The sequence below is a fragment of the Seriola aureovittata genome, chromosome 12, assembly GCF_021018895.1.
Source record: "Seriola aureovittata isolate HTS-2021-v1 ecotype China chromosome 12, ASM2101889v1, whole genome shotgun sequence".
NCBI lineage: Eukaryota > Metazoa > Chordata > Actinopteri > Carangiformes > Carangidae > Seriola > Seriola aureovittata.
Window position 1 is genome coordinate 22771592 of NC_079375.1, and position 62197 is coordinate 22833788.

The window sequence follows — 62197 nt, forward strand, 5'->3', positions numbered from 1 at the left end:
AACAGCTTTAGTTAGCCAAACTAGATTTCTCCCTATGGTAACTTTGCTGTAGGTCAACTTCTTCCAGTGTGAAGTAACTGGTTGCAAAGCTATGATTCACTGACTTTTCATCAAGCGTCATGTTTTAGGTTGACATTTAGGGTTTTCTGTGAAATGTTTCAACAACTATTGGATGGATTGTCAGGAAATATGGTACAGATATTAATTTCCCCTCAAGACGAATTGTTATCACTGTAGCGAGTCCTCAATTTTTTTTTCTAGCGCCATCATTAAGTTAAATCTCCATTTGTCTGTACTTGTTTTATGATTAAAGTACAGCCTCAGTATGCTAGCAATTAGCTCGAAGCAACATTGTTCACAGAGCTGTACAGCCTGTAGCGCTGCAGTAGACTCTTAGTCTTGTTCAACACTTAAAATGAGTGCTCGAATGAAGCTGCAACAATACATGTTAGGAAACCACAATCCCTTGTACAGACAATATAGATGGAAAGAGCAAAAAGATTGGGTTTGAATTTACAGTGGGACACAAAAATATGCAAAGTCCTATAATAAATTAATTGTGGTCTGCTGTTTGGTAAATTATTCATGAGAGAAAATTATTTTCCTGTCTAAAATGTGTTCATAAAACACCTTCAGTGGACCTACACAAAGAAGGAATAAACCTTACATGTGAGAGAAGGGGGCTGAGAGCAGAGAGGCAAAGCAACAGATAAATCATTTCAGAGCTTCTGTTGGCTTTGTCTGTTTGTGTTCATCTCCACAGCAACTGCAGTGGATGAATCAGCCCCCGCGCTGCAAACAGGGAATGAACACTGCAACTGATTAAGACGCTTCAGTGTCACACAGACGTACGCAGACACACATTTCATCACACCATTGTTAAACATGCAAAGTCCTTGATGAATCATTTAAATCAGAGCATAACCGGTAAATAAATCATTCCCACTACTGAGGGGAGCACACAGTTCTCTAGAAACAATAAAGTTGGTATTGTTTCGTCATCACATATGGAAGTTGTGCGTATGAGGATATAATCCATGTATGTGAAATAGGGTTAGAGGTTTCATTCCTCATAAGAGGAAGAAAAACAATGATGCAAATACTTTCCGATATCTTTATAACAAACAAATCTACATTAATACTTAAATTGCAGACTGTAAACCTGGTGTTCGAGGAGTAGCTGAAGTTGGGAAATGTGCTTATTTGCTTTTTTTTTTTTTTTTGCCAACAGTTAGATAAGAAGATTGATAGCACTTCCATGCCTTTCTTCCAAATACCAATACAACCAGGAGACGGTAGCTTACTCTAAGACTGGAGACTGTTGGTCAGGAAACAGCTACAATGGCTCTGTCCAAAGTTCGCTAAGCAACACATTGTATCTTGTTTCTTGCATTTGTACAAAAACTAAAGTCTGGTTTTATAGGTTTCAGACTTTTTTCTTTTTTTGCTGTTTGCCCTCGCTTCTTGTCTTTATGCTAAGCTCTGCGATTTCCATTTTTAGCTGGGAAATAGACACAGCAGGCAGGAGACCATTAGCTTACCTTGGCACAAAGACAGGAGACTTGGAGAAACAGCTAGACAAACATAGTCTGGTAAAACTACAAGTTATATTTGTTACACTATGACATTTGTATAGATAAAACAAACAAGATGCAAATCACAAATGTTAATTTGTGAATTTTGCTGGTATCTTTGCCTTTCAACAACGCCAGGCTAACTGTTTCCCTCTGCCTTTATCAGTCTTTATGCTAACCTAAGCTAACTGGAGGCTGCTGGTAGCTTGATATGAAGTGTCCAAATATGAGACCAGTATGGATCCTCTCTGCAAGAGAGTGAATAAGCACAATTCCCATGTCTGAAATGTCAAACTAAATTCCTTTAACACAATATGAGCTGGCTAATATTTGACAAATTATCATGTAAAACACAGCTGTGTTTACTGTGCGCCTGTTTGATTCTTGGGTAACAGAGGAACGATATTATTGTTTAACGGAGGAATGTCATTACAGCACATGCCAAAACTATTCTCACAGACAATGAGCACTGTATGTCTGCAGAGAAAAATCAATGCTCATACCAATTATTTCTACTCTCGATGAATGACAGCATTTTGTTCCGTTATTGTATTTTTCACTCGTTGTGAGTGAATTTTTAGATAAGATGGGGGGTAGCGTTCTCCCCAATTCTATTACATCTCCCACAGTCAGGAAGTTTCCTTTGGCCTGCTGCTGGCTGTTCCTTTTCCCACGAACAGTGAGAGCCGGGATCCAGTCCCATCTGTTATACTTAGATACTCAACGAACCCGAGTCACCTTTATGTTTCCTCTCACGTCCACCGCTCTGCAGAAGCTGCAAATGTTGTCCATGTCATTTATCACGCTGGTGTCAAGCGAGCAGGATCAGCAATAAGACGGGAAAACAGTCTGCGTTTTTCAAAATGCAAATCAAATGTATGTCTCTAAGCTTCAATTCTCATAAAAACTCATTTTTACTATGATTTTGTAGCAAAATAATGAATCATTTCCTCTATTGGTTTTCTGCATTTTTTCTAGGTTTTTTTCCAAGCAGGGCCTTTTCATTGTGATGTAGTAGGAGAAAAAGCAGAGGTGTAGACCATGTCAGTGAGCCAGCAGATACAACAGAAGAGCCCTGGATTTGGCACACCTGAACGGGATTTATTCATTCTTGTTAGTTGTTAGTAGTTACTCCTGTGCTTTTTCTGTCATGACATGTAGAGAAACGACTGACAGGAAAAAGGGCCATCAGGTCATTACATTACCAAAGCTGACAATCACTCTTAGTCAGTTTCAAATTAAATACAGTCCAATTAACCAGTGACAAAACAATGTCTTAATTATACTTTTAGTGGGGTCCTTGTTGCTATGGTGTTTACTGTCTGTTTTCTGTTTCATTTTGTTTAATACCACAGTAATTATCTTGTTTAACGCGTTCTCTGTGACGCTGATCCAGTCTGTTTGACCTCCGACGCCCTGCTTTGTGGCAGGAGATAAGCTACTATTAAATCCAATACCACCACAGCAAACAACAGCCTCTTCTGTCAGATTGACAGACTGCTGAATATCTTATAGCCACCCAGCACGACTCAACACATGCAGCACAAATATAGTCAGCTCTAATCTTTGTATTGCTTGACTGCACCCATGTGTGTGTGTGTGTTATGGCTGTGTGGCTCTGGATAGAAATGTGTTGGTCGGTCCACCACTTTGGTCCAGACTAAAATATGTCAACGGCTATACTGTACTGAACAATGCAGACATTCGTGGTCCCCAGAGGATAAGGCCTACAGACTTCAGTGGTCCCCTGTCTTTTCATCTAGCATCACCATGAAGTCAAGGTTTCAATGTATTCAATGAAATGTCTTGACAACTTGTCTTGAAAACTGACGACATTTGTGTTCCACACAGGATGTATCCAGGTGACTTCCTCTACCACAAGGATGACATTTTTGGTTTCAGAGTGAAACATTTTTATAATTTTTCGATGAATTGTCATGACATTTGGTGCAAACATTCACGATCCTGTCGGGATGAATTGATCCTCTGACTTTTCATCTAGTGCCATCGTCGGGTCAAAATTTCAATTTGTAATGAACAAATACCTACTGTGGCCCTCAGAGCTAAATGCAATGTAACATCTTCATCAGTTTGACAACACATGTGCTGCAAATACACACAACACAATCAAATTGTTGTTTCCAAGGGACATAAAACAGTAATGAACCCGGCTGGGACGCATTTGTTGCTCAGTGCTTTTAACTTCAAAAGTCACAAAGCAATGAACAATGTGCAAGATCTTTCTGTATTTGCAGCACGTTTTGTCAAATTGATGAAGATGTTTTCTGAATTTGTTTGTGTTTTGTCTGTTTGTGTGTGTTTCAGGGCCGACGTAAACACCTGCACAAACAAATTACATTCCCATCAGCCTCAGCTGTCCCTTTGTGTTTAGTGCCAATTAGCAATGTTAGCGTGCTAAGATGATGAACATGGGAAACATATTACGAACGAAAGCTGGAATTTCTTTTATTACATTGTTGCTGTAATGTCTGCTGACATAACCGTTCAACAGTGATTGACAGAGGAAGGCAGGTTTAGATACGAATCGAAGTTTCATCATCGGCACTGATCAGATATGACTTCATGTTGATCGCCTGCCAGACCACAAGGTTGGTGCTCCACTTTAGTCATGAACAGTCGCTGAGAGAAGACCGACATAGAGTCCGTGAGGCAAATTACCAAGAATAAATATTTGATAATCAATTGTTTTTTGCTGACTAGGTGGTTTGGGCTGAAATCAACTATGTGCAAATGCCATCTTTTAAATATGAGACACAGTCTGTGGGATTTGGAGTCTGCCACTTGTGACCTGAAGGGTTAAACTTGGGATGGGGTTTTAACTGGATAAGAGGTCAGAATGGGTTCGGCCCCTGAGGGTTTTTTTCTGTCAGCTGACCAACAAAAGAGAAGTGAAAGTGAGAGGGCAGGAGAAGCCTTGTGTTACACTGACAGTTGGGGGTTTCCTTTAGAGGAAGTTTGACCTAGAATTTGTTGTCAAATTATGGTTTGGGGTTATTTTAGTGGTCACAACTACACCTCACGTGTGGAGCATAAATACACAAGCTGTTAGGAAATGATAGTAAGTATTTCTATTTTTGCTTGTACAGTTTATAGGTTGTTTATAGGCTGAATTTACAGCTATGTGATCTTTTCCATCCAGTTTAGTTTATGACGTGATAGTTTGAGTTGATGGTGTAAAGTGTTGGCTGTTTATCAAGTTATTGACTTATTGTCTTTATTGAGTCATCACATTGGGACTCACCATATGCAAGCATTCTTCACTTATGGTCCTGCCCTCCTCTATCTGTCTGCTTCCACTCCCTCTCTCTGCGTTGGAAAAGTTGAAGCTGAACATTGCGTAACAAACTTTCTCCCCCCCCAGCTCGTGGTCTATGTGTATGTGCTCCTCGTCGTGTTGCCCTTACATGCGCTCTTTTTACGCAGCGCGCTCATTGGAACGGGACATCCTGGTGGGAGTGAGGAACTTGAGCCGTGCAGCGCGGGGAGGGGCAGGGTGGGAGGGGTGGGAGGGGTGTGTGTCATCTCAAAGTACCGTGAAATACAATCCGGGACGTGCGTATTAAGTATTCTGATCCAAGAGCGGAGCGAGTGAAGTAAAAAAAAAAAAGTTTCCAAAAGTTTTCAGACGCTGATTGAGAGTTACTCAGGACGAAGCAGAGGTTTACCGCCGATCCAAAGAAGAACCCACACAGATACAGAGCAAGTAAGTCACTTCTACTCCACGTTGATCATTTCTTTTCTCACGTCTCGTAAAGCCAAGTGTAAACATGAAGCGGTGCGCGCAGGATCTAACGGTCTCTTCTTTTACACAAGAGAAAGTCTCTGGTACAGCTGAGGTGTTGCAGTGGCCTCCACACAGAGAGGGAGGCTCACAGACAGACACACATCAGAACACGTTGGCGAAAAAGGACAGAACATATCAAAACATCACAATGACCTCTCACCAGCTATTGTCCTTATTGAACTTGAGCATCCTTCCTTCATGTCAGAGTCCGTCAGCTCTGACTGAAGTTTAGCCTTGAACCTGCTGAACTTAGTTTTGTTATCAAATGCAACAAAAATCCAATTAATCACTGATAACCTGATTTGTCTCCAGCTGTTAAAAAAGAGGAGGCCTCTTCATTCTCAAACTTCAAAATGTTGCTTTTCTGTTACACTTGCATTTTAAAAAATTTTTTCCATGTTCAGTCAAAAAAAAAAACCCCACACAGTCAATTAGCGAAGGTATTTTCAAGCCTTCAGCCTTGTTGGTCGGTGGCCAACCAGCTGCAGCTGATCCTTTTTCTTTCCTCAGAGACCTTGAAAGATGTGCAGTGCAGAGGATTTAAACCTTTTCAAGTTTCTCTTCTGCATATAAGGACATTCTGGGTATTCAATATGATATTTAATATATATTTATTTTTTTATTTAATCAATTAATTAATTTAAACATGGGTCCAAAATCACCAAACAAAACGAGCCCTGCCACTTTAAAGCCGATATTGTTTGGAAACTGACAAGAATTTAAAGCGCTTATCTCAGGGGCCAGTGGGCATACCAACCATCCCGGCATGCCAACACAAACTGACTGAAGAGAAGTGCAGAGCTGCAGAGGGAGAGGGCACCATGCAGCATTTTGAAAGAAGTGACACATGGGGTAGTGATAGGCAAAGCGAGAAAAAGATGAAGAAGTAACACTTCATTTCAAGCTTGGCTGATGGCTGTATTATAAATCCATTTAGGTCTGTGCAGTAAAGTGTGAGGGAAGAGCAATGCTGCCAAAAAATTAGGCTTGTGGAATGGCTTTTCATGGTTTTAGGGGGTTGAGTGGATGACTAATTGGCCAATTTTAGGCCACCTAAGGTGCAGTAGTGAGATAACTTGGCTTTTTCAAAGCCTGTGAAGACACACACTACCAACAAAACAGCCAGAAAAGCGTTTTGTTCAGTTGTTGTATTTGAAAAGAAGTCATATTTCCTGTATTTTTTGGCCCATTATACTTGTATTTGTGATCTTATCACCTCTAACATTAGTCCAATTATGGTCTGGGAGTGAGTAGAAACAGGCAGAGAAACTTTTTTTTTTTTCTAAAAATGAAGTTAAATTAATTTCTCTGTGACCAAAATGTAGGTTCCTTTTTCTAAATCTAGAGGAGCAGTGCGCCGGACAGCGTGACTTTTGGGTGGTGTGTCAGAGAGTGTTATTCTTGGGTGGAGATCAATAGCCAGTACATACGACTGACATTGCTCCATTGTGTTTGTCACCATGGTGATTAAAACATTTCAAGGATCTGAGAACGCTCATCTGACTGCTAGATGAACTCAGGAAGTCACAGAGCTGAAAAATCAAAAGTGAATATGATGTCACACACACACACACATGACGCATGCATACTAACCTAACCTAACCTAAAAGGTGTGAGGTCCGGCCATAATGTCCTCAGTCTTTATGTCTATAACTCAAACTGGTCCTCACAAAGATAGAAGTACCAAGTACACACACACCCACACTATACTACACAGGCTCTGATAATGAAAGGCGCCCCACCCTACCACCTCTTTCCTCAGCTATTGCCTTCCTGCTGATTTTTTTTTTACTAAAAACCAGTGTCCTGTTTGAGACGTTTGCTCCATGCAGATATTTAACCTTTAAATCAACAGTAAAGCTGCAGCTCAATCACAGACTCTCACTGCTGCTTGTCCTTATGAAATATGCATTAACACTCCTTAGAAAGAACCTCACGTCACCCGTGCAGCCTTAACTTTTAGCTTTACTTTGGTACAGCAGAAACATAGTGAGACGCACTGAGATATGCAGAGGGCGAAGCAGATGTGCACAGACACTACTGAACATTTGCTGGACTCATCTGAGTAGCTCAGAATAGCTCTGCCACAAGATGATTCAGGAAAAAAATAATCAAAAATGCAAACTCTATGCTGGCAGTAATCTGAAGAAGATGTATTTCTACCTTTATATAAATCCTTGGTGAGATCTCATCTTAAACCAGGTCTGACAGAGAGGTCAGATGAGGAGAGGGTTAAGAAAATTACAGTTAGCTTCTTTAGTACAGGAGACACAGACATGAATGACGTGACTGAGCTCCATTAGCTTGTTCAAAGAATACGTGAGATCAGAGCTGAGCCTGTCTTCATGTTTGGAGTGACAGGTATGATTTAAGAGGGAACTCCTTAAAATTATTCCTACTAAAGAGGGAAAAAAAAGTCTTCACACTCATGCTATAAAAACAGGGAGGGAACCTCCAGAGGATGCAAAGGATGTTTTGTATTATCATAACACTGACTTAAATATTTGTGAAATTATTATTTAAACAAGTTTATTGCGGTATTATTTTGTTGTAGTTGGACAGCTTGGTGTAGAGGTTGTATTCCCTGTACCAGATAATTTTCAATAAATTTCAATAAGAACTGGGAATGGCTGTTTGTGTTAATCTCCTCCAAGGTGAGCTGCAAACATTAGCTTGCCTGGTGCATATGAACAACAAAAATAACTTTAGCACCACTGTCACAGCTAAGGAGCAATTTCATTAGCTAATTATTTGGGGAGTTAGCATTAATTAGCTGGCTCACTACAGCTGATAAATCTATTAGCGACAACAACAGTTGTTATTTAAAGCCAAAAAACTAAACTCAATGTTCGTTGGTTAGGAAGGTGAAATTGAAAACCGATTTTTTACAAATTTTGAGACTCAAATCTTCCACCCTTATCAAACCAGAATGGAAAGTCTGACAAGAGTATAAACAGTAACTGAGGGGGGCGGGGCTTAGCGAAGGATGTTTATAAAAGGGAGAATAACAGCCCCATAAACCAAACATCTCCTATATGCATTTACTTTACAATGCCGCCTTTTCTCCTGACTGCGTGCATTGCTGCAGCTCATTACAGCTCACGGGTGTTTTACAAGTGCCAACAAAACTCCAATGGCTCTCTAATGTTCGGGGAAAATAGATTTATTTTGCAGTGTTTTATGCAGAGAAGGAGACGTAGCAGATGGTGAGAAAAGGCAGGGATGGGACTGCGAGAGGGAAAGGCCTCCTCCCTCTGACACTTGGCGCAGGACGTGTGACCCCCAGTTTAGAAGCTGATGGACAGGAAACACGGGCTTAGGATTAGTGTTGCACAGGATCTAATTCTGCTGTGATTATTGTTGTACTGTATGACAGTGTGATAAATGTTCATATGATTTACAGCTCTGTGCTGCACTTACAACCACGCGCACAAAGACATGCACAGAAACTATACTATACCGCTGCAGCTGGGGTGAGGCAGATGGGATCCAGCTGTTTGTATGGAGGCATGTTAGATTGTTGAGGGAGACTAGCTGACAAGAAAAAAAGGCTAAATACCCCAGAATGCTTTGGGAAAGCGTAACGACCGAGGAGAGTGCTCGTCTGGAATGCAGTAATTGTGGGGAAAAAAATAAAAGAGAAAGTGTAATGGTGTTTCATGACAGAGAGATGAAAGAACTGGAGAGATGTTTTCTTTGTTGTTACGGATACAAAGTCTCTAAAATGACCTCTTCGATGTTTTGACACCATTTGCATCTCTGTCTGACTGCTTACATATAATGAGCTGCTGGGCTTCTCTCACCTAACGTCCAGTTGTTGCAGATGGGTTTGTTTTTATTTGTCCATCTGAGATTTCTGCTCTCACACCAATACAGTGGAGATTAATGGAATTTAGTTTGTAGTTTTCCCCCTATAAAAAGAAAATCGTTCAACTGCAACATCCAGCAAGAATCATTGGATATTTCACAGAGCAAGTACTCAGGAATTCTCCAAAGGCCTATGTCTTTGGAATAATGTATGAAAACTGTTCACACCGAGGTCTGGGGATTTATTCAGAGATGAATGTCTTAAATCCTGATCAGATGAAACCCAAACTACCTCAATGGGTAGATACTGCTAAGGCTAGTATTCATTACACTGCTTTGCTTATTAATGTTTTGGTTAGCCCTTTGAATTGATAATTTGCAACATATTCTTTTTTGGAATAGCAGGATGATTCAAGTCTTATCTGGGTAATTAAACTAATTTTGATTGGTATCTACAGTTTTATTCCTGAAATTGAAATAACATTTTTTTTTCAATACCCCCCTCAGAATGCCAAGTGAGCGGATGACAGTAAGAGGCACGTCGGAGATTGGGCGTTTCCCCGGAGCAGCCCCGCCCACCAGGGTAGAGCTGACCATTCACAAAGAGGGGGAGAAAAAGCATGAAGAGGGAGGCTGTCGCCGATGGCTCAGGAGGATGTGCCCGTGCTGCTGTAAGCGCCAGAACGGCTCCTCCTATGATGTTACAGACAAGGTCGAGATGGTCAAACCCCCCACCCCTAACCCGACCCCGGAGCCTGCCAAGCCAAAGCCCGAGAATGGAGAAGCAAAGGAAATGGAAGGTAAACTGTCCTATGAAGGTTTAATTCAACTCTCAGGACACATCGTGATAATCCTCACAGACAGATGCTTACATTTGTTTGTGAAACTTCCTCTCTCAGAAATGAAGCTGTCTGTGCGTTCGGTCGACCTGCTGAGCTCCAAGACGAGTCAGAACAGACGGGAGCATCACACCGACCTGTACCATGGCGACGAGCTGATCATCCGCAGAGGACAGACCTTCCAGATGGAGCTGGAGCTCAACAGGCCCTTCAGTGCTGAAACCGACAAGCTGCATCTGGACCTGAAAACAGGTACGAGAGAAACAGATTGATGGTGTGAGTCATCACCTTTTCCTGCTCGTACTAAGGGTTTAGTGCACTATTTAGGAGAGTAGCTGTTGAGGTAGAGGGCAAAGGATTAATAAAACATACCATAGAATATCATAGTGAATTACATCTAACTGCCTTATGCACAAAAATGCACTTGGGTTGCCCATAAATTCAGAGACAAAGCCAGCATGAAGTGATAAACCGGTGGAGTGTTAGAGTGTAAGAGAAGCACAACAATAAGGCAAAAGTAATATCAAAAAGAAAATATATTGATAAAGTTCAAGTGGGCAAACATCACACTTTCATAAATATGGAGGATTCATAACAGAATAAAGAGACAGAATAAAATAGAATAAATAAAACTGAAGCAGCAGAAGCCAAGATATTCCAACTCTTAGTTCCTAGTATGGGTAAAGCTTTATAAACACTGGATCCAGCATCCCTCATGCAACTCTAGACATCCCTTCTTAGAGAAACTAATTTCAGCTACCATTGCAAACAGTGCAGCAAGTGAAAATGTCATTATCGTTACTGCATTAGGCAGGGCTTGACTTTGCTGTGCTCCGGTGTGACTCTGCCACAAGAAAGTGATGGTCCACTTAGCACAAGGAGAGTGTAATCATGATGCTGTCTCCCTCTCTCTCTCTCTTCAAAAAGAGATATTGAGATATTGTATATCCTTTTTTGGGGCGACAGGGAACTACTATCAATATGACTCATAGAAATTCTGGGGGAGGTGGGATATCTGTAACTTATTAGTGTTTAGCCAGAACCACCCTGACCTGGAACTGCCCATTTCTTATCTAACTTAATCCCCATGTTTGCAACACAAATCTTCTGTCAGAAATTTAAAGGCCCAATTTAAGATATTATCATTACTCAGACTTGAGAAATCTCCTCTGGACCAGTGGTTCCTAACCAGGAGTACTTGTACACCACTGAAGGTTTTTCAGCAGTTAACAGGGAGTATGTGGAAAGATTGTAACTCAACTAATCTCTAAAACTAGAAATTAGGTTTAAACAGTTACCATAAAGAAGTAAATAGATTGTAGGAAGAAATAAAATGAATGGACAAATTATCAATATAGATAGATAAAAGTATTACATAGTTAATGGATAAACAGTTGAAAAACTAAGTAACACAAATAATAGAAACAGCTAAATGTATTTTACAATAAATGAAAAAGTAAAGTAATGAAACAGTTAACCGGATAGAAAGATTGTTAAGTCAACATAGGATTGTTTTCAGAAAGATTGTTATATGGTTGAAATCAAAAATTCAACTTTTAAATCAACATTATTTTGTCATAGTCACAGTTTACAACACTAAAATAACATCTAGTCAATATTGTTTAAATAACAATCTATTCAAATGGACACATTGGGAACATGGTGGGTGGTGTCACTGAAGTTCATCTGACAGTGTTTTTTTTTTTCACTGATTAAATAGTCCATGATGCATAAACAGATCTCAATGCGTAAAATTAATGGAGGTGCCCTTTAAACACCAGAGGGGTAAACCACTGACTCAAAACAGAGCCTGGGAAATGTGGTCAGAATACTATGCGTAGCTCGCACATTGAAATCTCCCAGCAGTACAGTCATAGCTACACCACAAGTTTCGGATTCCACCTACCAGCCCAGTGTTAACGGTTTCCAGACCTACGGACACCAGACACCTCCCCTTTGGTATTTACAGGCCTCACACTGCAACGATCCACTGCACACTCGGGAATAAATGGCTATTACATCACCACAGAGAAGTGATTTTCTGTCACCTGCTGCTTAGATAGTGACATGCTAAGGGGGGGGGGGGAATCAACACACACAGAGCTACCCGTGGTCGACATGCTCTCATTACTGTTGCTTTCACTGTCGCATTTGCAGTGAAAAGGGTTTTTTAAAAGGGTTGCACTAAAAGCAGGGCTTTGCATCGTTTTCTAAGCGTCTCTTTTGTCCCGCTAAAGGCCAAACAAAGATTCCAGGTCTATTTTCAATAAAGGTGACGCCGGTCAGGCAGAAAAGAGGCAGCGTTTTCCATTGATTTCCGTTGGAACAGGCACCCAGAGGTGAGAGAGGAAGGATGGGGAGCCCAGGCTGCGGTCAGATGGAGAACAATGATTTCTTGGTGAACTTCGTACTCGCTTCAGCAAATGGCAACTAAAGACCAGCAGGGTATCACAAAGCAAATAGCTCATAGGAAAGCATCAAATAAGTCTTAATCCAGTTAGTGGAAAAGAAAGAATGAACTTCAACACAACCCTTTTTTCTTGAGGAGAAAGTTTATACAAAGTTGTTTTTGCTTCTTTGGAAGTTTGTGGGCCCTTAGTAAACAAAAGGAACATCTAAGCTAAGATAAATCAGTCACAAATGTGCTCGACTCTCTGCAGGGACGTGTGTATTGTGGAGGTTTTGCACGTCCGGAATTTTGTTTACTCAGAGAAACCATGCACAGCAGGGTGAGAGACTGCAGTGCCCATTTTGGTTTGCACATTGAGAGGATTGTGTCTTCCACTGTGAGAACAGACAAACAAATACTGTGACGTGAATAACAAAGTATACAGTTTGCTCTGTGCCCAAATACGTGTTGATCCCTCTTCTTCCATTGCTGCTGTCTAACTTTATTTAATCCATATTTTCAACATCAGCAGGGAATAAGAAATAAGAGAGGACTGAATTTTCACTCACACATGTAAAGTGTAATTCAAAGCTTTATTTATGAATGAATCATTTTTCATATAAAATGTTTTAATTGCTATTTTGTTAACTTTACTAGTCCATAGCACATCAGTTGCATGTGAGCTTTAATCTCTTGGGAAATTAGCTTAGTTTAGCATAAAGACTGGAAGCTGGGGCGGCGAAACAGCTAGCCTTACTGTGTCCTTGGATTAAGTGAGCGTTGACGTTTTAGACACAGATCAGGCTGTTTCCCCCTGTTTATAGTCATAATGCGAAGCTAACCAAGAGTCTCCTGGCTGTTATTTCATATTCAACTCACAGATATCAGAGTGGTATCAACCTTCCCATCTAACTCTCTGTATGAAACTGAATAAGTGCATTTCCCAAAATGTTGAAATTCATTTAATTAGATAGAAATCTGAATCTGAGACAACATTACCACCTACACACACACACACACACACACACACACACACACACAATGCCGTGCAATACATAAGGCTTTCGTTCATGAAAAACATTGCTATAGTGATATCTTTTAATTTCTTCTGTATCAATGCACGCTGGTAAAACATGACTCATATGTAACCTGTCTGCTGCAGGTCCCCTGCCCATGGTGTCCAAAGGAACGCACGTCATCATTCCCCTGGTGAAACACCTGGAGGACGAACGCTGGGAGGCAAAGATCGTAGAGCAGAGCGCCAACAAGATCAAGCTGTCTGTCAACTCGCCAGCCACCGCTGTGATCGGCCTGTACGGGCTCAGCGTGACAACGAACTCTCTAAAGGGCGAGGCCGCAACCACTCACGACTCCAGCAAGAACATCGTCATGCTTTTCAACCCCTGGTGTGAAGGTAAGAGGGTTCACATGAACTGAGGGCAGGAATGTGGAAAGGAGGAAGAAAAAAAATAGTACGCAATACTATGAGTAATAGGTGATAAGAGGAGAAAAATTAAGGAAGAAAAGACAACATCACATAACATATCTGGGATGAATTACATGCTACCTGGGTTAATATTCGGTTTGAAGCAAAATATCTTCAAGTCAATATTTCTCTAGCAGAAAAGCTGCCTGGTACAGCCCGACTGCCGGGAAAACTGCTGGTGCTTTATAACAGCAGCATCATTCTGATAACAAATACTGGCACAAAATACTTCTGTCTGTTCAGCCTCCTAATCTAGGAGAGGAGCCCTGATATAATGTTACACATGGGTGAGAAAACCAGCTCAATCCGTGTTGCTGTCCATCAAACAGCTACAGCGCGTCTATGGGAGTTGTGTAAGTCCACTGGCTATGATTTACGAGCAGCTGGCACACTTGGTTATGCTACTTAGGCACGTTGTTGAACTGTGTTTGAGACCGAAAAACACTTTGTGTGGAAGATGAAACAGATCTCCAGTGGCCTCATTTAGAAAATATTTGTATATACAGTTATGATTTTTTAACCTTTACTTATGTGTAAATAAAACACTTTTTGGGGTTTATTAATATTTTATTATTTTCAAAAGGTTCATAGATAAAAGAGCATACTTAGATTGCTCTAGTTAAAACTGCATTGTCTGATTTTTTGGCCACTTTAGGGCAGCAAAAACAAGCTGTAAACACAACACTGACATATTATCACCCTTTAAGTTGTTATGGGTAATGAATGCGAGTCCAATATTCACTCTCCTTTTAGCTCCTGGACTTCACAAAGATGGACTTACTATGGCTTAGGTCTGATTAATAACAATAGAACAAACTTCCAGTAGCATAAAATCTCAATGTAATACAGACCTTCAGAGCCGAAGAGGTGTGGCCTCTTACCGTGGCTCAGGACGTACCTGAACTCAGAAGTCAGACTGAGGCTAATTTCCTTGGGCCAACAAAAACAATTGACAATGCCCTCTCTGCTGCGCTGCCTACAAACTCATACCCTCCTCTCTGTTTGTTCTGTTTGTGAGCAAACCGCACAAATTATGAGTCATGTTTTTCTCTTTTTTGTCATTTGGTGGCACTAGTCAGTCTGTTACTATGGAAAACGTGGCTTTTATGCAGCATTCACATCACATCGGCATTACCTTAATTACCTGTTTCCCTCTTGTAAATACTGTTCACCTCAACATCATAATTATCTGGGAAAGTCTGGGAGCTGAGACCTGAATTTTTGGCACTAAAAACTACACGTTGAAATTTAATATAGTGCTAGATTGAACAAGCATGGTATTTTCTAAGAGTCACGTGTCAAACTCTGCAGTTCATAATGCACAGTGGGTTTTTCGAGCTTTTTCAAAGAAAAATAGCTACTTACTAAGTCTAAAAATAATGCTAATAACAGTTGGAAGACCAAAAACACTAAAGTTGTGGGTCATAAAGCCAAAACAATGAGCTGAAAGACATTAAAATGCTCTGTAGAGCTGAGTGGAACTGCAGAGACGGGTGATAATTATCTGTGGGCAAAACAAACCTTTCATATATATATATATATATATAGTAATTTGATCCTATTGTTAATAGAAAAATATGGACTAAAACTAAACAGACTCTCATTGGGCCTCATTCAAAGTGTTTTTACACATGGATATAATTTCTTAACTTATGTTAACTTAAAAACTTTGGAGAAATGTACTATTTTCTTATTTCCAAAATTATTAGTTTGCATGTAAGAAGTAAATGGAGGCCAGACATTGTTTTTTTTTTTTTGTTTAAATATGTGTAGTTATTATTCTACTATTTACTTAGAAAAGCATTAGGAAATGAGACCCATTGTGTATTCTCCTGAGTTTCTTTAAGTTTGCTGAGCACTGCAAACTATCCACACAGGATATTTGACAAAAGAAGTGTTTTTGCAACGCAGCAAAATAATAATAAAAAAAAATCTGGACCTGGATTTGATTAAAAGACGGTCTTTCATTATGGGGTTGCTGCTTTTGGCAGCACGCCCAATCTCCTTTTCCCTCGTTCAATCTCTTATTCCCGAGACCAATCTTTCCCTCACGCTCATAAAAGTCAAAATCCTACAATTACTGTATAAAACGCCACGGGGCGAGCTCACAGTAATCCTGCAGCTGGTGACAACCTGTCCTCTCCCTTGCGTTTACTGCTTCCATGTGTATTTCCTGCCTTTATATGCCTCTCCCACCCAGTCTTGCTCCCTCCTTGCTATCTGCTGACCCGACACTCCCTCCATCGCTCCACTGCTCTGTTCCCTTGCCTCCTCCTTCATCCTGTGTTTTGCCATACATTCCAGAAATATTCAGTAAGAAGTGAAAAACACAATTATCACAGCTGCCAGACACTGTTAGCCTCACCTCTTTCTACTTTCTCCTGTAATATCTGATGGCACTCCTGTTACACTCCACATTCTCCCACCCACCTCCTTTCCCTCCCAAGCATAACTTCCCCTCTTTCTCTCAATCATCCCTCAGGACTAAACCGACCGTCTTCCTGTAACTTGCTTTTTCTCATGTCCATCATGAGTTCTCTGCTACTTTCACTGCTCTCCCTTTCTTATTCTTGGTCACGTTCCTTTTCCACACCTACCGGTAACCACAGAGGAAACAGCAAGAGATAAAGAGTTGAAGAAAGAAAGTCTCATATTTATGAAGCTCATGTCAGGGGTGAACGCCCAAATCTGTGGCTCTGATGTCACTCAAAACAGACTATTTCCTATAAATGAGTGTGGGCCCCACTGCAAGGTCCATGGAGTCATTGTGTTTCTTAACCATTTCCTGGCCTTGGGACTCTTTTACATCATTTGTGAAAAGAAATCACATTCCTTTAGGGTTCAGTCATTTAAGAGGCAAACAAAGCATGGAATTTGGGGTCACTTTCACAGACAGGAAGTAAGCTAAAAATGTGAGTTGATTCCTACAGTTCCAGAGAAAAAGTGTGCCCATGTATTTATTTCTTGTGGTTGGTTTAATAGGATCTTATGGATATCTGTATCCGTATCTAAAAGTAAAGAAAACGTCAGTGCATGTATGACGCAGCATGAAAAACTTAGATGTAATTGTGTCACGTCTTTGCAGAGGACACAGTGTTCCTGGATGACGACGAGGAGAGGAACGAGTACGTGCTGAATGACATCGGGAGGATTTACTACGGCACAGAGAAACAAATCGGTGCACGCACATGGAACTTCGGGCAGGTACGGACAATCAAGACACTGCACACCCATTTGTTCCTGCTGAGGATGTAAAAGGTTCCCAAATATATATAGTGTTTTAAATGCTTGGTAGTTTTCTAAAACAGCTGGGCAGAATTGAGCTCTACTGTATGGCTCACAGGATAAAATATATTTAGCAACACAGGGAATGTTTGTTGGTAGGAACGAGTCATTGCTGGTTTTGGCCGATCACAGCGGACAATAAACCTCTATTTCACTTCAGTGGTACTGTACGGCCTAGCTGTTTTCACAATGAAGATCTTTGCAAACATAATGCTACGGCTGTAAACAAGATTTTGTTCCAGAAAAAGCTTCTTGAATTAATCATCAGTGGCACATGCTCTAAGTTATGTTTCAGCAGCCTTGTCATTCTTCCAACATCTACCAATGTCAACTTTACCTCCAGAAGAACAGCACCACCTTCCTGTTTTGTGCCATAAAGCAATCCACAAATACTACTACTACTACTACTACTAGGACTACTGTAAAGCAAGAAGGCTGGTTCAAGCTGTAGATCTTATTAGTGATACTTTTGTTTGAGAAATATATATTTTCCCAAGTGATGTAGTTATTGCCTTTAAATGTTTAATTGTATGTAATGTATTCAATTTCCCCAAAATATGACCAATCCCCATTTTAAATGAATTATTTTCTTTATTAATATTTTGTGTTTTTTTTTTCACTATAGTTTCATGAAGGAATCCTGGATGCATGTCTGTTCGTCCTGGAGAAGAGTGACATGCCTCCATCTGGTCGAGGGGATGCTGTCAACGTGGTCAGAGTCCTATCTGCCATGGTGAGACAATTATGTGAATATACAAATGTTTTAAGCCAAACTATATAAATTAATAAAATTTTGAAATGCTACTATTATTACCTGGGCTATAGTCAGAATTTTAGAAATACTGAGGTCAATAGTCCCTGTAGCACTCATATTATTTAATATATACAGTATGAAAGTATTGTAAAGCATTGTCAACATTTCACATCAAAGCCTGTTTATAGGTCACAGGAAGTACAAGTGCATGTATGAAAGTCGAACAGGAACGAAAACTGTAAATCTGAAAATAAAGAAAATCTGCGAGTGTGGAGTTAGAAAAACAAGTGAGCTCTCCAGAGCTCTGTAGACTGCTCCTGTTCTCTGCTGGAGGCTAGCGGCCCGAGGCTACATTAGCTGTTTCTAGCATAACACAGCCAAATCTCAGAGCAAATAGTCAGTGACTGTGTTGCATTGTTGGTAACGTGGCTTGTAGTCTTGACAATGAAAAAGAATAAAAAAGACGATATCTCTAGTTCTGCTGCACCGAGTTTGATATATTTTTTTTTATTGTTCGTTGTGAGTCCCACGATGAATTAATTTGGAACATATTAAATCTAGAAATACTGGAAACAGCCTTAAAAATATCCATCATGTGTTAGTCTTATGAATTGCAGAATGTACCGTACCTCCAGCCAGGTTACTAAGACCTCCACATTTCCATCAAAAATACCAAGAATATCTCCTCACGTCTTTAAAAGTAGCTAAAGCCCTGATCATATGTCAGCTGTGATTGACTGTATCACCATCCTCTTTTCAGATAAACGCTCAGGATGACTTTGGGGTTCTGGTTGGGAACTGGACTGGAGTTTACGCCGATGGAGTCTCTCCTTCTGCGTGGAGCAGCAGTGTGGAGATCCTGAGGAAATACCACTCCTCCGATGGCACACCCGTGTCATACGGACAGTGCTGGGTCTTTTCTGGGGTCACTACAACAGGTGAGAGAGCATGTGATGGTGTGTTTATGGAGCTTAGTGGGCGGTGGAAAGCTATAAGCATGTGAAGAGACTCTGTGTGTGTGTGTGTGTGTGTGTGTGTGTGTGTGTGTGTCTAGCGCCACAAAAGAGTTTCCCAGTGTTCACATGAATTTGATTAACAGTCTGCTAGTGATCATGATCCAGACTTCCCGTCTATCAGGCCCTTTGCATTAGCTCTCACTGCTCTGAGACAGAACATTTCATTCATTATGTGCATGTAGGGTCCCTCACATGTTAGCTAACTAACCTTAGCACATAGCTTTGCTCCTGATAGCAAGACATAGCTCACTCTCACCCTAAATACCTTACACTGACATTCCTGCCATACCTCCTACTTTTGCCACAGATAGAGCCACATGTGTTGCTTTCATTCATCCAGGTTAATGAAGTTCCACATATAGCAATGTGAAATCTGCGTGCTCATGTCTTAGCATCTAGCAACATCTATTAAATGACCTTGTAAATTCAGTTTTAATTAATCTATCTGTCTCTCTTTGTTTCCAGTGCTGCGGTGTCTTGGGATACCCGCCCGCAGTGTCACCAACTTCCAGTCTGCTCATGATACTGATGTGTCCCTCACCACAGACGTGTATTTTGATGCCAACATGGAGCCGATTGACTACCTCAATAGTGACTCTGTCTGGTAAGATGCGACAGGACACCCTGCTAGGAAAATTGCTCGGTGCTAAATCTATACCATAGGAATGCACCATATATTTAGATCTGCTCCGAAAGCAGTCCCCTCCGACTTGAAACCCTGCAGACATCATGCTCTTTCAATTATCTGCAACTCCTCTCAGACTGCAGAGGCTAATTTGGTATCTCTCTGCTCACTGGTATGTCCTTAGAATGTCCTTGGAATGATGGGTGCCATTTCTTGTTCCTTCTTGCTGGGTCTTACGCCTCTCTTCGATAACTACGTAGCAAAAGTATACGGCACACTTGTTGCTATGTAGCTAAATAAAGCTGATTTAATCTTATCGTCATATGATATAATTGAAGATTATGTCATCTTTAGGGAACAGTTCTAAATTTTGGGAAATATTCTACTTTAATAGACATTTCTTGCCGAGAGTTAAATGAGAAAATTACAACCACTCTTATATTTGTTTGTTAAATATGAAACTAATTAGTAGACTGTTAGTTTAGGAAACAGTCTCTTACACTAAGCTAATGTCAAAAAAATGTCAAGCTGTTCCTCTGTAGGTAAACTCAAATTAAAACGTCTCAATTCCATTTGCCTCAAGGAATTTCCATGTATGGAACGACTGCTGGATGGCCAGACCAGACTTGCCTCCTGGTCATGGAGGCTGGCAGGCTGTTGACTCCACTCCCCAGGAAACAAGCCAGGGCACCTTCCGCTGCGGCCCTGCGTCTGTCAACGCCATCCGCTCCGGCCAAGTCTACCTCAAACATGACACGCCTTTTGTCTTCGCAGAGGTGAGTGCTGAAATTGGTAAAGTGAACGGGGGTCTTTGTTATTTAGTTCCCCTCTAGGTTCATTTTGAAGCATTACCAAAATGAGAGGAAGATGGTCAAACTAAATTGATGGAATTAAGGAACTGAAAATGTCTTTGGAGCTGGAATAACTATAACAGGAGTAAATTGTGAATCTTTTAGATTTAATAGATAGGATTTATTGCTTCTCAGCAGACACCTTCACTGTTTTCAAATAGGGACTTCTCTCTCAGGTCCCCGATTCTTACCAGACCAAAAAAAAGAATTTCATACCTTTCCAACTATATGAAGAAAAGACAAATAATAAATGACAGTGAGGGATACTTTGGTTCAACTTCATCACTATGACTATGAGTTTATAATGTTTGTTTTTCCTGTCAGGTCAACAGTGATAAGATCTACTGGCAGAGGAACCTGGATGGTACTTTCAGCCAGATCTACAGTGAGAAAAAAGCTGTCGGCCACAACATTAGCACCAAAGCAGTGGGCTCTGACGAGCGGGCAGACATCACAAACCTGTACAAACACCAGGAAGGTACCAGCAGCCATATTTTACTTTTCTAACTGCAGCTCTACCTTAGATATATTTTTCAGAACCAGACAGAATTATTTCAACACTTCTTGGAACTGTTACAATATAAGGATTAACCTGCTATTCACAATATCAAAATAAATGTTTCTGTTTGTTTAGTTTGGAAGAACCGCGTGCCATATCTCTCATATCTGTCAATAAATCCTGAAACCTCAGACAGAATGAGGTGCACTCACTTTCTCCTCCCACCTCTCTACCAGGTTCAGAAGAGGAACGCATCGCTGTGGAGACTGCTAGTCGCTATGGCAGCAAGCCAGACGTCTACTCCGAACCCATGGCAGAGGACGTTAGCGTGGAGGTGAAGATGGATGGCGAGGGGCCTAGGATGGGTGCCGACGCCAAGCTGAGCATCTTGGTGAAGAACCTGAGTTCACAGCCTCGTCGGACAACGCTGCACAGCCAGGTGGCTGTCATGTACTACACCGGTGTGCTGAAGGGAACCATCAAGAAGGAGGAGATGCCTGTGGAGCTTTTGCCCAATGAAGGTTGGCTTCCCACTAAGTTTTAATGCTGCTATAGTCAATATTTTTATGATAACAATGGATGAAGTGATTAGTTGCTTAATGCTAATATTGCTTGGCATATGTTTGATGTGTTACCATAGCAACTGTACGAACAATGTGCCCACAAGTGACAATAATGACCTGATGGTAAATGCTAAAGCTTAGCGTAACAGTAGCGTCATGAGTGTTGAAGAGTCAGAGTCAGTGAACTGAGTTTGTCACACAGCAATATCTAGATATAGTCAGCTTACACAAGACACCATAAGCTACTGGTCATACCAGACCAAGTAAGGCTGCAGCAGCAAACCCTGAATTTACTGAATTGAGCAAGGGTGTAAGTGTTTTCATGGACCTAACTGTTTATTTGTAAGAGGAAGATTACGTTATTTTTTCTGGCATACAGTAATCTGGCTTTAATGCAATTTATTGCACTGGAACAGCTGGGGAAACTTTGCTAAGCCAATGAAGGCTAAGCTATAATTTTAGTGTTATGCTCAAATTAAATTTTTCTGTCATGGTCGCATTACTAAGAGTCCAGGATTTGAAAAATCTGTTAACAGCGTCATAGACAAGAAGATTGATACCACTCTTTTTCCAGTAAGGTTAAATATGAAACTACACCCAGCAGCGGGTTAGCATAGCCAGGCTAGCTAACAAAAACTGAAACAAGTCCAAGTTTCTGCTCAGATTTAACAAACAAGATGTAACATGTTAGTTACTGAACTGTGGAGGTGCTGAAAGGTGCATTTTGTTAACTTTGGACTGATAGAGGCAGGGGCACGGGAAGATGTTGTAAGCTGGAGGTGCTGTAGTGGGAGGAGCATTTTGCCCCAACAGCATACAATACAACCCATACAAATCCAACATAGGCCTACAACAACACTACTACAACACAGGCCAAAAAAGCAGCAACAGCACCAACAACAGCAGCCAGGTCTATAAAAAAAAGGCTCAGTGAAATGCTATTGCACAATATAATGCCATAACGTTGCATTACACATGTCCAAAAGCCCATTGCAAACAAGAACATTTCCAAATATGCAGATTTTTTCTAAAGGTAAATCAGGGTGATGTTAAAAGTAATTGACAACTGAATATTAAACTGCTCGGAGGCAGCTTAAACCAAATAACTTACCTTGAGCTGCAGGCCAGGTGCTCCAGTAGTCATAATAATCCAAATGTGGCCTTGCGCTCAGGTGTTGTGGAAATGAAGTCTTTCATAAGGGCACAAATGTCCATTGAGTTCAAAATGTCAGTGTGGACATGCACCAGGGAGAGGGGAGTCAGTCTCTTCTGGGTCATGGTGTTGTGTAGCCATGTTTTCACGTGATACAAGGTGGAGACCGTCCGCTCGGATGAGGCCACAGAGATGAGCAGGCACAGACTATGAGTTTTACAGCTTCTGCACCAAATCAACCGGTTTCTCTCTGCTGCCTCTTCACACAAGCAAAACACACAAGCTGACCACACTCCGCCACGTAATGGAGCCACTTACATTTAGCAAACCAAGCAGGTGCAGCTAAATACACAGCTGAAAGTTTCTTTACCAAAACGTCTGGTCGGAAAATTTAAGTTGGGTGGCTGGAGAGGCTCGTCAAATGCCGCCAACTCAGTCCTAGCCTGACACCTGTTAGCAACAGGCTCCTCTGCGGTAGCGGTGCTGACGCTGATATGGGTGCAGTCGGCGGAAGTCTCAGTCTCCGAGGAAAAATTACAACCAAACGAAAACGATGTAGAGCTGATGGAGCTTCTCTCCTGGGAAAGCTTGACTTCATTAGTGCTCTGTTTGCCAAAAAAGAAAATCCGCAATGATTTTATCCTTCGACTAGCTATCAATGCTAAACCAGCCGGATGCAAACTTACGAACCCTACCTTAGAGTTGACAGGCCCCGCCCTACACTGCCTCTGATTGGCTAATGGTCGTTGCCTTTGCTGGTTTGATTGGTTAGGTTCAGGCACGAGGGGGTGACAATGGTTAGGGTCAAGGTAAAGATCCTCTACAGTGTAGAAGATCTTTACACAGTATATACTATATTTCTACTGTCTCTGGTCAAGGTTAGAAGTCTGAGGGAGAGTAGAACCGGACATGTCAACATTATAAAAAAAATTATGCTCTCGCCACCACCGCTACTTCCCGAGGCCATGGACGCAGGCGAGCTGTTTCCGTTTTTAATGCTAAGCTAATAAGCTAATGATTTAAAATAAACTACTTGCATAGTAAAAATGCTAACTATTTCTATATCTGCCCACACAGAAAAGACCATTGAGTGGGTGCTGCCCTACCAGCAGTACCAAAACCAGCTGGTGGACCAGGCGGCCCTGATGCTGACCCTGTCTGGAAGAGTCAGTGAGACCCAGCAAGTGTTAGCCAACCAGACCACTTTCAGGCTCCGCACACCTGACCTCAGCATCACGGTAGGTTTTCGATCGGCATTTAATAGGTCATTTTGCACAGTATTTTTATGATAACTTTATTTCTGCTTTTTGGGGGTTAAAATATAAGATTTATATTTTTGTTCAACCCTTGTGACATTTTTCTGGAATCTGTGTTTTGCAGCCTTTGGGAGAAGCTGTGGTCGGTAAGGAGATGGCAGCAAAGATCACCTTCACCAACCCCCTGCCACGTATGCTTAAGAATGTGGTGTTCAGAGTGGAGGGCCTGGGTCTACAAAAGGGCCACGAAGTGGTTGTAGGGTAAGTACTTTAGATGTCACATCACTCTCTCTTTCTGCCTCCTTATCTCTCAGCTCACACACACACATTTCCCACCTACTTTTCCTTCTCCTGGCTAACATTTCTCTCCTCCTTGTTCCTCTCAGTGACGTCGGTGGTCACTCCACAGTGACGTTGACGGAGCACTTCATCCCCACCCAGCCTGGACCCCGGAAGCTGGTGGCGTCTCTTGACTGTAAACAGCTCACACAAGTGCACGGAGTGGCGGATATCGTCGTTTTTGAACAGTGAGAGGGTCGCTATGGCAACATTGCTCTTTTCTTATGAAATATAGACTGAAAGCCTCTAATTATATAAAGTCTGCTAAGTTCCTTTATCTTAAACTATCCTGTTTATTTTATAAAGCAAAGTTTGAATTTTGATATTTTTAAAACTATGAATATACATTTAACAAATGTAGCATTATCAGTATTACTATTTTTTTAACTTGAAATAATATAATTTCACACGTCTGCCTGCTCTAAAATTTTAAACCTGTGGTGATGAAGTATGAAGCAGCGTTTAAAAGCATGCAAATGGAGTGCCTTAAATAACAAGCATTCAAATGTTGAAGTAATTAAACTGTCATATTACAAAGACACTGAACAAATCTTGTGAAGGTGCAGTCAGGTTATCAGTATTTTGTTATAATGATCATACTAATAATGTTCTGTATGTGTGTAATATATATAGCTTGGTGAAAAGAATATATGTTAAAAGTACTTTCAGACAAAATGAACCTCACATGGCTTCAATGATGGAGGGGCAATGTGAAATGTTCTGAAAGGTAATGATGCTGAAATTGGTGTTGACATTGTGCAAAGGGCACATTGGAATTTCCCTTTTTCTTCTGTTACATTTGATGTGAAATTTTGTAATCAAAGTTGAAAGATGAAGCCATTTTCCATAATAATTGACAATGTAAATTTGGATAAAAAAAAATTGAAGTCTGCAAGGACATGGCTACAAGGTTATTTCATTCATCAGATGAGATGCAAATTCATATTGCCACCTTTGTTTGAAAAACCCCACAAGTTAGTGCTCATGAACGTCTCCATTTGCAGAACGCAGACACTAAATGTTCTTTGTGGTTGAACTTTGCCAGGTGTTGCTCTGAATGTCCTGTGTGTATTTCCTCCATCCTGTGTGTATAATTACACTGACATGAGTTTTTCAATATTTTGTCATTTACCTTTAAAATTGGACTTGCCTCCGCTGTGAATCGTAGACAACTACATCACAACAGAGGCCAGAGTAGCCTTCATTCACCTAAGTTTTACTAGTTGTAGTCTGTGTAACCTCAGCACTCAAAAGTACAATGTGAAGGAACTATTTTGATAACATTATACTATTTATCTACCGTATCTACCTGGACTGTTTTTTTGTATTGTCTGAGTTGCGTTGGAAATAAAACTGACACTGAAATGACGTCTGAAGAGTTATTTTCTACCTCCATACACCTTTAGACAAGCCTGTAATGGTTAGTGGGGAGAGAAGGCAAAACTATGTAAGCGAGAGATCAGAGGGGAGGCAAGTGTCGGCATGTAAGATTCCATTTCTGCATATATAACTCTATTCAATTGAAAAAAAAGAAGAACGTGTTGCACAAGCGATTACTCAACAGTGAATCATGTGGCACACCTTTGCTACAGTTCATCATTTCAGATACTGATGTCAGACGTGTTTATTGGCGCCTCTTGTGCTCAAAACTGTGATTACATTTTATCTTTGACCTACATACTGCATTTTTGCTCTTTTTCTCTGACATGCTTTGGTCAACAAAGCTTGATAGTCAGGACCAAGCTATATAGATTAGCGTAGTTTTGAAGTTGTTGTGCTTGAGCCTTTCCGTTGTATTGTACTTAATACACCACTCCACTAAAAAATTAATAGGGAAATAATGTACTTGTCACTCCACTGCATTATATAGCACAGCAATACATAGTGGTTGCTTTTCATTTTAAGTTTTTACATATAAAACCTTACATGAGTTCATTTAAAATCATCCAAAATGTCAACTTTTCATGAGCTATGATGAACAGCTCTGCCTCCTACACCGTGTCAGTGCATGAATCAGATAATACAAATGGATTGAATGATTTAATGGAAGGATTTTCTCAACTGAGGAAAATGTATTCCAGTTACTCAAGTTTATTCAGTCTTAATCCCCATATTTGGAGATACATTGGCTTCACTGGCAATGGGACTTGGTGCTTTAGGTTATTTTTGTTGCTCATGCTCATATGTACAGTATAAACTTCTTGCTTTGTATGTGTTTTTTTTTTTTTTTTACATGTAACTTGTAATGGAGTATTTTCACACAGTGGCCTCGCTGTTTTTACATCTTCCACCACTAACCAGGAGACATGAAGAAGGCTGTAACAATTGAACATATGATGTAGAGCACAGGCAGCAGTGGTGGATATGACTAACTACTTCTGCTCAGGTACTGTGCAGAAGTGCAATTCTGATAGAACTGTGCTTTACTTGAATATTTTCACTATTAATTTTATTTAATTATACATTGTTGTAAATTAAACTGACCAACAGTATATATAATGGTTAAATTACACAAAAATGCTGTTTAAACTCTTATGACAGGGGCTACTGTGCAAACATTATGGGTATTTTTACTCCTGAAATATATTCTGCTGATAATATCTATTTACTTTTAAATAGGCAGCGTTTCTTCCACAGCAGACAGGTAGAAACCTTCAGCACTGTAAACCTCATAGAAATGACACTTGTTACTGACCTCTGCTGGTTGGGTCACAAAGTGCATCACATGTAAATTTCTACAGTAGCAGACCTACAGCCGACAGTTTGACAAATGAGCATTTATTATCTTAAAAGGTATAAAATACAAATAGCTGTTTGACACAGTAGGAGAGGTATAAGTGGAAAAACAGCAGTCAAAGAAAATATGACATACAGTACTTAAATGGTTGATGTCAGGCACATGTAAAAAGTGTGAAGTGGTTGCTCTGTAACACATAAACCCAGTGCAGGATACAGCACTGGATTAAGCATTTCAATCAAGGCTCTGTATGAACACACTTTAAATTCACAAATAAATTCAATCATATGTTATAAATAAATGTAGCATACTACTATTAAATACACTGGCTTACATATATCGACAAAGGATTTTATCACAATGATATTAATAAGTCGGTACAATGAGAATAGAATTCAAGCTCACGTATGTAGAGCTACATCATTTATCAATTTGCCCCAAAGCAAAACCATCCATCATGCCTCACGTGCACTGCTAAAACCACCATGATGAACTGTCTCTATACTTTCAGCCCTTGCACGGGCACGCACACATACACACACACTCACACGCACACACACAGTCAGTTAACAGAGTTACATATGTTTTCGACCACTTTGTTGAATTCCTCGGGTTGATCAGCATACACGTGGTGAGACGCTTCATTTATCAGCTGCAGGGTGGAACAGATAAACAGAGATAATGAACACAGTCAGTGATTATGTGGACACAAATTTCTCTACTGAAGACAAAAATAATTATGAACCGAATTAAAAGTACACTAATTTAAAGCTGAACTACACCATTTATAGATGTTAACTGGATAATATCTCCCTCATGTCTGTACTCTGCATCTCCACTCACCAGCACTCTGGTGTGGGCTTGGTCCCTGATCTGGACCACTTTGTACCCAGATGAGTTGTCCACCCAGGACCACTTTCCATACAGCATGGTGAGGGGCATGGAGGGCGGCAGAAGGTGAACCCGCTGCAGCATGGGCCTCTTCGCCCAGCCAAGAGACTCTGACATGGCACGGAAACCCACCTCACCACTGGCAGGAGGAGGGAAAGAGAGAAAATGGGTCAGCTTTTTGCAGGCATTACATTCTGTTGTTAAAAAAAGGGATTATGTGATGTGTGTGACGGCGGACCTCGGGGTTTGGGCGTTACAGTGGTAGATGTACTGCGTCATGGTGTCGTCATCAAACAGATCTTCAAATTTCCTTTTGAAATCGGGGCGGAATCTGTTCACCAAGCCCGGGCCTGAATCAGTGTCAGACTGTGAGGTGAGTGGACAGAGTGTTATCTGGCACAGCACACTATTAGATAAACAGTAACATGTCTTACCCCATGGGCCTGCTGCTCTAATGACAGCCAGTGGGTTGAAGAAGGAAACCACTGTTGCAATAACTTTCACCCAGCGTGGGGGGGACGGCCTCTTCACCACCTCTGTCCCCTGATCACGATTCTCCTCGGTCTGTGTCTGTGGTCGCTCAGGGAAACCCCAGGGGTCTACCAGGATAAGATGAGACACTCTGGAAGAAGAGAGAAGAAGGCAATTATGAAATTATATTAACTGGCATTTATTTGTAATCATCCTACACATAACATAAAGGTGGCGTACATTGCTGTCTTTTTATATATTTTTTTTTTGTCTAATTTTTGCTTTGTCTCTTTACTAGACAATACAGATGCACTTTTGAAAGGGGTCGTGAAAATTCAAGATCAATATCTGATATTTTTTCAACCATATCAACAGATTCCTACTGGCATTTTTATACGTTTTAGAACAAAAGCAGCATTAACTGATTTCTTCTGGCCACTGGGGAGCAGTGGAAAAAGCTGTGAACAAACACTAGACAAATTATCAACTTATAAAAGGATTCAAACGTTAGTTCCTCATTTACTTTATATTCACATATTGTTTGTACTGCATGAGCAGCTCTGCAAACATAAATTCTGACAAGCATAAATAAGTCCTCTGACCCCGGATAAGTGGAAGAAAATGGATGGATGGTTGGATGGATGGATATAAAGTGGTTTTGACAAATGTGTCAGCAAACAGTTGCCTATTTACTCATCCACACTGAGCAACATTAGTATTCATTAGGGGTCATTGTAAGTCACCTGGTGCCCACAAGTGAACACTTCTTTAAACTCCTTTTTACTTTAGTTTCAAGCCATAAAAGCAAAGCAATAGTCTGTAGAGCTGAGGGGAGATGCTGTTATATCAGTTAGTGCAGCCTTAAGGTTTGTGTAGAGAAGTAGGCTAACATTTTTATGAGTTTGATGAGAAGATTGATACCTGTGAAGCTACAGCTAGCTGTCTGTTAGCTTGGCTTAGCATAAAGACACAGGGTAACAGGGTAACCAGTTAGTTTGGCTCTGATCATAGGAAACAAAATTTTCCTACCAGCACTTCTAAAGCTCAGAATTTGATGTTTAATATTTTGTTTATTTAATCCGTACAAAAACTCAAGGTTAAAAATGACAGGCTGTGGTTTAACAGGTGTGTTTGTGCTCAGCTAATCTGATGGCTGTTGGCAGTAGCTCCACATTTACTATACAACCATGAGAGCGGCATCTAACTCTTAGCAAGAAAGTGAACAAGGGCATTTCCCAAAATGCTAGCACTTTAAGCAACCAGCTCCAATAAAACAAGATCATAAAAATATCTTTAAAATTGTACAGTTGACCAACTAAAAAGTAGTTATCTTAAATTCAGATATACATTCCGGATAAAGCTGTTCTCATTTACATATTTTTCTGCATGAAAGTGACTTAAGCACGACCCATTAAGACTTTGTTAACCAGCAGTCACTTCCAAGCTGATCAACTGAATGAGGGACATAGGCCACGTCCACACTATCTCATTTCATTTACAACGCATCTCTTTATCAGTCACTATTACAAGTGGTGAAGGCAACACAGATATTGAATTACAAGTGTTACTGACCTTGTTGTCTTTGCTATCAGCTGTTGTGCAGCTAAATTCTGCATTTTAATGCTACAACTGCCTTTGCTGTTCCTTGTTTGTAGTATTTTCTGCAAATAACCAATTGTAGTAGTGCTTCCCGTTTACACTGGCACACACATGCCCAGTGTACATGAATGGCGAGGTGTGAAAGTATGGATGATGTTTGGTTCCAATACAGAGCTAAAATGGTCGTCTGGACGAAGATCGTTTTTATTTTAAATCCCCCCAGTTTTGAAAGAGTAACAGCCAATGGTGTAACTTCAGCACTCAGTCAGTCAGTCATGGACATTCATGTTTCTAGGGCTGGCCTCGCTGTTGCAGTGCAGCCAAAAACACTAAATTGGTGTTGTAGCCATTCCTGATGTGTTGATGTTTCGCATATGGTTTTAGTTAGTATCTTATCAGCATTACTACCTGGAAGGGTGCTGGATGGCATATGAGGTCGCCAGATACCCCCCGAGACTGTGCCCCAGCAGGATCATGTTCTCCAGGCCTACAGACTGTCTCCACTCTTCAATGGAGTTGACAAACTGCTCCTCTGCCTTGGCAGAATCTGAAGGGAAGGGAGGCCTGGAGCTCCTGCCAAATCCCAGGAGGTCGAAGGCGTAGACAGGCCGTGATCGGCTAAGCGCGTCCAGGTTCCTGATCCACAGCCCTACCCCTCCTCCAAACCCATGGACCATCACCAGGGGAGTCTTAGCGGCTAGCGGAAAAGTAGGGCAACAGAGGAATTTTGTTACGGGTTTTATAGTGCATAGAGCACTGAGTTACAGCTGCTGCCTCCTGATAAACAAAGACTGAGAGAAGGGTAGTCGCCTACCTGCAGGTTTGTGAAACACCTTGTTGGTGAGGGTCAAAGTCCATATTCGATCCTGGTTTGGTAAGGTCACAAACCTGGCCCATAGATCATTCTGAATACCTGTCGTGATGAGGCAAAGAAAAGTAATGATTAGTATATCCTCAATGAGATTCTGTGTTTGTGCTGCAGCCAGTGACACATAAGTCAGTAAATAACTGTCATATTTTACTTACAGCCACTCAAAGTGGAAAATACAGACATTTTATAAAAGGTTAGCAGCTTTAATATATAATTTAAGTGCCTACTTACAATCATATTAATTCCAAGTGGTTATATAATTAGCCAGTACAAGTGAAAACAATCTTACAGGCGAGAATCTTGGACTCTGTCGTCTTCAAAAGGGACATGGAGGTTGGACGCCAGGAAGGCCACCAGCTCCAGACTGAATGTGGCCTAACAGGAGAGGAACCAACACAAAGTCATGTAAAGACTGACCAGATAGAGGAAATGTTCAGTGCTTGCTGAATGCACAGTACTAATGCTCCTGGAGAGAGTCCAAGGTTAAAGCCAGTGCAGTCAGTATTATCGTTTAGTGCTTGTGCTCTGTGCAAATAACACACACCCAGTAGTGTCACGTTTCACGACCATCATGCTGTCAATCAAAGTCAGTGCCAGAGGTGGACAAAATATACGACTTCATTACTTGAGTCAAAGTATAGATACTCCTGGTCAAATATTACTCCAGTACAAGTGAAAGTTGTTCAGTCAGATTTTTAATTTCCAAAACTCCAAACATGGACTTCAGATCAGATCATGGTGCTCTGGTGAACAATCATCTGGTTCATCTTTATCTAACGTAGCCATCGTTAGGCCACTGCCAAGTTCAAACTGAGCTGTTCAAACATGCTGCAAGCACAACATTTTCAAAATAAAAGGAAATTAATTGCATTGACTAAAAGCTCTACTTCAAAGCAACAAGAACTTCATAGAAATGTAGTGGAGTCAAAGGGACAATATTGATCTTTTAAGTGTATACACCCAAGTACAGTACTCATGTAAATGTACTTTGTTACTGTCCACCCTTGGTTAGTGCCATGACCCACCGCAGTGATGTAGTGATTAATATGCGTCCTGGTTACCTTTGACCTCTTATTAATAATCTTTATTTTTTTCTTTCAGGCAGTTTAATTCAACACATTTACAACAAAGGATCTTACTCACGTTTTAGTTGCTATTCTGAAATACACTGGCACACACATGCCCAGTGTACATGAATGGCGAGGTGTGAAAGTATGGATGATGTTTGGTTCCAATACAGAGCTAAAATGGTCGTCTGGACGAAGATCGTTTTTATTTTAAATCCCCCCAGTTTTGAAAGAGTAACAGCCAATGGTGTAACTTCAGCACTCAGTCAGTCAGTCATGGACATTCATGTTTCTAGGGCTGGCCTCGCTGTTGCAGTGCAGCCAAAAACACTAAATTGGTGTTGTAGCCATTCCTGATGTGTTGATGTTTCGCATATGGTTTTAGTTAGTATCTTATCAGCATTACTACCTGGAAGGGTGCTGGATGGCATATGAGGTCGCCAGATACCCCCCGAGACTGTGCCCCAGCAGGATCATGTTCTCCAGGCCTACAGACTGTCTCCACTCTTCAATGGAGTTGACAAACTGCTCCTCTGCCTTGGCAGAATCTGAAGGGAAGGGAGGCCTGGAGCTCCTGCCAAATCCCAGGAGGTCGAAGGCGTAGACAGGCCGTGATCGGCTAAGCGCGTCCAGGTTCCTGATCCACAGCCCTACCCCTCCTCCAAACCCATGGACCATCACCAGGGGAGTCTTAGCGGCTAGCGGAAAAGTAGGGCAACAGAGGAATTTTGTTACGGGTTTTATAGTGCATAGAGCACTGAGTTACAGCTGCTGCCTCCTGATAAACAAAGACTGAGAGAAGGGTAGTCGCCTACCTGCAGGTTTGTGAAACACCTTGTTGGTGAGGGTCAAAGTCCATATTCGATCCTGGTTTGGTAAGGTCACAAACCTGGCCCATAGATCATTCTGAATACCTGTCGTGATGAGGCAAAGAAAAGTAATGATTAGTATATCCTCAATGAGATTCTGTGTTTGTGCTGCAGCCAGTGACACATAAGTCAGTAAATAACTGTCATATTTTACTTACAGCCACTCAAAGTGGAAAATACAGACATTTTATAAAAGGTTAGCAGCTTTAATATATAATTTAAGTGCCTACTTACAATCATATCAATTCCAAGTGGTTATATAATTAGCCAGTACAAGTGAAAACAATCTTACAGGCGAGAATCTTGGACTCTGTCGTCTTCAAAAGGGACATGGAGGTTGGACGCCAGGAAGGCCACCAGCTCCAGACTGAATGTGGCCTAACAGGAGAGGAACCAACACAAAGTCATGTAAAGACTGACCAGATAGAGGAAATGTTCAGTGCTTGCTGAATGCACAGTACTAATGCTCCTGGAGAGAGTCCAAGGTTAAAGCCAGTGCAGTCAGTATTATCGTTTAGTGCTTGTGCTCTGTGCAAATAACACACACCCAGTAGTGTCACGTTTCACGACCATCATGCTGTCAATCAAAGTCAGTGCCAGAGGTGGACAAAATATACGACTTCATTACTTGAGTCAAAGTATAGATACTCCTGGTCAAATATTACTCCAGTACAAGTGAAAGTTGTTCAGTCAGATTTTTAATTTCCAAAACTCCAAACATGGACTTCAGATCAGATCATGGTGCTCTGGTGAACAATCATCTGGTTCATCTTTATCTAACGTAGCCATCGTTAGGCCACTGCCAAGTTCAAACTGAGCTGTTCAAACATGCTGCAAGCACAACATTTTCAAAATAAAAGGAAATTAATTGCATTGACTAAAAGCTCTACTTCAAAGCAACAAGAACTTCATAGAAATGTAGTGGAGTCAAAGGGACAATATTGATCTTTTAAGTGTATACACCCAAGTACAGTACTCATGTAAATGTACTTTGTTACTGTCCACCCTTGGTTAGTGCCATGACCCACCGCAGTGATGTAGTGATTAATATGCGTCCTGGTTACCTTTGACCTCTTATTAATAATCTTTATTTTTTTCTTTCAGGCAGTTTAATTCAACACATTTACAACAAAGGATCTTACTCACGTTTTAGTTGCTATTCTGAAATACAAAAAGGTGGGTAAACTGAGTTGAAATGGGTTTATAATTCCCCCCCACCCACCACCGTCCCACCCCTTCCGCTCCGATTGGAGGTGTCACATTTCTGCCTCCACCATCCATGCAGCAGGTACACCTCCACACCTTACACCTGTTCTCCAATCAACCGGCAGTTCAGATTTGCTGAGTCATTTGGATAAGTGGCTCCCCCACTGCTGTTCTCCCTTTTCAATCAGTGACAATTAAAAAGGAAAGATTCACACAATCTAATTTAACTACTATAAGACACGGTACCCCACTCCTCTTGGATGTGGTTTCTATATCCCTATTAATGGTACACTACTGATTCAGGTAGTTCCAGCAGTAGACTAGTTTACGTTCAAGTCACAGTTTACTGAGATATCGGCATTTGTGATATAAAGGTAGGAGGCTACATTTCTAATTTGTCATAAAATTGGTTTTATTCTTATAAGTGTAAAGTCACATGGTCACACTAAATAAGTCTGAGAACATCTAACATTATATTTATACATAGCTTCAGGGTGTACTGACACATCACTACAGTAAAATACCGTCTTACACACAGTGTCTTAAAAAGAGAAAGCGACACAATAAACATTTTTGTAAGTTTAGCTAGCAGGTCATGTAAAACAGTGCGCAGAAGGAGGTTTGTACTCGGCTTTTCGGCTGTGAGTTACTCACTCCGTCTCACAGTCGCTCTGTATCGGGGCTGCGGTTGTAGCAGGATCCATTGGTTGACATATTCCGGTGGCTATATTCAGTTAAATCAAGGTTTGCGACGCATTCCTGTGTACCTTCTTTGAAATTACGCGAAGTTACTGCACGTTGTTGTTATTCTACTGTTTTGTAACTCGCAAAGTCCTAAATCAGCTGACCACACACAAAGATCGTCTATTGTGAAGACGCATTCACGGCACTCAAACGCCTCACTCGTCACTCATCATCCATCTAATACAAAGTTTGAGTAGGCGATCACAGTCAATGAGAAACCTTGCTTTTTTGCGTGTATTTAACAGCGCTAGCACTTTCCAGTCCCTGTTTGTTGTTCAATATGTGTATTATTTTGGTGTATTGCTGTTGTGTGTGTTTTGTGGATTAATAATTGGTGAAATTCAACACTGGAGGAAAAAATTCACCTTCGTGAGATTCTGTGATTAATAAATTAGGCATTTTCGGGTCCCTCTAAAAATTGTGATAATCAATAAGGCGGTTAACACAGCTGCATCTCGAAATACTGACAGAGTGAGACATCATTTTACTTTTAGCACATCTCTGTTTAAAGGACTCTGTGTGGGCGGCACCAATTATCCTTTATTCAACAACCGTCTTTTTGCTCCTCGTTCCGAGAGAGTCGGAATATATTTGTTGTAACACCAAGGCCGCTTCCGGTTGATGAGGACACGTCACTCATTCGACTGAGGAAGAGGACCGGTGCAAACCTCGCTCATTGACACATTTTGTGTAAATCACAAGGCAGAAATCATGTCGAATTCAGTCATATCGGTTATCTCTCGGTTTCTAGAGGAGTACACGTCCTCGACGCCCAACAAGCTGAAAGTGGTGGACGCTTATTTGCTGTACATCTTGTTGACGGGAGCTCTACAGTTCCTCTACTGCCTGCTGGTTGGCACCTTCCCCTTCAACAGCTTTTTGTCGGGCTTCATCTCATGTGTGGGCTCGTTCATCCTCGCAGGTAAATATAACTCCAGTTAAATGTTGTTATGTTTTTTCGGTGCAAAATACAAGGCGGAAGTTCGAGGGTTTCAGCCGCTGGTCGAGCGGCCTTTTAGTAATCGTGTGTGCAGACACAGGTTAGCTAGCCAGGCTAATAGCATACTGTGCAGCCAGCCTTTTTATTTATTTATTATTTTATTTTTTATCAGACTAAATATTAGAAACAACCTGATAATTTTATAATATGTATACACAGTTTATAATATGTAACGCAATGCACTTCAATAGCACCACAAACTACAGCCCCCGAAAATGACCGTAAAGCACATTCAACTTTTCTCCACAAACGTGTCATTGAACTCTGTGCATTAAACTTCATGGCGGCTATAATGCCATCAGTTTTAACTGGGTATAAACATCAAAATGCATCAGTTTTAACTGGATGTATCTAATAATCTGACTGTGTTTTAATAATTTGTTGTATTCTCATAGTGGAGCTGGAGCATGGGGAAAACCCTGTTACTCGGGTTATGTTGACATGACTAAATGACTTGTGAATAAGTCTATAAAACAGTAACCTGGGTGAGATGTTGCAGTTGGGTTGATATGATGATAATGATTTTTATCGCATTTAATCTGTTTCTAAATGTTTTTTGTTGTTGTTTTTTTTCAATTAATCTGCCAGTTATCTCATCTTTACTGCATGGTAATATAAGTTTTGTCAAACTTAAAATTCAAGTTATACTTGTTAACTGTTTCATCATTGGCAGCTTTTAAAATTTGGTTTTCCCTTATGAAACTGATGTGAACACAACTAAGCTGTTACTTCACTGAGGGAGAGGATTTTTTAACTACAGCATAGCTCAAGGGAGAATGATCATCATGTCTTATTCTGATGAATTTATGAATAGAAAATATTTTTGGTTATATTTGCTATAAACTGACAATTGAAAACATTAACAATTTAAATGATTATGAAAGTGATCTTTAGTTGTATTCCTAATACATCTGTGTTATTTAGGGGTGTACAGGTGTACAAAACTAACGCTAAATCCTCATGTATTTTTCCTCCCAGTGTGTCTTCGTATCCAGATCAACCCACAGAACAAAGGAGAGTTCCTGTCTATCTCTCCAGAGAGAGCCTTCGCTGACTTCCTATTCGCTCACACTGTCCTCCATCTGGTTGTGATGAACTTCATTGGTTGAATCGGATGTGGACCCAACTTACAGTGCCCCCCTCTCAGAAGGTGTATATTTTACATACACGTTTGTCATTAAAGTTGGATTCTTAAAATGTCAATGTTGTTCAGCTCCATTGTTGAAGTGTAGATATATTTATGCGCAACTACCATCAGTGTCTTTTTTGAATATGAGAGAGTCTACAAGAATGTAACCCAAACCTGCGATATCCATCTGTCGCTATAGCACACAGTCACTCAGTGGACAATGAATGGGATATTAAAACAGATATACACTTTACTATATTGCTTTGTGTTCATAAAACACGACACATACCCTTGTCCTTTGGGCGCTCTCAGTCACATTAACCATCCATGCCAGGTCCTTACTTATTTCTCAGTGGAGCAGCTCCGTATAGTACATGTGCTAAGGCAGACTTCAGTCTACTTCTCAGGGGAGATCCACATGATACCACATATTGCTTTCCCTTTGCTAGAAAACTGTTATTAAATTTTTAGACCAGCAGACAGGGGGAAAGGCCATACTGTTTTCTTGTTTTCTCAGTTGCTTCTTAATAACAACTTCCACAACCTCAATGTCACTAATCCTACCACTTCTTTTTTTTTTTCTTCTTTTTTTTCCCCCAAAGCTCACGAGAAGAGAAATTATCAAACCTCCCCTTCAAGACATGATGCTGCATCTGCTTTTGTGCGATCCCACCTTCAACACTGAATTGGTTGCAACTTGTCACATGTGATGCAGTACAATTTTCTTACTGATAAAATGGTTGATTTCTGTCATTTTTTTTAAATGTAAAGATTTGTTAAGCATTCCCTTTTTGCACTGACACAAGGAAATAAAAAAACAACTGAAATGGTCATCTTGTGAATAATGTGGCAGTTCTTATAATGAAGTGTTGTCCATCCAATTTGTTTTTAACCATAAAAGTAAAAATAAATTGCGTTCAGTAATAATAAACTTTCAGGTAGAGAAAAATAAACATGGTTGTGATTAGACTATTGCATATACTGTGCCTGTCCAAAAACAGTCAAAGGATCTGAATCTCTTAAGCATTAAACTTAACAGATGCTGTTCTAAACAAGCATCATTTGAAATAAAAAGATAAATCATATCTAATATTCTCACATTGGAACATCACAATCTCCCTCTGTTTTCTTTAAATGAAATTTTAAAGGGAAGGGAATATTGCTGTACGGGTGCGTTATCTCTCTCTAGCCTTCCTTTATTATACTGACCTGTGTTTTCATATTGCAGCTTCATACATACGGCAGGACTTTTTATATCAGTGTTGGTGGAGTTGTGTGTTCGCATTTAGATCTGGTTATTGCAAAGAGAACTCACTGTTTGAAGAGCGACAAAGGAAAAAAAAACAAAATCCATTTGGTTATGAGAAATGGTAGGAGAAGGGCTCCTTACACAGTAATGGAAACTTAAGTTCATTTTCAGTAGAAGTGCATTTAAATTTTATGCTAATCTATGTTTCAGCTCTATTATATTTTGCAGGTGAGGAGTACATTTTACCATATTATATTTTTCTGACAGATTTAGTGTCTAATCACTTTGCAGGTTAAAATTTTACACACAAAAATATATTAGAAACAAATAAAACATGATGCATTAAAACCAACAGAATATTAAGTGATTAAAGCTCCACCTCCACTAGCTGCAACAGTTATGTGCTGATTACATGTTAATGTATCAATAATAATGATCCAATAATATCTCTGAAAGGGTTGATTCTGAATGAATTTGCTTATTTTTGATACATTAGTAGAAGCACAGTGTAAAAATACCTTGTTAGTATTAGTATTATCAGAAAACTACACCTACTTTTGCTTAAATAAAGGATCTGACTATTTCCTCCACCACCGTCAAAACGTTGTAGAACTAGTTCTGAACCCACTGACTGCATCATTTCTTAAGCTGAAGGCTACAGTGCTGTGTTTCCTTGAACCAATGAGAGCAAGTGTGCGGGGTGAACTCCTTCCACTTGGGCAGCAGACCCGGAGAACATTACCCCCCAGAGCATGCAGGGTCCGCTTTTCTGATGGAGTCAAACACTTTCCAGCTCAATGGCTTTAAACTGGGGCATTACCAATGCTCACTTACATTTGTCACAGAATGTACTGATTTTAGCTATTTGGTCTGACAGATCTTACCGGATTGAGCTTGATATGAAACTGCCTTGCATACAGCCATGAAAAATACACTGAAGTTTACAGGTTCCTCCTGTAAAGGTTAGATCTAAATCTCTTCCTGTGCTGATTTAATAGCAGACAGGGAGGTTGTCAGTCTGCCTAGCTCTATAGATGATATTAGCACCATTACTTTTGAAAAGGGGTTAGCAGGAAGCAGTAGGAGAGGTGATTTTGGGGAATGGAGAGTCGAGAATTTGGACACATGAACTAAAATAATCTAAACGAAGAGTTGTTGATGCCAAGCTTTTCAAGGAGGGTGTTGGGCCCTCTATGAAAAGCTCTATAACATTTTGATTCTTTATTAAGTCACTTATTCAATGTCTTGTCCTGGATATATGTAGATAAAGGTAACTGGAAGCTACTTTCTGTCATTGAGGGAAGCAGGATTCAACTGTAAACTCAATTACTAGTAAAATTCTTTCATTCAAAACAACATTAAGTAAAGATGCAAATATTATCAGCAACAGTTATATTGTTACATGTTAAAATATTGTATAATTATTACAGATGCATTCAGATGTAAACCACATTTTAATGCTGTGCTTGGTCAAGGTACATTCAAGCTATTTTATATACTGTTGCATGGTCAATAGTACAATATTACAATAGTACAAGTACAATATTTCCTTCTGACATGCAGCAATAAAAAAAGTTGTATTTCTATAGCACCTTTAATAGCACAAAATACTTCACAACAAAGAAATGACATGCACCAAGTGCTTCACATAAACAGACATAAAATGAACATAAAAACATATTAAAAACATGCATGTCAAATGAGATATAATAATGATAAAATAATGACATAGAAATAAAAAAAGATGAATATATAAATAATTCAAAAAAAGTTGAAAGTGGATTGCATAGAATGCATAAAATCAAGTAAACTTTTTCTTCAAAAGTACCATGAAATTGAAATGCTGGAGTAAATTGGATTGTGATTTGTCTTTTTGCTCTCACACTGGAAGGAAAACAATGTCATTAACTAACATCAAGTTTGACTAATGGCCTATTGAGCAAAGTGCTGGTATTACTGTCAAACCACTGAGCAATGAATATTACAATCCCAAATATAAAAACAAACATTAGGAGGCATCATGGCACCATTTTACTTAAATCATATGTATGCAAGGTTGCAGTATGAAGACGTTTCAGAGACAGAGCGTTGACGAAAAAGTGCAGGGGATGATGGCAGAGAAACTGATAGAGGATCTTTTCTCCTTGATATTTTAATCAGGTTTACTCTGTTAGACAGAGCAAGAGTTGTGACTATCTAGTTATAATCTTGCTTAGTTTGATGCCACAACTTCATAAAAAGTAACATCTATTTCATGTCTCTTATAACAGAGACAAAGAGAAATGTAATCCAGTCTCTCACACAGCTAAAAGGAATATTAGAATATCCAGATATGTCATGGAACTTGACTGCCATGGAGTTATTAGTTTTGTGAAAGTTATGTTTCGTTTCTAAGATGTGCCAGGGGAACAAGCTGAGTTTCGATTCTGAGGCCTGCCTACATTTTTCCAGGAAATGGATGACCATATAAGGCCTAAAAGGCAAAGACAAAAACAAGGGACTTTTGGAACATCCTTGACACCCTTCACAGAGCAAAATGAGAGGCTTGGAATAATTGTTTGTTAATTCAGTGGCTGAGGGGCGTGTGTGTAGAAGCTTAATCCAACAAATGAAGACTGGACCAAATCCAATGTGTTCAGGCATCAAAATCAAATAATTTCATTGTAGCCTGCCAACCGAATTATCTGCATCCATGGGGGGTGAGGGCACTCAGCGTTTATTTGCTCAGAAGAATAAGCTATGAAAAAGAGCACTAAAATAATAAAAACAGGAGATGTATGAGTAAGAATGATGTGTTTTACCTTAAAGGAATAGTTTTTGGAACATTTGTGGGAAATACACTTATTTGCTTTCTTGCAGAGAGTTAGATGAGAAGATTGATACCACTCTCACATCTGTACACCAAATACAGAGCTACAGCCAGAGGGCAATTAGCTTAGCATAGCATAGCATGCAGGCACCCTATATCTTGTTTGTTTAATGTGTAGAAAAACCTAGGGCATAAAAATGGGGTGACATTTGCCCCATAAACATGTGAGTTAGTGAGCTTTAATGATACCAACTTTGGACAAAGCCAAGCTAGCTGTTCTCCCTTGACTCCAGTCTTTATGCTAACATAAGCTAACCACCTGCTAGCTGCTACGTTTGGAGGTTTCCTCCACACAGGGAGCGTCTGAGAATGTGAATAAATCCCTCTGGGATGTTAGAGATTCACGTTAGCAAATGGCTCACAAAAATTCTTTTAATAATATTTTATTATATATAGAACTTCTCACATATTTTGCATTTGGTAATGGTGAATTCAACGAAGGTGTTCCCAACCTTGTAAAGTTTACCATTAGCTAATAAAAAAAATACTGGAAATGCACTTTTTAGGTCATATGTGTTCTCAAAGTGGAGTCTGGTGAGGGGGTTTCCCTGGGTTCTCAGCAAAAAGAGGAATAATTTATTTTCATTATAATTTCATCCATAAGTAACACAATGACATAATGTATGACTATTTTGGTCACACAAACACTTCCTTAACCCTTAGATGCATGAGTGACTGGACCCTACACTCTTCCATAAGTGGGTCAAAAATGACCCGTATTAGAATCAATGTGTTTTTAAGCCATTTTTGTCATTTTGGTTAAGAATAATCCCTTGTATAATATTTAGTATTATATTTAGGACCACACAAGAATGATTTCATGTTTGAAATATCTTTTTTTTTTCACTTTTTAACATTTTTGAAAAAGGTAAGAGGCATTCAGGGTGGCGATGTCAATTAGGTTGTACCACAACACCATGGACCACCTCTGTGTTTGGCGCTTGCAGGTGTAGGTGCCAACCATCTGGTCAGTGGTGTCTACACCTCCTTTCGTCTTGTTGTAAAATGTGATCACTTCTGGTTTTTTCTTTCTGCTATTTTCATCCACTACTTTGTCGTGGTGCATCGTGCTCAGGAGCACAACAGCTTTTCCTTTCTTTCTGACATAGCTGACCATGGTAAGGCTGTCGTTGAATCCAAACTCTGCGCTGTGAACCTCCCTGGACTTGGAAGGCTTCATCAGAGGAGCGATGTCTGGCTTGTTCTGACGTAGAGTCCCCACAATAGTGAGATCCTTCTCCAAGATATGCTGTGCAAGAGGCACACTGGTGAAAAAGTTATCCATGGTGATGTTTCGACCTGTGTTTCTAAATCTACTACACAACTGCTGGACAATGTTTTCCCCCAGATTCTTCTGAACCTCTTCTCCTGGTTGTCTCCCCGTGTAAACTATACCATCTATTGCATAGGGGATGCGTGCATCACAAACCCAGAAGATCTTTAGGCCGTACTTGGCAGGCTTGCTTGGCACGTACTGTAGAAACTTGCACCTACCCCTGAATGGCACAAGCTGTTCGTCCACAGTGACACAATCACTGGGGATGAATCGCTGTCTGCAGTTGACCAGGAACAGGTCCCATACATAGCGGAAGGCTGCCATATGGTCTGTTTCCAGTCGGAAGGCTCTGGTCCTCTTATCGTCGAAGCGCCAGGTACGGCGAATGTCTTCAAATCTTCCAACAGCCATAGTGGCCTTGTACATGGGATTATGTAGAGGACTCCCAAACAACTTACGGACTGATACATCCCAGTTCTTCTCACTTCCTGCAAGCAGGGTCAATCCAATGAAGGCCATGAATTCATCTTTGAGGACATTTTTCCATTCTTTTCCTCTAGCTGTTGCTACTCTCTGTCCTTCCAAGTTTGTGCACTTCATCACCTCTTGTATTATATCATTAGTTTTAGCTAGTTATAACGTAGGCTAATTTGTTGATAAATAATAATAACAACAGTCATGAAAGACACACACACAATATTATATGAAGATAATACTTACACGTATCAGCTCTTGCTTTGTAAAATAATCTTCCTGAGGGGTGACACTTCTGATATAGTCTGTGTGATCCAAAGTTAATTTATTCCTGACAGCCACAGTTGATAAGAATCAAAGGTTCCCATTGGATTCCATAGAAAATGCATGCGGGTCATTTTTGACCCACTTATGGAAGCTTGGGGTAGTATTACAAAAACTACAATTTCTTAAAATGTATAAAAGGTAAGTTAAAAATGTAAATGGCATTATATCAAAAACATGTTTTTTGAGGAATACCTGGAATATGAAATAATAACAATTTTTCATTACAAAGATATTTCAAGAAAACAACCTCACCGGGTCATTTTTGACCCACTTATGCATCTAAGGGTTAAATAAAACATCTAAAATCACAAATCTTATCAGACGGGGGTCCGTGGTCTAATTTTTGTCAGTTTAGGGTTCCTTTATCCAAAAGTATCTCCCACTATTAAAATCTAACTGGTGCTTACATGGTTAACATCTGGAACATCTGGATCCAACTCACAGTCACATGACCAATAGGAAGTGGGCCTTGCGGAACCTGGAGTCTGTGTTTACACAAGGGAGAGAACTGACTTGGTAAACCTCAAACTGACGCTGGAACATGCCGCAGCTCGTCATACTCACTCTCAGCCTGTTACCATGGATCCCAGGTAATTACTATGACTACTAAGGTCATATTCTTACAAAGAGGTCTTAGCAGCTGCTTACTTTCTGCAGCTAATTCTTTGGATGATTAATGTCTATTCTCAAACCCCCTCACTTCATTACTGTGCTTTTGGCCAATACGTGTGCCGCAATGTAAGATGATTCTCATGCTCTTTACTATTTTATGACTTTTCTGTATTTATCATTTGTTGAAGACAGACTAGAAGGGCTGTTAAAGTTGCCATTTTCTGCGGGAACCAGAGAAAGCTTTTGTGTTTTTTTGTTTTTTTTTTTTGTTTTTCTTCTTCCGTACTGTTTGCCCCTTGGCAAGAATATGTTTGATGTTTATTTTGTCAAGTCTTCAAAAGCCTGTTATATTTGTCCCCCCAAATCTGTATTATAGAGGGATAATCCAATTTCGGAATAAGAAGTATGGAGAGGGAACTTAAAGTAGGAAAAGTGTTTTGTACAGAGGAAACTGGAACCATAAATATGATACTAAGTGTTGCTCAAGGCCACTTCCCCCATTACTCAATCACAGATAAGAAATGTCCACTGTGAGAAACCGTTCTGCTTTGACTGCAGCATGACTGAAAGTTTAAGTTCAAGCATTCAACCATCTCTGCTTTCCATCAGCCTTCCTCTGTGGGGTAACTACCATGGAAGAGTTTTCAGTCCTGGAGGGCCGATCCCTCACAGTCCCGTGTCATTATGAGCCACAGTACGCCAGCTATGTGAAATACTGGTGTCGTGGGAGGATGAGGGAGTTCTGCACCAGCTTAGCCCGAACAGATGACCCCCGTTCAGTCGATCCGGCTGTGGACAAAGTGAGCATTTTAGATGACCCGGTCCACCAGGTGTTCACCGTGACCATGAATGACCTGAAGGTGGATGACTCTGGGTGGTACATGTGTGGCATGGAGATAGGTGGCGTGTGGAGCGCTGATGTTGTCGAATACACTAACATCAAGGTCAATCATGGTGAGTAATGGACTGATTTGAACTCATGAAGCATTATTTATCCTTGAGGAAAAAAATAAAAATTTTCATGCATTTAAAACGCTCAGGTTAGAAAATGCAAGCTCTTATTCTAAGTTGATTTCTTTCCTGCAGGTATGTTAGTGGTGAACAACCGACTGAGCGGGGAAGAAGGGAGCAGTGTCAAAGCTGAATGCGAATACAGTGTGAGATTCAGGTATTTGATTCTCCCATTCACCGTGTTACAGTTCTGTCAGTTTTCTGGGTATTTCACCAGTCAGACCAGGCAGAACCCTCACTTTTAAAACAATGCTCTTAAAGCATAAATAAACTCCAGAAATAATGGTTATTCGTTTGAAATCTTCAATCCAAGTCAAACGCTGACGGACAGTCAGCCTTGACTGACTCCCCCTGTGACTGCTTGCCAACAGAGAGAGTGAGAAGAAGTGGTGTCGGAGTGGAGACTGGAGCTCCTGTCTGGTGACAGGTTCTGACGGGAGCTACGAAGACACTTCAGTGGCCATCAGTGATGACAGAACTGGGGCTTTCACTGTAACCTTAAAGAAGCTGCAGATGAGAGATGCTGGCTGGTACTGGTGTTCTGCAGGACAGCAGCAGATATCCGTGCAGGTGCTGGTCACACCGCGACCCACGACTAGTACGTCTAAAAATTTAAAGTGTTTCATATTAAAATCTAACCCTAACCCCTTCTGTTTGCTACTTTGTTGAAGCTGCACTAGACAAGATTTGTATCTACAGCAGTATTGATTAAATTTTTTTTAGCATGTGGCAGCAGAGGAACAAGCAAACACAACCTTGGCATACTGTCACCTTACAAAGTTGAAATGCCACATCATTATCATTCCACTGAAATTGCATTTCTGACCTCCTGGTGAATACAAATCCAATATTAACTCTACTTTTACTCCTGAGAAAAATACTGTATCCAACTCATTAGCTGCTAAATGCGCCACCAGTTAGCTAACTTTGTCTATCTGCTGCTGTTTGGTGGTGGCAGATATTTTACAGTATGTTTTATCAGAGCATTTTTGCTAGAAAAAAAAAAAAATCTGAGTGCCATGGCTGAAAATAAGGTTCATGAGACCAGTGAGAGAAACAAAGTGGTAATGCTGCAGGCATGACAACCAAAACAATGAGTTTAATGAGCTCTATTGAGCACTAAAATGCTCAATACAGCTGGGGGAAGCTGCAGTGTTGGTTGATAACTCTGTCTGAGTTTGTCACTGTGAGCAACCACTTTCACATTGCACGTCATTTGAGTCTTTGTTACTGTAAAAATGTTTATTAGTGCTGCTTTAAAAATAGTTTCAAAAAAAAAAAAAGAAAAAAGAAAACTCATCCTACGAGTCTCACAGAGCCGATCCAAATCTCACAAACTCAGATTTCACTGTGAGATTTCAATCTGGGAAGAATCTATAGAAAATCTGTTAAACCTTGTGGGTGGAAACCAGGCAAATCAGAGCAGTAGATGGTGATCTGAGTTGCCACTTGAAAGTCTGAAATGTCACTGACAACTATTTGAACCAGGCCTTGTAGATATTAAAGGAGCCACAGTTCCCTGACTGCGTGTGTGTGTGTCCGTCGCCCCCCCCCCCCCCCCCCCCAATCAGTTTGCAGCTGCTAAACTGAGAAATAGCCAAGTGCAGCATTACAGATCAATATGTGTTTGTGACATATGGCAGACACTCTTAGGTCTCCAGCAGTACAAGGTATTGATTATAAAGTCACTTATCAAGAATAATGATGATAGAACTCTGTGGATACTGCTACACTCTTATTCTTATAATAACACATAATTTTTCAACTCTTTGTGTAATATCTTTATCCTCAGCAACAGTGTCTGTGACATCTCTACCGACCCCAAGTCAGTCTGTTGCACACCTGCCTCCACCCAAACCCATCTCTAAGGAGTCCTGGAGCAGTCACAGGTAAGAGTGAAGCATTTCTTTATGATTGTCCTTTCCCACATTGCGTTTATTTACTTTTTCCACACATAAAATCCACATAAAATTTCTACGTCCTTTACAACGCCTTTGATGTTTGATGTGTTGCCGTTCACACTGTTACCCATTATGGATGCTTATCTATACCGTTGTGATGGAGTTCACCCAAGTTCAGCTCAGCCGAGCACAGATAATGATCATACCATTCTTGCCAAGGAAAATCTATCAGTCATCATCTTGGCTGTCATGTGACTGTGTAAGAACAGATGCAGCATAAGCCTGAGCTGCTTTTTCCTGGACTATCTGTTCAGACCGTTGCATGTTTGTGTTTTAGTCACATCCTGGAGTCTTTGCTGGTGTGCTCTTCTCTAATGCTCCTTGTGGGTCTGGCCATATTGGCAAGAAAGATGTGGAAACTACACAGTAAGGCACCCTCTCATTTGTTTGCATTTTTTAATATTAAATCAGAGCAGAATCATGCCACTAACCGCCTCAGCGGGTCTATGAAATATTGTAAATGCATTGAATATACCTGAGTAAGATATTTGCATTATATATATGTGGCTTAAAGATCCTCTCTTTGCATTTGTAGGGCAGGATCCTGTGCTAAGACAAGTTAAGGAGATGAAGGCAAGGCTCAGTGTAAGCCCCCATTTAAATATCTGTCCTTATTTTATTACACACTTTAAAAACACCACTAACAAGCTTATGCTTAAGTGTTAGAGTACTCATTTTTCTTTTCGTCTCCCACAGGGGTATTCAGGAGATGTAGGTGACCTGCCGGATGCTACTGTTGTTTTCCTTAACAGGGATTCCCAGGACGTACATACTAAATGTAATGAATTTGTCAGTATTCAGTAGCCAGTGCAGCGTTTACTGTTACTCCCTGTAACTGAATGTAATTTTTGTTAGATCACTGCTCTAATTCTACTGTCTTTTGTATATTGCATATGATACCACATTTAAAGACATTTATGGTGTTTTCTGCTTCCTATTCTCCATATGCTTTCCTTATTGTAAGACACATAATCATGTGGTCCGCTATTTAATTTGGTCAAAAACAGGGCCATAACTACCACTAAGGACACTGATACATTCTCCACCTATTTAGCTGTAGATGTACATTATATTGTTATCTGCTCCCAGTATTTTTAGATACTTAAAGTTGATTTCTTTTGTCCAAAAATATAAAAACATACAGGATTATAATTATTTCTCCACTTGAGTTTTATGATGTGGTGAAATTAAATAGTAACACTTCACTTTATGTGTCTGTAATTTCCTGATGAGAGTATCAGTACTATTAAATTTCATTGAAAGAACTTAATAATGTGTTATTAAGTAAAGAGGAAATGAAAGTTAAACTTTTAGATTTTTTTTGTCGGCAGCAGAAACGCAAACACAACGACATAATTATCACCTTTTCAGTTTATATATTGAACTTGTTAGCCTATCACACATCCAACAGATGCGCAACAATATTAATATATTTATATCTATCATATATATATAGTATATTTATTTTGGTGTTTTGGTCTCCACCAGCTCCTGAGGGAAACATCCAGCTCTTTAGCTAGCTTAGATGCTTGATTGTTTGCTAGCTAGTTGCCATCTTTGATATAGAGCTTGGGGGAGCATAAAGGGCCATGATAGAGTTTGATAAGTAATTGTTTTCCAGAGGAACTTGCTCAGAACAATTGTTTGATTTTAATAAAATATCCTGAAAATATAATTCAAGGTCTTCCCAATACTTTCTTTTTTGTCTCTCTGGGATGCTGTCTCATTCTCGCTCTGTCAGGAGTCCAGATATGTAATGAATTCTGTTTTAATTATATCAGCACTTAACACCAATCATGCTGATCAAAAAACAATGTAACCTTCAGGTCTAATGACTGGAGTAGTCATGCACGCTGACTCCTACTGGTTTATTGGGCTCTGTAAAAGATGGACTGAGACAAGATGGTGTTGGAATTGTTGCCAGCTCCAAATGGCCATTTGTTGGAAAGAATCTGTTCCAAAGAAATAAGTCCAACGTGAATTAATAACATTAAGACGGTAAAGATCCCAAAAGACTGACACAGGCACATTTTCAGTTTTTGTTGCTTTCAGTTTATCTCAATAATGAAATGGCTAATTAACAATTAACATAATTTGTGGTAGCAAATGCTGATGATATGAACATAGTTATGAGATCTTATAAGATTATCTTTTAAGAAAGAAATAAGCAAATCATAACAGGATATATTAGAAGGAGAAAGAAAAAAAACAGCTCTACGTTTCATGCTTGGGCTGACTGTTCTCATACTGAACCTCAAACGATGTGTTAGAATTATAAATTCAACAGGCTAATGAGGCGACCACAGCATCTGTGTAACGAGCTAGAGCTGGGAACAGCGAGTCATAACTGGATCTCACCTTCATATGTGCAAAATCCATGTTTCTGAATTGGGATACAGAAAATCACAATTTGTAAAAAGTTCAATTTCAAAGATTCAGTGTTTGTGGTATCCTGTAGGCTCAGATTCCTCCATGTTCACCCCTAGGACTGAGTTGCATGGTGTAATTCTGGTCTCTGGTTAGCATGTTTAAAGCTTTTACTGTAGTATTCCTCTCTATAATGTCCAATTTACATGAAATTTAAGAAAAAATATTATCTTACTGTGCAGTAGGTTAATCTCACCACAGAGATGAACCTGCTGAAGAGCTGACAACAACAGCATACAACTGCAATTCTGTAAGCAATGCCAACCGCACAGGGACAAAAGGTTCTGGCTTTTCACTTATACCTTTTTATATATTTAAAAAAAAAAAAATTCATTGGTTTTTGTGTTTGGATGTTGGGTTTGAATCACAAAAAGCTGTTCTATTTTTACTATTCCGCATTGAGTTGCTTTTCCGTCAATGGAGTCGACTGAGTCATCTGTATAAATGTATTTATATCTCCATTCTGGGCAAACCTCCATCATTTCATCATATCATTATGAAGTCAGTGTCTCAGATCATAAGATGAATTTCTGCTGTCTGTTCTTAACATATGGCTGGAAATGGGAGTGAAAGACTTCATGTTTTCTGCTCTATGCAGCCACTGCAAAAGAAATTCAAGTTGAGAAATCTGATATCAGAATTCAAGACTATTTTAAATGCCATGGTAAATGACTCCTTGTATCTTTTCTTAGCTTACTTTGTCCTTATCTTAGCACTCTTATCTGTTTTGAAGATTGTTTAATCCGTGACGTGCAACTTTTTATGCAGCAGTTTTGATCTCACTTGCAAAAGAGGCTTCCACCTTCAGCAGGACTTACCTGGTTTAATAAAAGTGAAGTTAAATGTTAAATTAAAGCAGTGAGGTAGAAACTCTGCAGCTGATCATTCAACAGCACATGAATGGGAATGTTTCTTTAATTTCATTCCATTATAATGAAACTTTTCTTTGTTTGTAGGCTAATAGTTTTTGTAACTGTAATTACTGATTATTGACATTGACCACTTGGAAGTAATTTTGTTTAAAATAAAATGTGGATCTGTCATTTTCAAGTTAATCAAACATTTTCATTAATACATGTAGGTGCATGTGGTATAAATCTTTACCAGCTTTATAATGGAGAAAACTCAGTAACGTCCTGGTTTGGTGGTGCTACTATGTTACTGCAGTATCACCAAGGTTTTTGAATTGTTTTGTTTTATTTTCAAAGAATACTTTATGAACTCTATTCTGTTTTATTCTCTATAGCCAAGTCTGGTCTGGTTTGAGTTTCACCATTGTCTGAATGTTACAGGGACTCAGTCATTAATCTTAATGCCTTTCAAGCGGAATCAGTTCAGCCACTAGATGGAGGTCAACCCTGTATGAAATATGCTCTTTCCATAATGTATTGCTGGCGTGTGTGCTTGGGTTTGTGTGTCTACTCATGCACCGAAGAAATGTTCCTTCCTTCCTGATCAGACATTCTGTTGAGAAAGTGACGAAAAGCAGGAGGTTGTTGCTAGTCACCGCAGGGCTCTACAGAAAAACACAACATTTAAACATCTTAGCATTCATTCAATACGAAAACATTCCACTTCTTGCGTCTGGATGCGTACACCCTCTGAATGTTCCCATTTATGGACACTGACAATCAATACATTTGTACTCACCTTGTGCGCAGCAGCTGCAGATAATAATGCGTCAGTGGAAACATGGACAGCTAGGCTGAAGGATAAGCAACTCTTCTATGCTCTGTGACAATTGTTTATGAAGGCCAAGCTTTGCACAAGAGTGTACGCACCCCATTAAATACTGCACTATTCTAGTTCACCCAAGACCCAAGTGGACTGGAGCATTAGGATGCTGCTTAATGAGGATAAAAATAACAATTTCCCTGACTATAAAAAACTTGAAAGGCTGAGATATGCGGCTATCCTCTGGACGATGGAGACTATCCATACACTGATATAAAGCCTTTAAATACTCCATCACAGGTCCACCATAAGCTTCACTGTAGGAATATTTATTAAACACTTACCATTTCCTTCTCACTTCTATTAACAATGAGAACATTAATCATAATAAGAGTGGAAAGTAACTAAATGAATGGGTGTGTCTGAAGATTTCAGTTTCAACCCGTTGTGAGTCAGTGAGGACAAACATGTATACAGTTTTGTTCACTTGATTTACAAGGACCCACTGTACAGACCTTCATATTTAAAAAAAGGTGTAATATTCAATGTTTGTTTTTTTAAAAACCCTGAGCAAGTAGTGCAGTACCTTGAGACAGGAGGAGTGGCGTCATAAGGGACAATAAAACCGAAGGCACCGGCAGCGTGGAGGAGTATTCGCTGTATCTTTACTATTTAACAAAGAAAATATTTGTCTTCAATATGATTCAGAAGTACAAAAAAAATAAAACTTATGTTAGAATGGAACCTCGAACACAAAGAAGCTATTGCTGAAATTTTTGCCTTTCCTATTTGTGTAGTTTTATTCCTACATGAATAGTTAAAATAGATTTTTTATTTATTTATTTTTGTCCAAAACATGTTGACAGATTATAAGAGAAACTAAATGATAATTTATGATCTTTTGCCAGGATGTCAATAACAGTTTGTAAGCAGCTCATGGGATGCCATGAAGATAGCATTTCATATTAAAGGTCACATATAAGTTATGGTTTTAAGCACCAGAAACCATCCCAGTGTAGTTTTACATCTCCTCTCTCTGGCTTCTCTCTGGAGCTCTAGTAACAACAGGTCGGTGAGCCAATCAGAAGAGAGGAGGCTCTGAGTCTCTCCTCTGACTGGCTGACTGTTTTCTGAGTGGTCAAAGAACCTAGACCTGCTTTATAATCAAAAAAGACATGGACATCTCACTTTATATAATATTGGACCTTTAAACGCAATATATCCTGCATTTACAAACAAGAACATTTTGATGTCACTTTAATTTAAGGCATTTCATTGTTGTGTTACCAGAAACAAACAGATGTGTATATTTTGAGCAAAGGTTTACACTTTCTATGAAGCCTTAAATAAATCATTCAAAATAAGCATGATTATAGAGTCCATGTTATGTTACTAATGTTATGATATGACATGATGGTCATTATACCTATTGAACATCAAATTTTAATCTTGCCCCTGGAAACAGTAGTTGGACAAAAAAAATCTTGATGGCCAGTGGATGGAGTTAGTTAATTAGGCAGATTCCATCCACTGAAGAAGACTGTGAGATGCTGTAAGGATAATACACTTAAAACGTGCTCAGCCTTTTATAACGGCATGAGAATTTATTTAGAAGTGTGAGAGACATCTGATTATTAGAATAGAGTAAACATAAAGCTATTACTGCATAATGCACTATGAATGCAATTACAATGTGTTACAGACATTCATTTTAGGTTCTTCTGACATTTAATTGAGGCTGAGTTGAATTTTTTCAATAGCAGCAGAATAGCTGCTTCTTCCTGAAATAGTCATGGAAAATGCCAGAGGAAAAACTGTCTGTTTTGACCATTTACTGACGGGGGCTACGTCAGGGTTCAGCTCCCTCAACAATGAGGATTGTGATTTTAAATGTCATTGCCAGCATGGAGCAGCATTCCTGCAATGTGGTCCAACTGGGTCAAGAAGCATTGTGTTCTCATTGTCTGCAGAAAATACATGGTGATAACAATGGGCAGAGCATGGAAAGAGGCCTATCATGCATACAGCATTGACTATCTGTACTTTCCCAGAAAAAGAGCACAAAATGTAGAACAGAGTTTCTCAAAAGTTTGGGCCAATTTCCTTATTTTAGCAGAGATACACTGCACAAATTGGAAGGTAACTGATTTAAATATCAACTTTTCAAATGAGTTGCTGCCTCTTACAATGTTTTTGGAAGCGGGGAAGTTTTTAACACTAGTACACAACTATTTTCCATATTCAGGAACAGTAAAACAGCAAAAGTACAACTGTGTATCTTTAAAAATCACCCGCGAATGATATTAATCAATTATCTGCAGGGTGTTTTATTGAACTTTAGAAATATTAAAGATTACTGATATTTCTCTCAGCCTTAGAGTCTGACTTTGACTATTTGATGTAAGTCCTATCAGTGCGCTCACTGATAATATTGGATTTCAGAATTCTATCAAATATGAATCCTTGATATTTGCATTTAAAAACCTTTCTGCTTCAGAAAGAAGATTCACTTTCTGAAGACTGTGCACGGCTGACACATGCCTTATTTACAAAGTGCTATCAAACTCCTTAAACATTCGAGTGGAATAATTAGTTAAAGAACAAAAAATATATAATATGACAAGTCTTAAATGCAAATGTTAACTTTCGTTATTCATCATTTAATGTGAACGTTTACTTTACTTTTACCATAAACTGCATTTGTCATAAAATCAAAGAAAATAAAAGTGGAGTCTTGTGGGATAATTACCCTAGGCTGCGTTTTATGCCTAACCTCTCCAGCCCTTGCTAGAGAGATGTTGAAGAAAATAAGCAGCACTCACAAGGATCAATATCTATTTCATGCTTCTATAGTACCATTGGCACTGTATAATTTATCACTGCAACAACTTAGTTTTGACCTGCTCTGAGTGCATAAGGGGATATAAAGGTGAGTTTGGTCATTTGGAGGCCGATGATGCCCATGGGTTATATGATACAATCTAAGAAATAACACAGTAATTTTCAGTTCAGACTTATCATGAGTGCATCCTCAGCACAGCGGGGGCTAAATGTTTTCTGGGACAGTGCACCGTCTGATTGCAGAGCTACAGTGAAGCACTTTTACATCATTATAGAACAGTGAGTTGCATTACATTGTGTCTGTTTATGATGATGCGTTTAATACTCATTTATACCTCCGAAATCACTCACAATATACCACCCGCTATTTTGGGAAGCTAGGAATACTTTTGTAAGCTAGTTCTAACTGTGAGGCTGTACTTAGGCACAGCGGTGCTTTAAAGTGAATGCAAATGTCAGCGTGCTAATCTGTTCACAATATAAAGACTAACATGCTGATTTTTAGTGGGTATATTAGCATGCGTCCAACTGGCAGTATTGGAAAAATTCTAGTACATTCTGAGGGGGGCAGGAATATCTGAACCAAATTTAATGGCAATCCATCCACTACCTGTTGAGACCAGGTGACACTTAAGGAAGAGTCAAGGGCTCTGCGAAATCAGTAGCGGCTTCTGTGAACCAAGAATGTCTGTAGAAATCTCACTTTGAAAATTAAATACTTTAACTTCCTGGTGGCATTAGATGGAAAGACTGGAGCTCACCAAAGTCATGAGTAGTCATCATCCAGGGTCCATGAATGTCTGTACCAATCCAATCCACAATCCATCCATCAGTTGTTGAGATATTTTAGTCTGGAACAGTGGACCAACTGACCGACATCGTCATATTGAAATATGACAAACTTTTTCTGTAGTCATTTTAAACCAAATTGCCTTTTGTAAAAATAAGCCAGGTTGTTGTCTCTGTCATTTGTATGCTTTGTACAGTGAGGTGAGATAAAAGATACTAAAACAGTGAAGTTACGGACCATAAAACCAAAACAATGAGCTGAAAGGTAATAAAACAATCCATAGAGCTGAGGTGAAGGTGAAAATCTCTGTAGGTTTGTCATATATAAATATATTATACACACATATATATATATATATATATGTATATGTCCTTCTACCTTCAAAACCGTCTGGCATTCCAACAATGTTATAAATCCTCAAAGAATTTAGTTCCACATTCATTGCAAGAGTTAGTCTGGGTTAAGGTTTGGAGTTAACAAATGAGTCCATTTGTTTTAAATTAAGTGGATAAACCCAACAAGTGTACTGAGTGAAAGAGTGTTAAATATTTAGAGACACTATGACATTTTCCATTTATATGCAAGGGTTGTTGCTGCTGTCTTGTCAAAACTTGATTTTAATGCTAATGTCTCTATTGAAGAATTACATGGTGCTCTACAAAATGAGACAGTTCTCCTCTTTGTGTCATGAAATCTTTTCTAATTCCAGTAAAGCTGATTCAACTCAAAAATGTCCATCAAAAAGGCCGTTTTCTTTTTTAAGATGTTCTGTCTTCCAATAACAGTATACTTATATACCTGAGTAAATGTACCCACCTTTCAATGACAAAGCAATTGACATTCCTGTTAACTTCTCCTAGCATATGGCTTATGTTTGTGTCTATGGTCCATTTGTTTTGGTGGTCAGCATGACAGCGACTGAAGCAAAGGAAAGCAGCATCACTGTTCAGTCTTCAGAGGCACGATACTTAGCGGTTATCAGAAGCGCTGCAGAGCTCCACAATCCAGTACAGCCATTCACATTTCACTATGTGACATTCATCAGCTGAGGGATGATGGGGAAGGAGGCAGCCACCGTGACGGTGAGGGATGAAGGACGCGTGCTGGTGCTGGAGTATCATTTACATCAGTGTCATAACAACTACGAGTTTCACATATACATTATTTACAGTCTACTGAAAATAATGCAGCGGGGCAGAAAACAATTTAACTGCAACCACTTTTACGCTTTACCACCACATGCAATACTGTAAAATGGTTCCCATCTTTCTCTGCCTGACGTACCACCACAGCTCTGACAGAGGAACATCATCGTCTCCACCTGTGGATTGATATTTATTTAACACTATTACTTAAGTTTTGTCAAGTTTGCTTGTGTGCTATTACCACTGGACATTTCAACCATGTGTCCCTTAATTTTAGCTATTATTTCATCTGTTTGTGTTTGAATGTAAAAACATCTAAAATGTTTAAAAGCTCCTTTCATTGTTTTCTTTAACATATTAAGACCTATCCCTGTGATAAGCCAATGACAGGATGATTTCATGTTGTTGTCGGCTGGACCACTTTACTGCTGGACCACATTGTATACTTGTTTGCTGCGCTTAAAAATGACATCCAAAAACTGGAGAATCCAAATGGATAGCTGGTTAGCAACTGGAGGAATTACAAGGAAAGAGAATCAGGAGACAGATGGTGAATCAGTGATCTCATTGCTTTTTGAGATTTTCAAGTGGGCCATCAGTTAGAAAAGGAACCACTGGTCTAGTATATTTAGCAGCAACCATTTTCCATGTCTCTTAGCTTATCAACTACTTATCCATTACTTTTGGCTCAGTATTTGATGTGTTAATCCATCAGTTTGATCTATAATGCATTTTATTTGCAACAGGTAGAGTTCAGGTGTTACAGGTTAATCAATATGTTGATTTTCTTTTTTTTTTGTGATCAAAACATAATTTAAAAACAACAACCAAGCACTCTCCTCTACATATCACATGGCAACTTCTGAAGTACCCCCTTAGGGTGCAAATACCCCTGGCTGGGAATCACTGCTGCATTATAGCAAGATTAGTGAAGCTACAACTACTACACAAGAAGAAGCCACGAGACATTGAACCTCTTTGGCAATTAACACACCAAACAGACCTTTTATGATTGCATGCACATTGCATCGTGAAAAAGTCATTAAAAGATGTTTTTGCACTTACTTACAAACACTGTTTTCCACAGGTGACCAATTGCTGTGATGTTTGTGCGCTGCTCGGCTCCATTAGCAGAGAAAGCACAATTGAAGGAGATGAAATTGCTCTGCAGATATCTAGCAAGACACTCAAGTTCAGCATGATTCATTGACGTTTCTTTTTTTCTCTCCACAGGACTCTGCCAGCCCTGTAGGCTTTTCTGTGAGGAGAAAAAGACAGAGGTGTTCTTTGGATTTTGATGTTGGTTTTCTGTTTGACAGACTTACAGTTGGCTTAAAAAATATAGTTTTGACCTGAAGTGATTTTTCGGTTTTCAATCGTGTAATTCTTGGTGAGAAATCACACTCTGATGATTCATGCCAAGAGTAAAAAACCATGCACCATGCATAAAAAACTACATTCGAGCTAAATTATAATTTCTATCAGAAATTATAATCACACAGTACCTTACAAAACATATTATTACCATAGGACTTGGATCAACACACAAAGGGGCTGATTGCTGTTTGTACACTTTCTCTGCAGGTGCACACTGATCTGAATTTTATAACAATAAAATACTCCCAGACATATTACAAACCAACAAGGGGAAGTAGCATTAATTAGTGTTGATAATAATATTAAATAATAGAAGTAACAACAATAGAATATAACTGTTAATTCAAAAATAATGCAGTACATGCCAATTAAAGTGTTACCAGACATATTCCGACATATAACAAACTTTTGGTTTTTTTCTAATTTCAGCAGTGACATCATCTCCTGGATCCACTGAGGAAGCAAAGATGGCTTTATTTTGTCTTCCAGTTACACAGGACAAGTTGCCGGGCCAGCAAGGCGGCAAACAGAGTTGGAAGGCCCTCCCCCTTCGAGACTATCCCAAAGATAGCAGGGGGGGGGGGGGTTAGCCCATCCAGAAATTGAGGACCAAAATCCAGTGAGAAATTGGCCAGAACATATGACCCAGGGAGATTGGGATATGATGACAACTAGGACACTCTGGAAAAACAGATGGGTACATTTTTGCCAATTTATCACTGGAACTGAAGAATAAAATATAAGAATGTATTAAATATGATAGAATATCATTTGAACTGTATCAGACTGCGTCTCACACAGAGAGATGAAAAATGGGTTGGCGGTCATCCGCGATATCCAATTCCCAAGCTGTCCAGGTGTTGTTTCAAGGTGAGGAACATGTATTCTGTATGATATTGTAGACACAGAAATGAATCCTTTGCTATATGGATTGACTATAAGAATGGCATGTGAGGTGGGTGGTGGGGAGTTTAAAGGTATTTTGAGGCAAACCGGCCTGGAAATAACAGAAGTTGTGCCACTGATCATTACGATGAATTTTGTACAAACCAGTCTTCTGTGAAAACCCCATTGTCGAGGTGGAAATGCATCAATAATTCAGCCCCAGATATTTCATATTTGACCTCATACAAAAATTAATACCCTTGTGTTGAGCCAACTTTGAAGAGAGATGAGAAGAAAGATACTCAGCAGAAGGGAGATCGGTAAATAAAGAACCGCATCAGTATGAGAAACATGAGCTCTCACTCTTCTCTGCTGCATCCTCTCATGTTGATTGATGGGATCACAGGCAACCTTCGGGTATGAAAAGGAAAACCAAAATCTGATTGCTAAAAACACCAAGCAATGAAGATTGTACAGTGCTGCTGACTTTCTGTTACATTTCCTTGCTTCCCTTTGCTTCACATTTTAATGTTGACAACTGTCCTTGACTGTCCTTGAATGGTTTTAATGCCCCAAACTAAAACTAATCTCACCTATAAGCATATAAAACATATTCAGAGCTCAAAAAAATGTGCCTCCGAGAATATTAAATATTAGATCTGTAGCCAAATACCTCTTTCTGTGTTGCATAATGAGCTTAACAGAGCCCATATACAATGACCTATGTGGCATTTTGAAAGTGCTTGTGCATTTTGGAAAAGGTAAAACGTGGCCTGCTTCTTTGTGGGGTGCTCTTAGCAGCAGCAGTGCATTAAAAGCTTGATTTCCACATTACTGTTATCATTAGTATTATTTTTGCATAATTTTCTGGCTGTTAAATCAATTATGGAGATCTCTAATCACCCGCTCACGCCTGCAGGTACACTGGTGGGGATCTCTGAAAAATAATTTGTAGTGATTAGAGGAGGTGCACGCACTGTATAAACAGTAAACAACGGTTTTGTACGCTTGGCGCGTCGGTGATAAAAGAATTTGATGAAACAACAAAAACATGTTGAAAAATGACAGTCTTTAGTCTTAGTCTCAACTGAACGTGAGGTGTATTTCCACATTTGGATTTACTGTCAGGATTATTACACTGTCTTGTACATGTTTCTCTTGTTTACCTACCTGCTGGGAGAGAAAGTAAGACTCAGCCAGTGTCAGCAACATAAGTGCGCTGTAGCGAATCCAATGTGCCCATGACAACCATTGTAAGCAGGGCTGTGCTGGACATGTAATGACACAGCCTGAGAATTGTATCACAGTAGGCACAAAGGAAATCCATTTGCTTCATAGGACAACTGGAATAAGAGTATTTTTCTCATTTCATTGTGTGAGATAGGCAGCATAATACATATTCAGCAGTGATAAGCAGGATACGGAGGTGTTGTGATGGGCTTCGGTCAGGGCTGTGTTTTTTTGTTTTTTGTTTTTTTTTGTTTTTTTGTAATTATTTCAATTTATTTATTTTCACTGTTTGGGAAATGTTCTATTTTTGTCCCTGGCATTAGCACAGCCATCTGCGGTGTGGCTGCTGTTGTTGTTGAATCCATACAGACAATGTCATCTGGAATCCGCTGCAGAGATTTCATAGACATGTCAGTCAAACACATCTCTCTGATCACTCTATCAAGCTAAAGCCTGGAAGGCGCTACAGGATGCCTCTGGCCACAAAGAACACACTATATAAGAAATTGTTTATTTCACAGGCATCCGGCTTGCTCGGTTCTTATGACTTGGAGTATTCATACTGCCTCTGCATGCTGTTGCTATGAATTGTTTTATATACTTTAATATTTAAATAAAATGTGGACAATGAATTTGAATTGTATTATATTCAAATCTATTCAGATTTACTAGTATTACCATATTGATATTCAAAGCAGTGCTTTGACATTTTAGAAAGTATGCTGAGTCGCTTTCTTCTGAGAGTTAGATAAGAAGTTTGATACCACTTTCTTGTCTGTGCATTAAATGAGCTCTTTTTATGTTTTTTCTGCCGCCAAATGTGGTTTCTTCCCTGGAGCAGCTGGTGGTGATTGTCACTTGACAAAAACTACAGCCATTATTGCGTTGACAAGAGAATATGTGTCCTCAGGGCAGACTGGAGGCTACAATGAGCCGCTATTGGAGAGTGACGAAACAGGCCGGGGCTAGCTGGTTAGCATGCTAACTTCAGTAAAAGAAAAGATGTGATAGAAAAAGACTTAACACTGGTGTTGCTTTCCACCACTGGAGACAGCTCTTGGTGAGTAGAGGAATGAAGTTTGATGCTGAACTTGCAACGTTTCTTCAAGACTGGAAAGTAAACAGCTGCTAATGCTAATGTTAGCTATGTAGCAATGGCAAAACTTAGAAAAATAGCTCCTTTAAGCACAATTAGCCAGGAGGTGATTAGACTAGCTTAGCAAAAAGACTGTAATCAGAAGGGCACAGCTAGCTAGCTTGGCTCTCAAAAATATACCAGCTCTCCAAACATTAATAATTAGCAAGGTCTATTTTGTTTGTGAAACAGAAATAATTACAGCACATGAATAATCAATAATTATTTTTACAGGTTATTAAATAATACAATATTTACGATACAGTGTTTAAAATGGGCCTTAGTAGGTGTATTCTTTAAGAATTAGTCTTCAATCCTGTCACGTACAACTTACACTCACAGAGCACTTTATTCGGAACACCTAATTATTACTGGGTAAGACGTACCTTTACCTCAGTTCTCAGTGGGATGGATTCCACAACATGTTAGATTCTGCTCCACGTTGACATGATTGCATCACATTATTTCTGCTGATTTGTCAGCTGCACATTCACGCTGCCAATCTCCCGTTCAAACGCATCCCAAACGTTTCTGCTGGATTCAGATCTGACTCGTTTAATTCTTGGGAAACTTGGTTCATTATCATGCTCCAACTAACCATTAGAAGATGGTAAACTGACCACAAAGGGATGCACGTGGTCAGCAGCAATACTCAGATAGGCTTTAGCATTCAACCCATGATTGATTGGTATTAAGTGTGCCAAAAAAATAATCCCCACACCCTTACACCATCGTCAGCCTGGACAATTGACACAAGACAGGTAGGGTGCATGGATTCATGCTGTTGATGATTCAAGTGTCCAGTTTTAATGAGCCTGTGTCCACCGCAGCCTCAGATTTCTCTTCTTGGCTGGCAGGAGTGGAACCTGATGTGTTCTTCTGCTGTTGCAGCCCATCCACCTCAAGGTTGTTCTCTCTGAAGAAGCTTTTCAACGAGGCATTTCCGTCCGCAGAGCTGCTGCTCACTGAATGTTTTTCTTTTTGTTTTTCACCACATTCAGAGTAAAACTCAAGAGACTGTTGTGAGTGAAAATCTCCAGAGATCAGTAGTTTTAAAAACACTCAAAGCAGCCCTTCTGACGCCAACAATCATGCCACAGCAGCAGTCACTGAGTCACATTTTTCCCCCCAATCTTATGTTTGATGTGACCATTAACTGAACTTCCTGACCTGCAGATGCATGATTCTTTCAATTGCAATGCTGATACTACATGCTGAGCAGATAATTGCATGAATAAGCAGGTGTTCTTCATAAAGTGCTCGTTAAGTGGTTGTGTGTGTGTGTGTGTGTGTGTGTGTGTGTGTGTGTGTGTCAGCTGGGCGTGGCTCCCTGGTTCCTGCTCCTTCCAAGTCTCCATACTCACCTGCTTCTCATCATGCAATCAACTCCAGAACCTGCTGCAGTACAAAGGACAGGTGCAGCTCACCATCCTTCGCCAGATCGTTCTGTCACACCACGTCGAGTGGTATAAACGCTACGGCCAAAGAGTGTCGCAGACTTGTTGCTCTGTGTCTGTTTTCTTGGACTTTTTTTTTGGGGGGGGGAATCCTATTTGATCCTCACAACTACAACCCTGCCGCCTGCCACGCTCAGCCCAGCCCTGTCTTACCTGCTTGGATTTCTGTCTGTTTGCCCAACTCAAGGGGATTCCTATCTGTTTACCCAACCTCCGCCATCATCTGCCATACTTTCCACAGTCTCTCGCCAGCATTGCCATCACCAGCCCAATTCCCCACAATCTAAATAATTAATAACAAAAGACTTGCTTCACCACCATTCTGTGTTCTGTTCTGCTCGTTCAGCTCCATACTAAAATGATGGGATATTATGAATAAAATGCCAGTTTGTGACGGGGAAATGTCCTTCAGTTGTGTTCCTAATCGAGTTCCCATGGAATAACCGTGGCATTTAATACGGTTGTTAGGATACAAAACATACAAACTGTAATAGCAAGACTTTTTAATAGAATATTGACATGCTTTTGAATGATCAATACGGTTCTTGGTCTTGGTATAAAGCACAGATTATATGGCGTAGCGTAAGTAGCTCTGAAAGCACACCTGATACTACAGTGCTTACCAGCAGAGA

At 39.9% G+C, this 62197-nt stretch overlaps 5 protein-coding genes across 7 annotated transcripts; 3 read left to right on the forward strand and 2 right to left on the reverse strand.

Moving 5' to 3' along the window:
* The first annotated feature begins 4505 nt into the window (after window positions 1-4505).
* tgm1l1 (transglutaminase 1 like 1) lies at window positions 4506-25609 on the forward strand. Of its 2 annotated transcripts, none has more exons than XM_056390920.1 (14): window positions 4506-4653; window positions 9694-9986; window positions 10086-10277; window positions 13577-13828; window positions 16986-17104; window positions 17811-17918; window positions 18700-18877; window positions 19421-19559; window positions 20164-20356; window positions 20756-20909; window positions 21167-21451; window positions 23724-23884; window positions 24027-24163; window positions 24289-25609. In XM_056390920.1, exons 2-14 carry the CDS (start codon window positions 9695-9697, stop codon window positions 24431-24433), a joined length of 2355 nt encoding a protein of 784 aa, XP_056246895.1. In that variant the 5' UTR covers window positions 4506-4653; window position 9694; the 3' UTR covers window positions 24434-25609. The 2 variants fall into 2 exon arrangements, with proteins under 2 accessions (XP_056246895.1, XP_056246894.1); XM_056390919.1 differs by lacking the exon at window positions 4506-4653 and adding an exon at window positions 5114-5298.
* Window positions 25610-27003: 1394 nt separating this feature from the next.
* Window positions 27004-31719, reverse strand: abhd4 (abhydrolase domain containing 4, N-acyl phospholipase B). The gene is made up of 7 exons (XM_056390921.1): window positions 31100-31719; window positions 30754-30852; window positions 30348-30636; window positions 28304-28491; window positions 28108-28219; window positions 27822-28008; window positions 27004-27630 (listed from the first exon to the last, which is right to left on the reverse strand). The coding sequence occupies exons 1-7, from the start codon at window positions 31137-31139 to the stop codon at window positions 27541-27543; spliced, it is 1005 nt and encodes a 334-aa protein (XP_056246896.1). The 5' UTR covers window positions 31140-31719; the 3' UTR covers window positions 27004-27540.
* Window positions 31720-32224: 505 nt separating this feature from the next.
* LOC130178566 ((Lyso)-N-acylphosphatidylethanolamine lipase-like) lies at window positions 32225-34848 on the reverse strand. Of its 2 annotated transcripts, XM_056390922.1 has the most exons (5): window positions 34607-34848; window positions 33893-33907; window positions 33039-33124; window positions 32693-32791; window positions 32225-32575 (listed from the first exon to the last, which is right to left on the reverse strand). In XM_056390922.1, the coding sequence occupies exons 1-5, from the start codon at window positions 34654-34656 to the stop codon at window positions 32283-32285; spliced, it is 543 nt and encodes a 180-aa protein (XP_056246897.1). In that variant the 5' UTR covers window positions 34657-34848; the 3' UTR covers window positions 32225-32282. The 2 variants fall into 2 exon arrangements, with proteins under 2 accessions (XP_056246897.1, XP_056246898.1); XM_056390923.1 differs by lacking the exon at window positions 33893-33907 and having other exon boundaries at window positions 32259-32575; window positions 34607-34818.
* A 453-nt stretch (window positions 34849-35301) lies between these two features.
* On the forward strand, window positions 35302-37656 carry dad1 (defender against cell death 1). Its single transcript, XM_056390924.1, has 3 exons — window positions 35302-35618; window positions 36675-36846; window positions 37428-37656. Exons 1-2 carry the CDS (start codon window positions 35408-35410, stop codon window positions 36803-36805), a joined length of 342 nt encoding a protein of 113 aa, XP_056246899.1. The 5' UTR covers window positions 35302-35407; the 3' UTR covers window positions 36806-36846; window positions 37428-37656.
* Window positions 37657-43473: 5817 nt separating this feature from the next.
* On the forward strand, window positions 43474-48279 carry pigr (polymeric immunoglobulin receptor). Its single transcript, XM_056392490.1, has 8 exons — window positions 43474-43610; window positions 44242-44586; window positions 44719-44800; window positions 45015-45241; window positions 46436-46532; window positions 46882-46970; window positions 47140-47189; window positions 47301-48279. The coding sequence occupies exons 1-8, from the start codon at window positions 43562-43564 to the stop codon at window positions 47406-47408; spliced, it is 1047 nt and encodes a 348-aa protein (XP_056248465.1). The 5' UTR covers window positions 43474-43561; the 3' UTR covers window positions 47409-48279.
* Window positions 48280-62197: the final 13918 nt, after the last annotated feature.

Coding starts and splice junctions, on each gene's coding strand:
- dad1 (XM_056390924.1), top strand. CDS start 35,408: ATGTCGAATTCAGTCATATCGGTTATCTCTCGGTTTCTAGAGGAGTAC. Junction 35,619..36,674: donor GGGCTCGTTCATCCTCGCAG/GTAAATATAACT, acceptor TTTTCCTCCCAG/TGTGTCTTCGTATCCAGATC.
- pigr (XM_056392490.1), top strand. CDS start 43,562: ATGCCGCAGCTCGTCATACTCACTCTCAGCCTGTTACCATGGATCCCA. Junction 44,587..44,718: donor TAACATCAAGGTCAATCATG/GTGAGTAATGGA, acceptor TCTTTCCTGCAG/GTATGTTAGTGGTGAACAAC. Junction 44,801..45,014: donor GAATACAGTGTGAGATTCAG/GTATTTGATTCT, acceptor GCTTGCCAACAG/AGAGAGTGAGAAGAAGTGGT.
- tgm1l1 (XM_056390920.1), top strand. CDS start 9,695: ATGCCAAGTGAGCGGATGACAGTAAGAGGCACGTCGGAGATTGGGCGT. Junction 10,278..13,576: donor GCATCTGGACCTGAAAACAG/GTACGAGAGAAA, acceptor TGTCTGCTGCAG/GTCCCCTGCCCATGGTGTCC. Junction 19,560..20,163: donor CTCAATAGTGACTCTGTCTG/GTAAGATGCGAC, acceptor ATTTGCCTCAAG/GAATTTCCATGTATGGAACG.
- LOC130178566 (XM_056390922.1), bottom strand. CDS start 34,656: ATGGATCCTGCTACAACCGCAGCCCCGATACAGAGCGACTGTGAGACG. Junction 32,792..33,038: donor AGAGTCCAAGATTCTCGCCT/GTAAGATTGTTT, acceptor TCATCACGACAG/GTATTCAGAATGATCTATGG. Junction 32,576..32,692: donor GGTGTTTCACAAACCTGCAG/GTAGGCGACTAC, acceptor CTTTTCCGCTAG/CCGCTAAGACTCCCCTGGTG.
- abhd4 (XM_056390921.1), bottom strand. CDS start 31,139: ATGTCCCTTTTGAAGACGACAGAGTCCAAGATTCTCGCCT. Junction 30,637..30,753: donor GGTGTTTCACAAACCTGCAG/GTAGGCGACTAC, acceptor CTTTTCCGCTAG/CCGCTAAGACTCCCCTGGTG. Junction 28,220..28,303: donor TAGAGCAGCAGGCCCATGGG/GTAAGACATGTT, acceptor ACACTGATTCAG/GCCCGGGCTTGGTGAACAGA.